Source organism: Vombatus ursinus, unplaced genomic scaffold, assembly GCF_900497805.2.
Source record: "Vombatus ursinus unplaced genomic scaffold, bare-nosed wombat genome assembly UNPS02014786.1, whole genome shotgun sequence".
Taxonomy (NCBI): domain Eukaryota; kingdom Metazoa; phylum Chordata; class Mammalia; order Diprotodontia; family Vombatidae; genus Vombatus; species Vombatus ursinus.
In genome coordinates, this window is record NW_020954564.1 from 44,458,592 (window position 1) to 44,519,413 (window position 60,822).

General features: G+C 39.3%; 3 protein-coding genes across 3 annotated transcripts; all 3 read left to right on the top strand.

Annotated features, from left to right (window-relative positions):
* The first annotated feature begins 9,012 nt into the window (after positions 1-9,012).
* LOC114047259 (olfactory receptor 1L4-like) lies at positions 9,013-9,924 on the top strand. The gene has a single exon (XM_027868041.1). It carries the CDS (start codon positions 9,091-9,093, stop codon positions 9,922-9,924), a length of 834 nt encoding a protein of 277 aa, XP_027723842.1. The 5' UTR covers positions 9,013-9,090.
* Positions 9,925-27,872: 17,948 nt separating this feature from the next.
* Positions 27,873-28,802, top strand: LOC114047361 (olfactory receptor 1L6-like). Its single transcript, XM_027868172.1, has one exon. It carries the CDS (start codon positions 27,873-27,875, stop codon positions 28,800-28,802), a length of 930 nt encoding a protein of 309 aa, XP_027723973.1.
* Positions 28,803-39,752: 10,950 nt separating this feature from the next.
* LOC114047261 (olfactory receptor 1G1-like) lies at positions 39,753-40,691 on the top strand. The gene has a single exon (XM_027868042.1). The coding sequence runs from the start codon at positions 39,753-39,755 to the stop codon at positions 40,689-40,691; it is 939 nt and encodes a 312-aa protein (XP_027723843.1).
* Positions 40,692-60,822: the final 20,131 nt, after the last annotated feature.

Here is a 60,822-nt window from a genome sequence, read left to right on the forward strand (position 1 = left end):
CTCTCTCTCTCTCTCTCTCTCTCTCTCTCTCTCTCTCTCTCTCTCTCCCCCAATCTCACCTATCCCTGTAGACAAGATGGGAAGATGTAGGGCAAGACAACAATATACTTACTTGGATTCAGAGTTGGTCAAATGCCAGACCCTAAGAACAGTCATTAATAACTCAGTCAACCAAGAATCATAAGATCCTGGATTTAAAGCTGGAAGGAACATTAAAAGTCATCTAATCCAATTGCCTTATTTTACAAGTAAAAAATTTGGTCAAGAGTGACTTGCCAGGAGTCACAGGTAAGCAGAAAAAAAGAGTCAGGACTTAAACTCAGGCTCTGTCTTGAATCCTGATTTAGAATCCAAATTCTTTCTATTATATCATGTTGCTTAGTACTTGTAGAGTACTCTACAGATATCTATCCTTGGTCATGTACTGGTTAATATTTTTACCAATGTCTTAGATCAAGGAATAAGTAATATTCTTATCAAATTTACAAATAACATGAAGCTGGGAGAGATAGTTAACATATTGAATGACAGAAGTGAGATCCAAAAAGATCCTGACAAGACTAAGCCAACATATGACATCTAAGATGATGCCTAGAGATAAATGTAAAGTCTTATACTTGTATTCAAAAACTCATCTTCATAAGTACAATATGGTGAAGGCAAAACCAGACAACTCATACTTTTTTTTAATGGGGCTCTAAGAGGACTGCAAGCTCAATATGAGCTAACATTTTAAAATGGAGGTAAATTGGTCCAACCTCTACTTCAATAGAATGAATTCCTCTACTCTATATCCAAGTGATCTTCTAGCCTTTACTTAATGCTTTCCAGTGACAGGTAGCTCACTGACCCTAAGGCTGCTGATTTCATTTTTAGATTGCTAGTAAGGAGGACTTACCTGCCTTTGATGAATTCAAGTCACCTGGCCAACTTAGTGTACTCAAAGACCTGGAAAAGCCTTAGTCAATGATCTTGGAAAGATAGTAGAGGAAAGGAGAAGTGCTGCAGAAAGGCAAATGCCCTGATTTTCAAAAAAAAGAAGATGACAATACAAAATGCAGGATAGTTAACTTTGATTTCTAACAAAATTCTAGATTATATTATTAGGCAGTTCTAGTATCTAGAAAAGGAAGTGATAATCACAAATAGACACCATGATTTCAATAAGAATAGATTATACTAGACTAACTTCATCTTATTTTGTAAGGGTATTAAGCTGGTTGATCAGGAGAATGCTGTGAACATAGTTTATCTGGGTCTTTAGCTTTTACAAAGTTTCTCCTACTACATTGTACCAAAAGTAATGGAAATGGAAAAAGAAATGATAGCTCAGGGTATGTATACAGCTAGATAAATGACACATTCAAAGAAAATAAGTAGAAATTTAAATGCTAAAAAAATTACAAGACCAATTAAAAGGAGAGGCTGAAAATGGTAGAAAATTAGGCATGGAAATAAAAAAACATGAAAAACTTTTGAAAGGAATTAATGAAGACATGGTCAACATGGAGAATACAATTTAAAAATTCAAAAATTCACAGAAGCAACAAACAACAGACTTACGGTGGAAAATGGAATTACATACAATAGATACCAGCTGGATATATAGATTGTTTTTTAAATCACTGAATTTTCCAATTTCATAAAAAAATTATATTAAACCACAGACTTAAATGAAAAACTATAAAGATTGTGACACTGTAACCAAAAACAATCTAGAAACTTAGAACACTGAAAGAATCTGAACTCATATTTCAGAAAATTAATTTTTTCTGAAATTTTCAAAATTTTCCTAAATTGGTAAAAAAAACAACCATCAAAATGAAAGTACTGATATTTAGTGTGCATAAACATAAGATAGTTAAATTCCTTCAGATACAAAGATAGGGACAAAATACTACTAGGTACGAGGAGGTCAATAAATAACTCATTTCCCAAGTAAATACAATTAAGATCAGAGTGTACTTTTTTAAGGAGGACAAGAGAAACTGGAAGCTAGAATACAACATTTATATATTAAGGAGCATGTCCCATCAACTCAGCATGGCTTATTAAGATAAAAAATGAGGATTTAGAAAGCAAACTGCAAGTATACAAGGAGCTACTCACTTCAAAGAAGCCTTTGAAAAATAAATAAGCCTTCCAACCAAAATAACAACAGTTTTTTACAAACAAGATAAAACAGTTAATGTCATAATGTGAGAACTCTCAGAGATTTGTACTGGCTAAATCTTTAATGCTTTCAGAAGGGCATTTCAGAGGAACAAAAGAGGGGGAGAAGAGGGATAAAAGAAAAGCACCAAGTAAAGCTCTTATCTTTGATAAAGGAAAACTCCAAGTTAAGATGTAGCACCCAGAGCTGAAGACAGTACTCCAGATGTGATCTGGCTATGGCAGAGTATTGTAAAAGGATCACCTTCCTAATCCTAGACAACACACCTCCCATAGTATACCATAAGTTCATATTAGCTTTTTTGGCTACCATATCACACCATTGACTTATTGAACTTGCAGTCCACCAAGATTCTGACTTCTTTTTGCACATTTGTCCCTATTGAATTTCATCTTATTAGTTTCAGACCAGTATTCTAGCTTATTGATTTTTAAAAATTTTTACTCTGTCATCCAGTATCTTAGCTATCTATCCCTCCTAGCTTTGTGCCAAAGCATATTTGATAAGCATATCATCTTCATCTTTTTCCAAGTCATTGATAAAAATGTGAAATGGCCCAGGGCCGATCAAAGATCCCTGGGGGAGAGACTCCAACAGAGAATATCTTTCAAGAGACATAAAACTGTTAATAACAGTTTTGGGTCCAGTCATTCTGTAAGTGCTAAATACAGCTTCCTGTATCAAGCCCAGAGAGGTCAAACTTGCTGCCAGCAGCAGCTGCCAAATCAGATTAAAATGTAATTGGGAAACAAGCATAACTAAGCCAATATGCAGCCCATAGGAATTGGTTTCTATTTGTTTGACATCACTGGTCTGACTTACCTACTTCCATCTTGTCTACAAGAAAAACATGAAAGATTGTGCCAAATGCTTGCAAAAATCTAGGTAGAAGACATCAAGATATCTAAAGCATTCTTCTAATCTAATAGTGGGGAAACTCTACCAAGAAAGGGAATTAAATTTGTCAGTCATAACTTTTTTGTCCTGCACGTAGAAAGTGCTAAATAAATATTTATTGAATTAAAATTGAATTCATTTGAAATCATTCCAGTTCTTTGTGATCATCATTTTCTCTTCTAGATGTTCACTAACTGTGTTGTTTATAGTATGTTCTAGTATGTTGCCAGTAGCCCATGTCCAGCTCACTAGCCCCAATTTACAGATAGTACTCTTTCATTATTTTTTGAAAATCAAAACATTTGACTCTCCAGTTTCGCAGCACCTCTCCCATCCTTCGGGTTGTTTACAAGATTACTGCAAGTGGTTCAATAACCACATCTGCTAGTTACTGTAGTAACCTGTAATGTAGCTCATTGGGCCTGGTGTTCTTGGAAGGATGAGTTGGAATCACTAACCTAGAGCTGGAAGGGATCTCAGGCCATCTAGTCCAAATCCCTTCATTTGTGAAGAAGGACATTGCAACCCAAAGAGGTCAAGTGACTTGCTGAAATTCAGAGGAGTGATAAGCATTAGAGGTAAGATTTGAATCCACTTCCTGTGACTCCAGAGTCAGTACTTTTCCTCTCGTACCATGATGCCTCTACTGTCCTCTAATTCTCTTTGACAAACAACACAGAGCCCAAGTGATTGTTCAGTGTCTTTGCCTTCTCTTTGACTTCTACAATTGTTCCATTCACCTCAAGATACTATCCTGGTCTTTTGTGATGTTCCTCCCTTCCCGCAAAGCTTTTAACAACGTGTTTTTATTGTCTTTAGATTTCCACACCAGTCTCATTTCATGCTAGGCTTCAATGATTCTGAAAATATTCTCATGACCACACCACTCATTTGCATTCACTCCCCACACTTGTCCTTGTTTTCCACCTTCCATTTTTTATCTAATTTTATTTATAAGCTTCATATTAGTCTCGTTAAGCAAATTCCCATTTCTCTCACATTGGAATTGGGGTTTTTTTGTGTCTTCTGGAAGCACTCCAGCCTATTTATGTTCTTGAAGTAGCTAGAGCACTGGAACTAAAGTTTGGAAGACCTGAGTTCAAATCTGACCTTAGATACTTACTAGATATGTAACCCTGGGAAAGTCACTTAACCTCTGTCTGACCCAATTTCCTCATCTATAAAATTGGAATAATAATAGTACATACTTCCAGGATTGTCGTGAGGATAAAATGATATATTTTTAAATTGCTTTGCAAACCTTAAAGAGCTATATAAATGTTAACTATTATTATTTCAAAAATATAGTGTCCAGAACTACACAGAGTAGTCCAGATAAAGTTTGACCAGGGCAGAGAACAGCCAGATTTATGCCCACACACACACACACACACACACACACACACACACACACACACGTACCCTTTCACTCTGCACACCTTATAAATGTAGCTTTGGATAACAGCATTTTTGACTGTCATCTCATTCCATTGACTGATATTGGGCTTTCAGTCCTCCAAAAATCCCAGATCCTTTTCACAAGAACTAATGACTAGTGACACTTCCCCGACCTGATGTTTGTTGTTGTTCAGTCCTTTCAATTGTGTCCAATTTTTCATGATTCCATTTGGGGTTTTCTTGGCAAAAATACTAGAGTAGTTTACCATTTCCTTCTCCTGATCATTTTACAGATAAGGAACTGAAGTGAACAGAGTTAAGTGACTTGCCCAGGGTCACACAGCTAATAAGTAAGTATCTGAGGCCAGATTTGAACTCAGGAAAATGAGACTTCCTGATTTCAGGCCTAGGTACTCCATCCACTGTGCAACCTAGCTGCCCCCAATCCAATATTTTGTAGTCATTTTTAACCCAATAACAGAACTTTAAATTGTCCCTATTTATTTAATCTCATTTGATTCTTCCTTCTCAAAAAAATGAGGAAGGAAGTGGGGATTTTATGTTAGCTTTTTCAGATTTATGTTATTTGAGAACTTGACAAGTTTGCCTTCTATGGCTTCATTGATAAAAATGGTGATGAGTACCTTTAATGACCAGTATTTGAGTGCATTCAACCAGTTTCAAATCAACCTAATTGCTCCATCATGGAGACTCCATTCCCCTAATTTGTTTATAAAAAGAAGAGTGGGACCATTTGTCAAATGCTTTGCTAAATCTAAGCATACTGCATCTGCAATATTCTCCGATCTAGTTAGTCTATCAAAAAAGGAACGAAGATTAGTCTGCCATAAACTAGTTTTGATGAAGCTGTGCTGCCTCTGAGTGATCAGAGCTTTTCCTACCTAAATTCTCACAGACTTTGTCTTTAATATGCTCTATAATTTTTCCAAGGATACAAGTAAATTCTATTTACCAATGAAACCCTTGGCTCTTTGTTGAGAATTGATATTATGTGCCAGTCCTGTAACACCCCTCCTTTGTGATTTTTAAAAAATTATTGACAGTGACTCATCAATCACGCTCACATGTTCTTCCTAGACCCTAGTATGTAAGTGATACACGATTGAAGAGACTTAAACTCATAGAAGGCAGCTAAGTGCCCTTTTGCCCTAACCTTATTCATTTTTGTTTTCCACTCCCTACTAATCATTCCTTTTGTGCTTATAAATCCACAGATTCTCTTCTTGTAGGAGAAAATTGAAACAAAATGAGAGCTGATGTCGTTCAACCTTTTAATCATCATCCATTGTCATCATCCCATCCATCTCAGAGAACAGTCCTATTCCTTCTTTGGTACTCCTCTTATTCCCAAAACGGCTTCTAAAAATCCTTTTTGGTTGTACTTAGCGTTCATCATCTACCTCAGTCTAGTCTGGGCTTTAGCACACCTGGAATTATTCTAGGACTATATTTTTGTAATCATCCTCAGTCTTTACCTGTTTCTGTCTTTTATAAATAGGGATACAGATAGGGACTAGGTTTATTGTTTCATTGGTATAAGGAACTCCCAGTGAGAAAATTCCCTCTATTAATTTAGGTCTGCAACTTAGAGTCTTAGGAAATTGTCTAGAGCAGAGGTATGAAACAGGCAGCCCCTGGCCTGCATTACTGCCTCAACTCTACAAAGTACAGGCTGAATCAAAGCAAAATGGAATTGGAAAGTATTTAGCAAAATAAGTAAAAATGCAATAGAACATAGATAATGTTGATAGATGATTTTCTAAGTCATATGTAGCTCCAGGGGATCCTCGTGTGTAGTTTACTGGCCCCTGTCTTTATTTGAGCATGGCACTGCTGGACTAGAGCATTGAGAGGTAAGTGACCCACTCAAGGTCATATAGCCAGTAAGTGTCAAAGGTGGGACTTAAATCCAGGTCTTCCTAATTCTAAGGCTAGTTATTTCCTGTACAAGCACATTGCTCCCTTGACCAATATTCTCTTCATCAGAATCACTTTATGATTTTGGAATTTCATTCTCAAGAGTTTTCATTCCCTCTTGGGCCAAATTTCCCTTCAAAAATATTAGACAATTGGATCCTATCTATCTATCCTTTCCTGGAATTTTTGAACTCGATGAACCCTCTCCCAAAATCTAGAATGTGCAAGAGACCTCCTTCCTTCTGGATTAATATAATTCCTATTACAAACCTATTTAGTCACACATATGGACCAAAATTTCAAAAATTACATTAATTTTGGGACTGTCACATCATACAATGTTGACTCAGGTTGACCTTAATCAAAAGACCCAAGTGTTTTTTCACAAAGATAGTTACCCAACCACAATGCCTCTAACCCACAGGTGTGGAGTTGATTTTTGAATCTAGTGAAGGAATTATGTGCCTACGACATTTTATCATATTAGATTTGGGCCTATTTTTTCCTGACTCTCAAGCTCTTTGGGGATTCAGGTTCTTTTGTTTTCCAATGCATTGACTAACTTTCCAAACTTTGTGTTATTCACAACTTGATAAACAATCTGTCTCTTCATTAAAGTCACTGATAAAAATGTGGAACAGAACTTCATCAAGAAAATATCCCTGGAGTTGGTAAGACCCTCCGGGTTAAACTCGATCCTTTAATTGTCATCCTTGGGGTCTGATTATTTGACTGATTTTGAATGCTCCTACCATAGAGCCCAGATCTCTTTATCTTATCCACACAGATATTGTGAGAAGCATTGTCAAATGTTTTGCCAAAATCCAAGTATACCAGGTATAGAGGCCACAAGGGCTGTTGTGGATAAAATGCTTGAGTTGGAGTTAGGAAGACCTTAGTTCAAATCTTCCCTCAGACACTTCCTAGCTGGGCAACCTTGGGCAAGTCACTTAACCCCTTAGTCTTTGTTTACTTATCTGTAAAATGAGGGGAATAGATAGCACCTGCCTCACTGGGCTGTTGCAAAGATCAAAGGAGATAACATGTGTAAAGTACTTTGCAAAGCTTGAAGCATCATAAAAATGATACCTATTATTATTATTATTGTATCTGACAGAATTCTCTTCATCTATCACTTTAGTTACTCTGTCAAAAGAGGAGAATTAATCTAACCTGCCTGTTCTTAAAGAAATCTGCAGTGGTTCTTTTGAGTGATTACCTCCTCCCTTTCTAACTGCTCACAAACCAAGCTTTTAATAAGACATTTTGACAACTTTACCAGGAACCAAAGTCAAGAGAATTCTAACACCATATGTTATAAATAAGTTCTGATGTTCATCAAGCTCTGACATTCTATCTTTTGGCACTCTTATGTTCTGAGTTCCCTTCCAACTTTAACATTCTATTTTATATCTCTTCCAGCTCTAACCTTCTTTCTTCTAAGGTCTCTTCTGTCTCTGACATTCTATGTTTTAAAATTGTTTCAGGGTTAACATTCTATGAATCTTCTATTATAAGTTTTATACTTTTCTCTCTTCCTCAGGAGTTAGTGTTCCAGGAGCTGGACTGTAACATGAGTGAATGCCATTTGTCATTGGTTTATAAGGTTTCTATGTCACAGTATAGCTTTGTCCAACAGGTCTGAGATAACCAATTGCTTTTCAGATTTTTCAGAGATGGGCGTAATTTCAATAGATTCCCCCACAAATCAGAATGCTTCTGTGTCTGATTTCAATTGTTTGAAATTCTAACTTTATGACCGCATTCTTTTGGACTTTAAGACTTTGATATTCTGCATATTGTTTCTAATACTGGCCTTATTAACCACTAAGTAGCTGTGTAACATTGAGTGAGTCCCTTAACCCTGTGCCTTCCAGCTCTAATAATTTATCAATATTTAAAAGACTTTACTTACTTTATGCCATTTGATGCTAAAAACAACACCCTGAAATAGGAAGAACTATTATTTTGAGATCAGACATATCAAGTGACTTTCCCAATATCACACAGCTAAGTACATAACAAGAAACCTGAAGTACCAACTCTTAGGCCAGTGTTTTCTCCATTCTACCAGCTGACTTGTTAAAATGTTCTAAAGATCCCTCTTGTTGTTGCCTCTGTTTATATGGAATGGGATGATAGAATTGTTTATTGACAAAGAACATGTCTTAGAATCAGAAGACCTGAGCTTGAGTTTTGGTCCCTGCCTTTACTAGCTGTATGACCTTAAACTAATCACTTCATCTATCTGATCTTCAATTTTCCAACATGTAAAATGGACAGAATTCTATTTGTGTTACCTGACTCGGAGTTGTTTTGAGAAAATTGCTGGGTAAACATAAAAATAGAGGGTACGCCAAGAGTCTTAGTGCAGTTTCAGTTCTAAGATTATTAAGTTTCATAAATTTAAATGCAGTCAAACTTATTAAAACTTAATCTGCACTAAAACTTTTGAGACACCTTGTGCTATAGAAATGGGAGCTACCCTTAGATTGCTCTTCTTATTTTTGAAATAATAAGCCAAGCTTTATTAATATATTAAACCTTCTCTGAAAATTCCAGATACCCTGGAGGAAAAGAATGACAATAGCAGCTGGGGCAGCAGTAGCACCTCTGGATTCATCCTCTTGGGACTATCCTCAAACCCTCAGTTACAGAAGCCACTCTTCACTATCTTCCTCTGCATGTACCTAGTCACCCTCCTTGGGAACTTACTAATCATTCTGGTCATCCACTCAGACTCAAGGTTTCACATCCCAATGTATTTCTTCCTGAGTATCTTGTCCTTCACTGACATCTGCTTTACCTCTGTCATTGTCCCAAAGATGCTGGTGAATTTCCTATCAGAGACAAAGACCATCTCCTACATAGGCTGTCTAGTGCAAATGTACTTCTTCATGGCCTTTGCAAACACAGATAGCTATCTTCTAGCCTCCATGGCTATTGACCGCTTGGTAGCCATCTGCAATCCCTTACACTATGCCATGGTCATGAGTCACGGACGTTGCATCATTTTGGCAGTAGCTTCCTGTGTGATCTCACACCTCCATGCTCTGCTACGTGTGCTGCTCATGTCCCGTCTGTCTTTCTGTGCCTCCCACATCATCAAACACTTCTTCTGTGACCCCCAGCCAGTGCTGAAGCTTTCTTGTTCTGACACCTCTTCTAGTCAGGTTGTGGTCATGACAGAGACACTGGCTGTTATTGCGACTCCCTTCTTATGCATAATCTTCTCCTACCTGCGGATCATTGCTGCCATCCTCAAAGTCCCCTCAGCAACAGGAAAATGGAAGACCTTTTCCACTTGTGGCTCCCACCTCACCATTGTGGTACTGTTTTATGGAAGTACTATCTATGTCTATTTCCGGCCCCTGTCCAGCTACTCTGCTGTCAAGGATCGAGTGGCCACAGTCATGTACACAGTGGTCACCCCCATGTTGAACCCCTTTATCTATAGCCTGAGGAACAAGGACATGAAACAGGGCCTGGGGAAGTTGAAGGATAGAATCAAATTCTAGAAATCATAGATTCATGGCACCAGAGACTCATAGAATGCTAAAAGTGGAGGGACCTTTAAAACATAAGAATGTTAGAGTGAGAAGGGAACTCAGAATAGAAAATATTATAACATGGAACACAGAGTGTGAAAACTGAAAGAGACCTCAGAGATCATCAATCTAAGGCCAATTGTCTCATTTTACAGATGAGGGAGTTGAAGCCCAGAGGGGGAAGGTGACTTTCCAGGGTCACCGAATTAGTTATTGTTTTATGGTGGAAAGAAAAGAAGTATACCAAGCAGGGTAAGAGTAACAAAGGGTTCTATGAATCTGGGGAAAGTGTGCATGATGTGTAGATGCCAAAGACAAACTCTGCCAAATTCACAAATGTGCCAAAGGTCAGCTCTAATTTCACCAATTTATTTATTCCACATACATTGAGTGGCACTTGGTTCTTGTAAGGCACTCAGCTAAGAAAGACTATACCATGGGGAGGATAACTGGGGCTGTGGCCCAGGGCACCAAAATTTACATAGTTTTAGTAGCATTAATCCTCCCTCACCTGGTTAGCAAGAATACTTAGCTAAAATAGGAAGCTGCAAAATGACACTCTTCTTCTCCAGCCCTGGTGAACTCTGACCTGGTCCCACCCTGATCCCTTCATTAATCCCCGTGGGCCCATGTCCCAGGTTCCTTCCACTGACAGAGACTTGAGTTCTAAGGCTTCTACTTAAGACCTTGTCTTTAAAAGCTGATTTGAGGGTATCCGTCATGCTGCTGGAGGCAGCATGACATAGTGAGTAGAGAGCTGTCCTCTAAGACAAGAAAACCTGTATCAAAGGCTGGCCTCTGACACATACTGGCTGTGTGAACCCTGGGCAGATCACTTAATCCCTCAGTGCTCTAAGCAATTCTTTGAGACTATAAACTGCAGAGAAAGAGTTGACCCACTTTGATAGAGGGAGTTTCCTCATCTGGGAGTTCCCTATACAAATGAGATCATAGGTCTAGTTCCTACCACTTTCCCATTACACTTTATTCTCTGGCTGCATCTTGTAATGCTCACCCTGGGCTTCAGAATTATTCCTTCCAGCTCTGGAGGTAAGTGCTCCCTGTCATGATCATGATCCTCTCTTCCCTTTAAGCTACTCTATAAGGAGAAGGTATAGACCATATAGGGTGTGTATGGTGACCTAGGGAAAATTCTCCATCTGCTACAAAGATGATTTTCTGACTCAAGAAATCAAAGCTGTCACCCTAGCAGAGCTCCAAACCTCTCAAGACACAGAGCCTCTTTTAGGACAGGGCAAACTACCCACAATGGAACAAGAGAGGTCCTTACAAAAGATGACAGAGTTTTCTCATTAAATACGTACTCTTCTTGGGAAACTTTGTTAGTACATCTTGCCCCTCCTCACAGAGCTTACACTTGTTGCTCTTGATCCCACTTGTGTTGCCACTCTGTGTATTTGAATGTGCCCCAGATGATCAGACTTTTTATGTGCTCCTCATGAACCACTTGTTTACTCATACATGAAGGAGGTCCATCTGTGGAAATGCACTGTTTATTTGGTAGCTCTCAAAATAAGCTACCATTGAGTCAACACAATGACCAACAAGATTCCAGAAGACTGATGATAAAGCATGCTATCTACCTTTTGACAAAGAGAAAATAGACTTAGGGTACAGAATAAGATATATTTATTTTTGGACATGGCCAACTTAGGAATTTGTTTTGCTTGATTATGCCTATTTGTTACCAGGATTTTGTCTTTTTTAATTAATGGGAACATGGGAGGGAAATAAATTTTTGCTACTGGAAGAGAAAAATTTAAGCTTACCATTTGGGGGGCATCTAAACTACAGAGTTTTGTTACCAGTTTCAGGGATGCCATATAGATATGAACATTTTTCAAAAGAAGAATTATAAATTATCAACAACATATGGAAAATCTCTTAATCACTAATGGGAAGTAAATACAAATGAAAACAGCTCTGGTTTCACTCACATATCCATTAAATAGGCAGAGATAATAAAATATGGAACTAGTCGATGTTGAAGAGCCTATAGAAAGATAGACCCACCAGTATCCTGCTAATACAGCTATGTATTTATTAAACCTTCCCAGAGAACAATTTGGAACTACGTGAGGAAGTAGCTAAAATGTTCCTATTCTTTAATGCAGCAATACTGCTACTAGTCCTATACCTCAAGGAGGTCAAAGGAAGATTGACGTTCAAATACCAAGCTATTTAAGCAACAATTTAAGGGTAACAAAAAAAAATGGAAAATCAAGTGGCTACCCATTGATGAATGGCTAAAAAAAACTGTGGAATATGGATAAATTAGAATATTGTTGTAATAAAAAACAATGAATATGAAAAATTAAAAGATCATAAATTTAGAACTAGATAGAACTTTGTGGGTTAACTAGTTCAAGCCCTTCATTTTACAGAGGAGGAAACTGAGGCCCAGAGAGGTGAGGCCGAGTCATCTTATATCTCACATTCCCTTCCATGAACTCTTCAATCTCGTGACAGTGGCCTCCTTGTTATTTCTCCAACAAAATAGTTCATCTCCTGACTCCAAGCATTTTCACAAACTATCCTCCATTTCTAGAATCATCTCCTTCTTGATCTTCACCTCCTGGCTTCCCTGGTTTCCTCCAAGTTGCAGTGAAAATCCAACATTCTGCCAGAAATCATTCTTAATCCCTTTTAATTCTAACACCTTTCTTCTGTTGATTATTTCTAATACATCCCGTATATAACCAATCTGTACAGAGTTGTTTATATGTTGTGTCCTCTTTGGCCCTCTTCTATGTTGTCTTCCTCCTCCTCTTGTCTCTCTTTGTATCTCCAGTGCTTAATACAGTACCTGCCACATATTAGGTACTTAATAAATTTGATTGACTAACTGATTAAATGACTTCACTAAGATGACTCAGATAGTAAGTAGCAGAACTGGGAATCAAACCCAGTTTCTTCTGCATCCACAGGTAGAGTTCTTACTTCTGTACCACCCAGAAGACTTGTATGAACTGATACATAATGGAGTAAACCACAGCCAGGTACAGAACAATATATCATGACTAATAAATGACAAGAATGCTGAAAGGAATCTGAGCTCAAGTAACTGTAATGACCAACATTGGTCCTAGGTTACAGATCATGAAACCTATCCCCTTTCTCTTAGTAGACAGGAGGATTGTGGGAAGATTAGAAGATTACAGTTGTGGAACATTGTGTATATTGTCAGATATAGTAACTATTCTGGTTGGCTTTACTGAAATGTGTTTCTGTGAGGAGAGAGGGGTCAATGGAAAGGCACATATCCATGAAAGAATATAAGGAAAAACCAACATGCATACACAAAACATTTTTGTAATGTATACATATATATGTGTGTATATGACATATATACCCACATATGATAAAAATTATGCAAATGTGCAAAGAACTCATCAGTTTCCTTTTTAATATGTGCAAAAGATGAAATCAAGAAATGGCTGTAAAGGGTAAATACAAAACTAATCCATGATCTTGGGAAAATAGTGTCAGGAGAACTAATGTTACTGGCAAGTAAAGTGAAAGACAGCAAAAAGGAGTTTTGAGTAATATTGGAGAGAAAGAGACCAAAATTTGGAACTCAAAATCTTGTGGAAGTAAATGTTGAAAACAAAAAATAAATAAATTTATTAATTTTAAAAAAAGAATTAATGGACAGGTGCTCTAGGTGAATGAAGTAATTATAATTGACAGAGAGAAGGCAAAACTGCTTAATTTTTATTTGACTTCTGTCTTCTCTACCACAGAAAATTATGTGTAGGCCAGAAACAAAAATGACTAAGAGAAAGTCAACACCTGAGACAAGTAAGTAGGAAAGTAGTAAGAGAATGACCTTGATGAGTTCATTTCATCAGGAACAAAGGAATTGCATTCCAGATTGTTGAAAGAATTGAAAGGTGTGGTTAGTGAGCCATAGCCAATGATCTTTACAAAATTATGAAGACTGGGAGGTAGGAACACAGAAAAGAAAAAAGGTAAATTCTTAATTTTCAAACAAGAGAAGAAAATGGAATCTACAAATTGTATATCATTGAAATTAACTTCAATTTCTGGCAAAATTCAAGAATGCATTATGAAAAGAATCATTAGTGGACAGGCACTAATCAAAGGAAGCAGTGATGACCAAGTGTCTTCAAGAGTTACATTGAACACATGACAGGCCACAGTAAAACCTGTTCCGCTTGAAATGTTGGCTCCTTATTCCCTTCTGCCCTAGCAACCTCTGAGTGCATAAATACATGTGTAGTCTGTGCTGATTGCCAGTGTTCCCCTAGTATTTTGAGGCCTGTAAACATTTCATCAATAAAGACATCTTTTTCCATTTCAAAAAAAAAGAGGGGCAACTAAATGGTGCAGTGGATAGAGCAACAGCCCTGGGTTCAGGAGGATCTGAGTTCAAGTCCTGTCTCAGACATAGAACACTTACTAACTGTGTGACCCTGGGCAAGTCACTTAACCCCATTGCCTAGCCCCCCACCCCCCAAAAGAAAAGAGTTACATTGAAAAAAGTTACTGGATTTGGAGTCTGAGGAAATTAACTCAATCCCAGTTTTGCTACTTGCTACCTATGTGACCCAGGGCAAGTCACTCAATATGCCTTAGTCACCTATTTCATCTATAAAATAGTTAGAAGAGGTCAGAAAGGGTTAGAGTAGATGAGATCCAAGGTCCTTTCCAACTCAACATCTATGATCCATTGATCAAGGGAAGAGCAAGATAGAATAATCTCATTTCCTTTCTTGACATGGTTATTGATATCAGAGGAATGTTAGATAAAGTTCACCTGGATTTCAGCAAAACATGTGATAAAGTCTCTTGTGCTGAAAAGTCATGGGCTATACATTACAATGGTTAGGTGAACTCCAGGTAGCTGAGTTGTCAGGCACAAACAGTAGTCAATAATGTTTTTATGTCAATGAGGAAGGAGGTATCTGCCTCACAGATCTCTGCTTGGCCTTCATCTACTTAACATTTTTATGAAAGACATAGATAACAAGTTAATTTCACTTTAGGTTGCATTAAGAGAGGTGTATGTCCAAGAAAAAAGAGAAAGTACTTCTGTACTTTCCCAATGTCAGACTACATGAAACAAAATCTGTTCAGTCCTTGATGCCATCTTAGCAATGAAATTGATAAACTGAAGAGCATTCAACAAGAGGTCAACCTGAATAGCGGGGCCTGAAGATCATATCATGTAAGGATCAGTTGAAAGAACTGATGAAAGAAGACATATGAAAGGCATAGTGGTTGTTGCCAAGTATCTAATGAGTTGTCATGTGAAAAAGAGATTGGACTTGTTTTGCTTCTCCCCAGTAGAGAGCTCTAAGAATAATCAGTAGAAGTTTGAAAGAAGAAAATTTAGGTTTGATATGAGGAAAAGTTTCCTAATAATTATTCCTAATAATCAAAAAAAGTACAATGCGCTGTCTCTAGAGGTAATAGGTTCCCCTTTTAGATAGGTCTTCAAGTAAAGGTTGAATGATCACTTGTTGAGGATATTGTAATAATAATAATAGCTAGTATTTAGGGAGTGCTTTTAGGATTTATAAGATGCTTTATAAATATTATCTCATTTCACCTTCATAGCAGCCCTGTAAAGTAGGGGCTATTATTACCCCCATTTTATATATAGAGAAACTAAGGTTTAAAGTGTAAATGGTTTGCCTAGGGTAACAGTAAACATCAGGTGCATAATTTGTGTTTTGGTTTTTTGTGGTAATTTTTATTTATTTTTTTGTTTTCAACATTTACTTCCACAAGATTTTGAGTTCCAAATTTTCACCCCTTCTCACCCCTCCCCCCACCCCGAGATGGTATGCATTCTGAACACCCCTTCCCCTAGTCTGCCTTCCCTTCTATCTCTTCCCCCCTTCTCTTATCCCCTTCTCCTTCAATTTTCCTGTAGGGCAGGATGGATTTCTGTAACCCATTTCCTGTATTTCTTATTTTCCAGTTGCATGCGAAAACATTTTTTTTAAACATGTGTTTTTAAAACTTTGGGTTCCAAATTTTCTCCCTTCCTCCCTCCCCATCCACCCTCATTGAAAAGGCAAGCAACTAAATATAGGTTATATATGTGCAGTTATGCAAAACACTTCCATAGTAGACATGTTGTGGGGAAAAACTAACTCTATTTCCCTTAATCCTATCCCGCTCCTCCCCATTTATTCTATTCTTTCTTTTGACCCTGTCCCTTCTCAGAAATATTTGCTTCTGATTACCCCCTTTCCCAATCTGCCCTCCTCTCTATCATCCCCCTACTCTTTTGTCCCCTCCCCCCCATTTTCCTATAGGGTAAGACATTTCCATACCCAACTGAGTGTGTATGTTATTCCCTCCTTAAGTCAAATCCTATGATAATAAGATTCACTCATTCCCTCTCACCTTCTCCCATTTCCCCTCCACTGTAAGAGCCTTTTCTTTCCTGTTTTTTTTTGTGAGATAATTCACCCTGTTCTACCTCTCCCTTTCTCCTTCTCCTAGTATAATTCTCTCTCACTCCTTAATTTTATTCTCTGGATGTGACCCCTTCGTTTTCAACTCGCCCTATGCCCTCTATCTATTTATCTATATCTATGTATACGTACATATAATTTTTTCCCCTCCAACTACCCCAAGACTGACAAAGGTCTCATGAGTTACAAATATCATCTTTCCATGCAGGAATGTAAACAGTTCAATCTTAATAAGTCTCTTATGATTTTCTCTTTCCTGTTTACCTCTTCATGTTCCACTTGAGTCTTCTATTGGAAAGTCAAATTTTCTATTCAGCTCTGGTCTTTTCATCAAGAATGCTTGAAAGTCCTCTATTTCACTGAATGACCATTTTTCCCCTGAAGGATTATACTCAGTTTTGCAGGGTAGGTGATTCTTGGTTGTAATTCTATCTCCTTTGCCCTCCGGAATATTATATTCCATGCCCTGCGGTCCCTTAATGTAGAAGCTGCTAAATCTTGTGTTATCCTGATTGTGTTTCCACAATACTTGAATTTTTTCTTTCTGGCTGCTTGTAATATTTTCTCCTTGATCTGGGAACTCTGGAATTTGGCTACAATATTCCTAGGAGTTTTCCTTTGGGGATCTCTTTCAGGAAGTGACCAGTGGATTCTTTCAATTTCTATTTTGCCCTCTGGGTCTAAAATATCAGTACAGTTTTCCTGGATAATTTCTTGAAAGATGATGTCTAGGCTCTTTTTTTGATCATGGCTTTCAGATAGTCCAACAATTTTTAAATTCTCTCTCCTGGATCTATTTTCCAGGTCAGTTGTTTTTCCAATGAGATATTTCACATTGTTTTCTAATTTTTCATTCTTTTGGGTTCAGATGCATAATTTGAACTCAGGTCTTCCTGACTCCAGGCTCTACCCACTATCTGTTCAGCTGTTGAAATTTGGGTTGGATTAGATGGCCTCTGAAGTCTCTTCCAACTCTGACATTCCATGAGTCTCTGTAACTCGTCACTTCACATGTTTTCTCATATATAAAAGGAGGGTATTGGGCTAGATGATACCTGCCTGCTCTAGAACCAGTGAACCCATCCTATGCACCATCACTGTAACCATAGCTAATGATCAGCCATCATTCCCATTCAAGAGAAGCATTAGATTTTGTTAGGGGAAGAGGGGGGGAGTATATTACATTATTGATTCACATTGAGCTTGCAGTTAATTAACATATACCCCCTTTCAGATGAATTATGTTGCCATACCTACACCCAACCATATACTTAGACACAGTTTAACATATCACATCACACTCCATGCTAGTGATTCTGGTTGTCCCTTTATTAACTTTTACCAGAGAGTTTTTGTAGAGTCAGCAAACTGAAGGATTTACCAAGACTTGGCTGGTAAAGGAACTTCACCCTGAGGGGTCTAGAGATCAGCCCACTTTTGCCCATGTGTTTGTGCTGATCCAGGGAAAATATGTCACTTCTGTATCCTTGGGAGAACATGGATCTTTGATGGGATTATGAAACTCTGGGGACAATAAGGGAGGGAATGGAGAGAGGCAAAAAAAGGAGTAAGTGATTGGTACAGATTGACGCAGTTACTAAGGATAGTGAGCAATGATAAAAGTTAGCGTTAGACAAATCTCACTGGAACTATTTCTGAGAATGTGGCTGAGGCCCTGCTTAACTAACCTTGAGGTCAAACTGCTGTAGAAGATACATTGGCCTCACACATGGCAAACCAACTAGCCCTCCACTCAAGCAGCCAACCACCACCAAACCTCTACCTGGGCCCACAGCGCTGGCTTCACTACTCAAGGGCAATTTCCCACATCTGCCAGCTGACCCCAGCTGATGAAGATCAGTCGGTACTCAATGCAGCAGAAGAGAAGCAAGAAGCCAGGGGAAAAAAAAAATTTACAGGAAGTGTCTCTGATAAAGGCCTCATTTCTCAAATATATAGAGAACTGAGTCAAATTTAAAAGAATGTGTTATTTCCCAGATGATAAGTGGTCAAAGGTATGAACAGGCAGTTTTCAAAAGAAGAAACCAAAGCTATCTATGGTCATGTAAAATAATATCTGAATCACAATTGATTAGAGAAATGCAAATTAAAACAACTCTGAGGTATCACCTTATACCTATGAGATTGGCTAATATAACAGAAAAGAAAAATGACAAATATTGGAGGGGATATGGAAAAATTGCAACACTAATGCACTGTTGGTAGAGTTGTGAACTGACCCAACCATTCTGAAGAATAATTTAGAACTGTGTCCGTAGGGCTATAAACTGAGCTTACCCTTTGACCCAACAATACCACCACTAGGTCTGTATCCCAAAGAGATTTTTTAAAAAGGAAAATGATGTACATGTACAAAAATATTTATAGCAGCTCTTTTGTGGTGACAGAGAATTGGAAACTGAAGGAATACCTATCATTTGGGGAATGGTTGAACAAGTTGTGGCATATGATCATGATGTAATACTATTGTGCTATAAAAATGATGAGCAGGATGATTTCAGAAAAATCTGGAAAGACTTACATGAAATGATGAAAAGTGAAATAAGCAGAATCAGGAGAAGACTGTATACAATAACAGCAATATTATCCAATGATCTAATGTAAATGACTTAGCTATTCTCAGCAATACAATATTCCAAGACAACTTTGAAGGACTTATGATGAAAAATGCTGTCCACCTCCAGAGAAAGAACTGATGGAATCTGAATGCAGATTGAAGCTTACTTTTTTTTACTTTCAATATTTATTATTTTGGGGTTTTTTTTGGTCTACATTTTCTTTTGCAACATGGTTAATATGGAAATGCTTTGCATGACTGCACATTTATAATCTATATCAAATTGCTTGCTTCCTCTAGAAGAGGGAGAGGAGAGAGGGAGATAATTTGCAACTCAAAATTTTATTTTAAATGTTAACATTTTTTCTTTACATCTGATTGAGAAAAATAAAATAAAAATTAAATGTAAAAAAAAAGCTCAGTAGGTCAACAAGGGAATACAACCAACCAAACTTAATCAACTCTGATTATTCCAAGAACTATCAATGTGAAAGCATAAAGCAATTTCCCATTCTATGTATCAGGGACTATATGCCCATTTCAAAGTCCTCCTTTCACATGTACTCTAACAAAAGAGTAGGGAGGAGGCACAGAAAAGTTTGTCATAAGAAAAAAAAAGGCAGCTTAAAGTAAAGGTCATGGGGTAGCAGAACATTCTTACCTAATTATAATATATTGATCAAATTTTACCATTCTGAGGATTTTCCTTTTTCTTATCTCATGTGATCCCATCCAACAATGCTGAAGGTAGTCAAGAAAGGTTTTACACTCATTTTACATGTAGAAACTGAGAACAGAGATGGGAAGTGACTTGTATGAAGTTATACAGCCACTTACTTCCAGAGCTAGGACTATAACCTAGGTCTCCCAGTTGCTATCACCCTTACCCCTCTTTTCCTTTCTCCTCTCAGGAGTATCTTTCATTTGCTCTGTATATAGGCTGTATGTAAATAGTTGTTTACATGCTGTCTCCCCCATTAGAACGTAAACTCCTTGAGGACAGAGACCTATTTTTTTGCCTTTGTATCCCCAGTGCTTAGCACAGATCTGAGCACATAGTAAGTACTTGATAAATGCTTGTTGACTTGACAACTTGTTTCTATTTCCCTACATACCAAGGGAGTATGCCTAGGTCCCTGCATCCTTCCTTATCACGCTACAAGTAAAAATGGAAACAGAATAACAAGAGAATGATTACGAGGCCCCAAGAGGTACTTTCACTTTAGGTTCCCAAATACAGATTTTGTGGGGTTCGTTGGGGAAGACTCATGCTTTCCTCCCAAGCTAAACCTTTTAATGAGGCCCCAGGGAAAGGAGAGATGGGTGTGAGGGATGGGACTGTTTGCCTCTTCAGGCAAGGTCATCAATAGCATGATGATCCACCCACTCCCTGTACCACTTCCCCTCGAATTATAGGATCCTTCAGGGTCTTGACTCTGCTGGAGGAACTGGAGTATTTCCCTGAGAACCAGATACAATCTTCCCTCTTACCTGACTAGGGATTTTCTGGGATAACCTCTTCTTGAGGGGAAGAAATCATTTGCTCTTCTCACCAGGTTAGGCTAACAACCTATGTCAGGTCAATCCTGAGGGAACGTTACTTACCCAACTACCGCGCCCCCCCCCACCCTGCACTTGGGGCTTCTTACCATCCTGAGAGAATGGGGCTAAAAAAGCCAAGAGAAGAAATAATGTAGTATAATGAGAAGAGTGATTCAGTGGGAGTAGAGACTTGTTCTCTAGTCTTGGCTCTGCCAATGAACTTGCTATGTGACTTTAGGCAACCCACTTCTTCTGAGCTCTTGTCCCTTGTTCCTTGTGGAACAAGAGATAGGTGACATAGTGGATAAAGCACTGGGCTTGGGGTCAGGAAGATCTCAGTTCAAATCCTGCCTCAGGCACTTCTGAGCTGGGTGGCCCTGGGTAAGTTCTTTAACTTCTTTCAGCATCCATTAACCCATCCATAGGAAGAAGTTGGACTTGATAATCTCTAAGGCACCTTCAAGCTTTAATTATAAGATTCTATGATCTCTCTACTCATTTTTCTTGTCTGTAAAATGGTGAAAAGGGTAGACTAGATGATTTTTAAAGTCCTTTAAGCTTTAAAATTCTATTTTCTATATTCTAACATTCTATGTTCTGTGGTCCCTTCCAGCTCTAAAATTCTGTCTTCTCAGAGCCTTCCAGCTTTTACAGTCTATATTTCTCAGTTTCCTTATACACGACACTCCATCTCCTGACTCTGGGCATTTTCACTCAATATCTACCATGTCTGGTACTCTTTCTCACTCTTTCTCTGCCTCCTGGCTTCCTCCAAATCTCAGTTAAAGTCTCATCTTCATAAGAAGCCTTTCTCGGTTCCCCTTGATTGCTGGTGTCTTCTCTCTATTATAATCTCCAGTTTAACCCATCTATTGCTTTCGGGTACATAGTTGTTTGTATTTGTCTCTTCTGTTGGAATGTGAGTTCCTTAAGAGCAGGAACTGGTTTGTTTTGTTTTGTTTTGTTTTGTTTTGCCTTTCTTTGTATCCCCAATAATTAGCATAGTGCCTGGCACTTCATAGGAATTTAATAAATGCTTACTGACTTGACTTGACTTAGACTCCCAGAAAAGAACCTATGTCACCAACCAGTAGCCCAGTAAGTAATGAATCCTGCCTTTGCCTTCTTATATCCCCTCACTCACCTTCTTACCCTTCCTTTCTATATACTTCACCATACCCCGTTCTCTTTTCCCTTCCTCCTTCCTCCATCTCTAGACATAGGATTGGTAGTCAGTGAGACCACTGAAATTCTAGAGTTTCATCCCAGCATGTACAGAGGCTAGCTGTTTAGAGGTTAATGCTCTTTTGGCAATGGCCCTGACCCTGGACATTCCCTCTTCACCTCATACTTAGGGGAAAGATAGTATAATGAGAAGAATCCAGAGCCCTGAACTGGGAATCGTGAGATCCATATTTGTGTGGCAACTCTGTTTCTAAACCCACTTGGTGACAATGAGCAAGTAGATTCCCTTTTCTGGGTTTCAATTTTCTTCTCTATAAAACAGAGACGTGAATTGGGTCATCTTAAAAGTCCTTTCCAACTCTGTAATTCCAGGATTCCATTGTTCTAGGTCTTCTAACAACAATTCCCATTCCTAGTCAGCCTTAATCCTTTACCCTTGGCACCCTCCTAATGAATACCAGTAATAACAACAGGGAGAGATGAGAAAGTTCTTTCTTTATCCTGGCTGCTGAGAAGACCCAATTCAATCTCTTTCCACTTTTGAGTTTATGTTCTTCTCTTTCTCACATTATAAAACTTCCCAGGATGCCTTCCCCAAAACAGAGGCAGCTAGGTGACACAATGGAGAGAGTGCTAGGCTTAACAATGGAGAGAGTGCTAGGCCTAAAGTCAAGAGGACCTTAGCTCAAATCCAGCCTTAGTGACCTTGGGCAATTCACTTAACCTGTGTTTGTCTCAATTTTCCCAACTGTAAATGGAAGAATGATAGCACCCAAGGTTTTGTGAGGCTCAAATGAGATAATATTTGTAAACTGCTTAATGCAATGCCCAACACATGGTAGGTGATATATAAGTGCTAGCTATTATTAGAGAATTATAATTTCTCACTACCTGTCTCATTTCCTGATGTTGTGTAAAGGTTTTCTTTCTTCCTATTAGACTGTGACCTTGGAGGGGGGGAGCCCTTTCATTGTATCCTGTCTTTCCTCTGAATTGTATCATTCAATGATACCTTCAGTTCACCATCCATCAGCAAAAATCCATTTTACTACAATGGAAACAACCTCAGATAAAAACATACTTCTTAAATACATCTAAAACTCATAGCCAAGGGCTTCTACCACCAGTGCCACCACCATACCCCAGATTTATGACTCATTCAGATCAGATCTGATCCTGGGAGGCTACCCAGAAGATCACTTATTCTTGTTTCATGATGCTCCCTCCCAGAGTGTTCTTTAGTAAGCCTTTTAATATGGTTTGTATTTAGCTTATGCCATTACTTTAAGAGATCCCAGATTTCATCATTGTGGACACTCCCTCCATTGACACAGATCACCACACCTCCCTACCTCCCCACTCCCCCTTTCCCCCCAAACACACACTTTAGTAGATAGTCTATATGACTTGCTTTGGGCATGCTCACACAAATCAACTAGTCAGCAATCTCTTGACCCTTATTATTAGCTAGATCAGTCCTTGAATGACTAATATGTAGTCTTTTACTGAGCTTATACCAGAATCCTTTACAATTTGGTAGGACCTGCTACTTCATTGGCATAGTCTTCAAGAACTCAAGGTCATCTCCCTACTCCATGATGAGACACTAGCAGAAAACTTCAGTGGAAGACAAAATGACATACAGATCGACAAATTACAGGTACACAGCACAATCACAAGTCCTACTTTGCACAGACCAATTCGTCAGCAAGGTTTTATTTTCTGTTCCAGTTCTAGTATAGTTGTCCTGGAAGAGGAGATAAGCAATTCTTGTCCACAGTCTTTGGAAGCAATAGGATGTATCCACTGGACTTGAGGTGCAACCCCTGCCCCCAGTTCCTTGTTGAAAGTGCTCTTTCTGCAACTAAGATAGCTTCTCACCATTTTGGATTCTATCCAAGCAACTCAACTCTTCAAAATGTCCATTTCCCCAGGCTCTCCCTCTCTAGGTCAGTTTCCATGAGAGGTTTCTTCCTCATGCACTCACTTACAGTTGGAAAGGATCTCAAAGTTTGAGTATTTCAACCCCTACATGAAACAAGATTCCATTCTACAAGTAGTCACCCAACCTCTCATTGGAAATCATAAGTGACGGGGAACTTGTTGCTTTCTAAGGCAGCCCATTCCACTTTTGGTCAGTTGTGATTGTCTTTTTTCCATACATCAAGTCAAAATCTACTTCTTTATAATTTCCATCCATCACTTCTAATTCTTCCTATGGGGGGCAAAACAGAATCAGTCTAACCTTTCTTCCACGTGATAGCCTTTCAAATACCTTCCTTCTATCCTCCCTCTCTTCTTTTCTACAGACTAAATGAACATTTTCCAGTACCTTCAACTAATCCTCATATGGCATAAACCACAAGGCCTTTCACCATCTGGGTTGCCCTCCTCTATACACTCCCCAGTGTATCAATATTCTTTCTAAAGTAAAATGTTCCAAACTGAACACAGTATACCAGAGCAGTATACAGTAGGGCCATAATTGCCCGAGTCCTAGATAATATGCTCCTGAATACACCTCAAGAAAGATTAGCTTTCTTAACTACATTCTGGAGTTAAATTGAATTTAATGATAATGATAATAGCTAATATTATATGGTGTTCAAAACATGCCAGGCATACATAATACAATTATTATTTCATATGATCTTCATAACAACACTGGGAGGCAGGTACTATTATTATCACCATTTTGCAGATGAGAAAACTGAGGCAAAAAGTGGTCAAGTGACTTGCCCAGAGTCACACAACTAGTAAGTATCTAAGACCAGATTTGAACTCAGTTCTTCCTGACTCCAGAGCTCTATCCACTTTAGGACCTAGCTACTCCTATCTAGCCATATCTTTCTCATATTATATCTATGTAAGTAATTTTGAACTTTCTCTATGACCTTTATATTTATCCCCATTAAATTTCCTCTTTTTAGATTCAACCTAAATTTCTAACTTCATAAGAACTTTTTTGTCCCATGACTCTACCATCCAGGGTATTAAGTATCCTTCCTAGCCTTGTGTCATCTACACATTTAACAAGTCCATCATCTATGCCTTCATCCAAGTCACTTGTAAAAGCGCTAAATAGCACAGGCTCAAGCGCAGATCCCTGAGGCACTGCACTGGAGACCTTTCTAGCTGGCATTGAAACTTTAATGAAAACGTTGGGTCTGGCTATTCAACTAGTTTGGAATCCATATAATTGTACTAATGTCTAGGTCATATCTCTACCATTTTCACAAGAGTAGCATGCAAGATTTTATCTAAAACATTGCTAAAATCCAGTTAAAATATATCCCCTGATATTACCAGTTTGATAACCCTATTAAAAAACACTTTCCTCACAATAATCCCATGACATACCTAGTGCAAATATTATTGTTACCATTTAACAAATAAGGAAACAAAAGTGCAGAAAAGCTAAATTATTTTTAAATGTCAAACAATGATGCGCAAACCTAAGTGTTCAAACTCTAAGACCAGTGTTGCTACTGCCACACTCCCGGCTACCTCATCAGAAGAAACTGGGATTCCTATATTGTGTGACTGATTGGACTAGAATACCAAATGTTGTAGACTCATAAAATCTAGGACTATGAAGGGCCTTAGAGGTCATCTCTACCAGGCCCTTCAGGCATCTGAAGCTCAGAGAAATTAAGTGATTTGCCCAAGCATACACAAACCATCCATAATAAAATTGGGATTCCAGTTTAGGTCCTCTAACTCCAAATTCAGTGCTCTCATCTCACCTAAATCTGAAATTCTCTGACTCTATACACATACACCCCATATCGACTGCGCTTAATTTAGTGAGTTGTTATATAGAAGAAGGTTTAGGTTTATTGCGCTTGGCCTCAGAGGGAAAAAAAGGACCAGTTGGGTAGAGATAGAGTTTTGTCTCATAAGGAGGAACAATTATAGCTATTCACTAATGGAAGGGGCTGCCTCAGAGGGTGCTGAATTCCTCAATGCTATAAGTCTTCAAGTAGAGACTAGACTACCACTTATTAGGTATATTTTAAGGGCAATTCATATTTCAGTAGAGGCTTAACAAGATTACATTTTTGGTTCCTTGAAATGCATATTCTATATGCTGGGGTCCTTTCCAGCTCTGTTAACATTCTATGATTCTATGAAATGTTGGAAGATGGACTTTTCCTCTGCCTGGCGGGACACCAGACAAGACCTCATGGTTATGCCATGTGAGCTTGCCAAAAATAGGCCGGGCCCATTCTCAAAAAATTTCGGTCCATAGAGTTGTGTCCAGCAGCTCAGGTCCCTACAAATCCCATCCCTCCACAATTTCCCCTTAGTTTCCTTCCCATCTTCTCTAGTTTAACTTCTTCCCTCCAGTGATATACTCTCTTCTCCCTGTTTTATTCCTTGATTTCAGCTTATCTCATTTGCAATCATTTAAGTTCCAGGAAGCCAAGGAGTATGACTTAGCTAAATGTATCTCCTCAAACACAGCAAGCACAGCATTTGGTCAAAGTAATTATAATAGCTGACTTTATGTTGTGTTTTATAGTTTACAAAGCAATAACATAAGCTACCTTATTTGACCCTCACAACAACCCTGTGAGGCAGCCAGGACAGAAAGAGTCTTGGCCCAGATGATGCAAATGGTAAGAGGCATGACATGAGTATAGACCTATTCTTGTGACTACAAATCCAGGGTTCTTCCCACCACATAAGAGTAGCCTAATAGTAGGTGCAAAATAAGTATTTGGTGACTTGACTTAACTTGGATGGATGGATGGATGAAAAACCATTTATTAAGCATTTATTATGTGCCAAGCATTATGCTAAGTACTAAATGTACAAAAAGAAAAGCAAATATACTTTGTGCCTTCAGGGAGCTTATGTTCTACTGAAAAGCCAATACACAAAGGAGAGAGAGTGGTGGCCAGGGAGGAGTCGTTTGCTCCAGAAAGTTCTAGTGATGGTGGGTGAGGGAGCATAAGCAAGTAAACAGACCCACACCATCCAGAAACAATTGCAGAATTGGGAGAAAGGGTGAAATGAAGCATATACACTGGTAAGACAGTTGGCAAGGCAGATGGTTAGAATAGCTGTGAAATGAAGCATGGTAGTTAGAATGTTCCTGAAATAGTGGAACAGAAGAGGCAGTCACCAATCTGGAGAGTGGGTTCCCAAGGCAGATATTTCTCCAGGACAGCAAGACGTTTGGCAGATGGCAGCAGAGTAGGGAAAGAAGTGGAAATTTGAATTGAAGTGAATTGAATTTATGGAAGTTATAAAGAAGTACACTTTAATACATAGTAAGAAAAAATTCCTAACAATTAGAATTATCCCAGAGCAGAATAGACTGCTTTGGGAGGCAATGAATTCCTCATCAGTGAAAGAAGATCTTTAAGCAGAGTCAAATTAATCACTTTTCAAAGGTCTCATAGAGGGGTTAACATTGGGTGACATCTGAGTTCCCTTCAAACTGCAATTTTGTAAACTAAATTGAATTGAATTGGATTGAACTGAGTCAAAGTAACAGGAACTATCCCTTAACCCAGGAACTGAACCCATTGTCTAGCTTCCCAGTCACTCATGTAAAATTCCTGGAATTGGTATTAAAGTCTTTCATGGGCTATAACTTGAAAGTTCTGTGTGGACCCAAAGACCCACCATTAGTACCCAAGTGAATCTCTGCCTCCTCCTAACAAGCATACTACAGAAAGAAAAAAAAAGGTTTGGTTGGAAGATACTTAGAAAGGTCACTGACTTAGCAAAGGGAGGAAGAAGCTAGTATCATGTACAGGACACCAGATTTGGAATTAGAAGACCAAGTCCCTTCACTTCTCCAGGACTCAGTCCCCTCATCTATAAGATAAAGGGGTTGAATAATATGACCTTCAAAGTTCCTTACAGAGCTAAATCTCAGGGCTCCTATTACCCACTAATACCAGACCTAGTGATAAAAGAAGAAAGGACAAAGCAGTGCTTGAAATCCTCTCTTGGAATAAGAATGCAGAAGATGTAAGAACACAAAAGTGAATTTCAAAATGTCTTAATGCTTTCTCCAAGCTCAGAAACACCCAGAAAGGTCCCCAAGGGATTCCAAATTATGGGAAGTCACAGAAGCCAACACAGCTAATGGTCCCCAATTTTGCTTCCCCCACAGGGCTGCAATGGAGAAAGCAAACCAAACCCACGTGTCTGAATTCTTTCTCCTAGGGCTGACCACTGATCCCCAGCAGCAGGTGTGGCTCACTGTCCTCTTCCTGGCTATGTACCTCCTCAATGTGATAGGCAACACAGTCATCATTGTAGCTATCTTAGGTGACAGCCGCCTTCACAGCCCTATGTACTTCCTCCTTTCCAACCTATCCTTGGTTGACATCTGTTTCACCACTGTTATTGTGCCCCAGATGCTGGTGAGCATGCTGATGCAGAACAAGGCCATCTCTTTTGCCCAGTGCATTGCCCAAATGTACTTCTTTGTGGCATTTGGCATCACAGATAGTTTCCTCCTGTCTGTAATGGCTATTGACCGTTACATGGCCATCTGCAACCCATTACACTACACCACAGCCATGAGCCCCAGGCGTTGTGTCCTATTGGTGGCCATGTCATGGGTGGTATCCCACTGTCACTCACTGATGCACACACTCCTCATGGCCCACCTGTCCTTCTGTGGGCCTAACACTATACATCATTTCTTCTGTGATGTCCAGCCCCTGCTGACACTTTCCTGCTCTGACACCTCTATCAATGAGGTCTTGGCTTTCACTGAAGGTTCCTTGGTGATCATGAGCCCATTCTTATTCATAGTTATCTCCTATGTCTGGATCACACATGCTGTGCTGAGGGTTCCCTCAGGGAGAGGGAGGTATAAGGCTTTCTCCACCTGTAGCTCCCACATCACTGTCGTGGTACTGTTCTACGGAACCATCATTTCAGTATACATTCGCCCCTCATCTACCTACTCAGTCACCAAGGATCGAGTAGTAACAATCATCTATACTGTGATCACCCCCATGCTGAACCCTTTCATCTACAGCCTTAGGAATAAGGACATGAAGGGAGCCTTGAGGAAAGTGATAGGAAGAGCAGAATAGCCTGTGCCATCCTTCTCACCCAACAGAATGACCTCCTTGGAACAAGCTTGGGTAGAGTAGCTGCTATCACTATAAAAAATTTAATGCAGTAAAAAGGAAGCTAAATGACTTTGAAGATCTAGATTCTAGTCCTGGTTCTGCCATTCACTACCTGTATGACCCGAGAATTGTTTAACTTCTCTGGACTTCTGTTTCTCAACCTGTAAATTAAGATGGTCAAGCTAAATTGTCCCTAAGGATCTTTTTTGTGATTCAGTGGTCATCATCAACATTTACTGCATGCCTCCCTACCATGTATTTAATACTGGGGGTAGAAAGGAATGTGACATGGACCCTGATATCAAAGAGTCAGCTAGCCAATAAGCAAGTATATAAGCACTTACTACCTGCCAGGCATTCTGCTAAGCACTGAGAACACAAGTAACGACAAAAAACAATCCTTGCTCTTGAGGAGCTTATAGTCTAATGGAATGAGACATCATGCATACCAACAAAATACATACAAGATAAATTGGAGATAACCAACAAAGGGAAGGCACCAGCATTGAAGGGGATTAGGAAAGGCTTCGTGTAGATGATGGGTTTTTAGCAGGAACTTAAAGGAATTCAAAAAAGCAAAGAGGTAGAGATGAGGAGCGAGAAAATTCCAGGCATGGAGGACAGTCAGTGGAAATGCCCCATCAAGAGATGGGGCATCTTATAGAAATAACATCAAGGAGGCCCATATCACTAGATCACTTATATTCTAGTTGGAGAGAGAAAATGTACATATAAAAGATAACCAAGGATACTAGGCAGTTACAGTTGTGCCCAATGAGTCAGACAGCAGGATAGAATGGAAAAATCCCTAGCTCCAAAGTCAGAAGATCTGGGTTCAAATCCCAGATCTCCTGCTTACTACCTATGTTATCCCAAGCAAGTCATTTCATCTTTCTGAATCTCAGTTTCCTCATATGAAAAAAATGAAGGAGTTAAGTTAAATGGTCTCTTAAGGTCTTTGTTAAATCCTGTGAGTGTTCTGGATAGTGACAGCTAAAGGAAGCCAAAAAAAGGAAAAAAAGGTGGGGCAAACAGAAGCAAGAGTTGACTTGGACCTTTATGGACAGTAAGATAAGGAATGAAGAAGGCATTCTGGGATGAAGAAACAACTTGAGCAAAGGCAAGGAGGCAAGAAGAGCCTTGATGAAATTATGCAAATAGAACCCTAGAGATTCTTTCCTACTACATCTCAAGTCCAAAGCTGCCTTCATCCAGGACAGCCCTGGATCCTGATGCCTCACTTAGCATCGCCTCCCCTGCTCCTTTTCTTCTCCAAATCATCCCCTCTCCTCTCAGAGACTAATATTTTGTTCAACGCTACTTACTAAGTACACAATGTGCCAGTCATAGCGCTGGGCCCTGAAGACATGAAGAGAAAAATTAAACAAGGAGACATCATTGTATGGTGTAAAGAATACTAAGGAGACCAATGCTATTGTCCTTTCTCCATCACTAAACTCCTTGTATGATTTAGGGCAAGTCACTGGTCTTCTGTATGCACCAGTGTTCCTCATGTCTAAAATGATTTGATGAATAGAAAGTTGGTCTTGGAACCAGGAAGACCTGGGTTCAAGTCCCATCTCAGACATAGACTACTTGAGTGACCCTGGACACTCAAGCACTTCTCAGTGCTTGAGGTAACCCTCTAAACCTCAAGTTGCAGAGAAGGTGCCAACCTGCATTGGCAGAAGGAACCCCTTCACCTGAAAGTTCTTTAGACTAATGGAATCACAGGTTCAGTCCCTATCACTATGTTTCCATGACATGCCTCACTGGGTCACTATAAGCATCAAGGGAAATAGGTTTCAAGTAATTCAGAAACTCTTAAATGCGATATAAATGTCAGCAGCTAGAAGTGTCTGTAGCACCTTGAGGAAAGGTTCACTGATTGTGAGTGTACAATAAAAACATATAGGTTGGTTGACTGATTAATCTAGACATATTATCACCTTAGAATTTTACCCCCTGACTTTCATCCCACAGTAAATCCATTCAGGACTCTAATTAGAACAGTCTCATCTACCTGTCCTATGAAACTCAAGATTTCCTCCATCATAAGCTCAAAATTTCTATAGTATATTAATATTGAAGTCATTTCCTCAAATATCACCAATAAAGTATATATATTAAGTATGACTATCCCAAATTTATAGATGAGGAAATTAAGATGCAAAGAAGTTGTGACTTGTTCAAGGTCACACAGCTAGAAAACATGGAAGTCTAAATTTGAACCTAGGACTCCAGAATACAAGTGCTGTTTCTATCATTTCACTTAGTAAATGCTTGTTGATTAATTGATTCAGCAAGTCATCTCCCACCCCATCCAATGAACCCTAACATCTATAAAATGAGGATATTATTATTTGCATCTATCTCCCACCCTGGGATATTGTTGGGAAATACTTTGTCAACTGTTAACTGCTATAGAAATGAGAACCGTCATTATTTAATTATTATTACTATCACCTCTACTCACACGGGAGAATCACAGAATTGTCAAATTGGAAGTAACTTCTGAGGCCACTCAGCTCATACCCCAAAAGAACCCCAACTATCACATAACTGATAAGTGATCTTATAGCCTGTATTGGAAAACCTCCAAGGAAGAGGAACCAATAATATCCCAAGTAAGCCAATTCCACTTTTGTTTTTAGCTTCAGTTGCAGGACATTTCTTTTCAATAACCCCAGATTTTCAAATTGCTTTAAGTGTTACAAGAATGAAAAATCAGAACTGATGCTCAGCTGGCTCATTCATCTCTTAGCAACCACCTGTATTATGAAATTTTTCTAGCTAGAAAGACCTAAGATTTAGGATATTGCTTCCTGAAGTTTACAAAAAATGTTTTTTATTAAGAAGAAATTAGTCTGAGTGAGTTAGTAGTATCTCTCAGCTTGCCTATATTCTCTTTTTTTATTTTTAAAATAAATTTTATTAATTTATTTTGTTTTTACAACACCTGCATTTCCTCAAATTCTACTTTTGCCAGCTCTAATTATTCAGAAGTTTTTCTCTACATCAAACCTAAATTGCCCTTTTTTCAAATTAAAAAGAACAAATAAATCCCTCCTCTACATGACAGTTGTTAAAATATTTGAGCACAGCTCAAATGCCCCACCTCCTCAAATCTTAAACATCCCTGCTTCCTTAAACTGATACTCATATGACATGGTGTCAAGACTCATCACCATTCTAGGTGCCCTCCTTGGATGCCCTCCAGGTTATCAATGTACTTCCCAAAATATGGTGGCAGAGCTGAACACATCATTCCAGTTGTGCTCTGACCAGAGTAGAATATGAAGGGACTGTCTCTAAGAGTTCATTCCTGGGAGTTTTTCTCTAATGCCTCATAGTGGTGACACACACTTATGAAGGCAATGACAGAGGAGCATGAGCTCTAGCAGGTCCTACCAAATTGGAAAGCCATTGAACATGGGCCTAGTGGTGTCCATCATATAAGAACTTTGCTAAGTATAATGAGGCTCTTTTTCAATATAACTGATAGTATAGTGAAAGATTATTGAACTTAGAGACAGGAGAAATGACTTCAAATCCCCCCCCCCCGATGTTTACTAGCTGTATGAATATAGGCAAATCACTTCTCTCTGAGCCTTGATCTCTTCATCTATAAAACCTGTACAAACTACCATATGGAGTTGCTATGAGGGAAGTTCTTTGTAAAACTTAATGGCTCTCACAAATCAGGGCAGAGACAGCCCCTGAAGGCCCTTCCAACCCTAGATCTATACTATGATTTTGGAGGAGTTATGGGATTATCAGGCACACTAATACTTTATTGGTGGTATAATGACTCAGTCTAGGAATTCTGAAAGATAATTTGAAATTATTTAAGAAAAGTAAGTTACACATATCCTCTCTTACACAGTGACCCTAGGGCAACAAAAATGCAAAGGCCAGTGATAGAAAGTCTTATACACATCAATTTATTCCTAGTGGCACTCTTTTTGTAATAAAATCTAGAAATAATATAGACACATAAATTAAGAATAAATACATTCCTGTAAGTGAATGTAATGGAGTATTATTGTAACATAAGGGATGACTAAAGTGAGAAATTCAGAGAAACCTAAAAAGACACATAGAAATTGATATGGAATGAAGAAAGCAAAATTAGGAAAACAATATATACAATAACAATGAATACAATAGTATAAATGAAGATAATACTAAATAACAAAAGAACTCAGATCAAATTCAAGGATTAATATTATTTACATTTTTTTACATGTTTTACATTATTTTACATTATTTACATTTACAAATGACTGATGTTGGAATTCACTACCTTCTTCTCAGCAGACAGGTGGTAAACAGCATGTTTAGAGTGTTATATATTTTGCCAGTTGAAATTTCTGTATTAGGCAGTTTTGCTTAACTGTTGTTTTCTATTATAAGGGAGAGTAATATCAGGAGATTATTGTTTTTGGATAGTTTTCAGTCATTTTCAGTTCTATTCTTCATGATCCCATCTGGGGTTTTCTTGGCAAAGATACAAGAATGATTTGACATCTCCTTCTCCAGCTCATTTTACAGATGAGGAAACTGAAGCAAATAGGGTAAAGTGACTTGCCCAGGGTCACACAGCTAGTAAGTGTCTGAAGCCAGATTTGAACTCAGGAAGATGGGTCTTCCTGACTTCAGGCCCAGCACTCTCTCTATTATGCCACCTAGCTGGGAAGTAAATGCAGGATAAAATCAAAAAGCACAAATGAAACATTAACAACGATAAAGTCACAGCTCTTTAGATTTATTAAAATGGAATGAAATGAAAAAAGCCCTGGACTTAGAATCAGAAAGACCTGCCTTTGAGTTCTAGCTCTCCATTTGAACCTAGGGAAGTTGACTCCACTATTTGAGAGTCAGTTTCCTTACCTAAATAATGATGAGATTGGATCAGTTGATACCTAAGGTGCTTCTCATTTCTAATATTCTGTGAATCTGATTCTGTGTAGTATTCCTATCTTATTACCATACTGGGTCAGTCCATTATTCCAACTCCTTCCATTAAATTAAAAAGCATTTAAGTACCTATCGCATGCAAGGCACTACAGATAGAAAGGCAAAATAAAAAGTCCCTGCCCTCATAGAATTTGCATCCTATTGGAGGGATACAAGAAGTAAATATATAAATATATACTTGATTATTTTAAGAGGAAGAAAGCATTAACAACTTCTCATAGGAAATGATGTCTGAGTCTCAAGACATGAAGGAAGCTAATGATTCTAAATGGTAGAGGTGAGGAAGAAGTATATTCTAGGAATTGGGATGTGCAAAGGCATACAGGCAGGAGATGGGCTGTTGGGTTCTAGAAACAAAAAGTAGGCCAGTTTGGGTAAAACACAAAGCATAGAAAGGTGAGTAATATGAAATTAGTCTGGAAAGATAAGATGGAGCCAAATTATGGAGGTCTCAAAATGTCAAACTGAGGAATTTGTATTTTCTCCCCGAGGCATTAAGAAGCCACTGAAGATTCTTGTGTAATGGTCTGACATGGTCAGATTTGTGCTTTTGAAAGACTATTTTGATGGTTCTGATGTGATTTGGGGGGTTCAGGGACTCTCCCCCCCACCTGCCAAAGACCAAAGTACAAGACAGGGTCATTTGGAAAGAATTCATGGACTCAAGTAATCTTTAAGTCAAGTTGGCAAAGGTTTATTGTTATGCTAATCAGCGGGCAAAAGCTCTTAAGAAACCTGCGACCTTAGAGGGGTTCAGTTAAAGTTTACACAGGAAAAACTATAGTAAAACATGTGCTAAGTATGCTGACTAGGTGACTCAGGGCAGGATTAGGGGGTGGTTAAGCAGTGGTCAGTTCTTAAAGATACTTTTTGTATCTACTGCGCAGGTATTTTACCCAGAGTTCACCAGGAAAAGCCCAAGGCAGAGCCACAGGGAGGTGTGGTTTTTAGGTCTGCTTTGTCACTAAGTTAACTAGGGGTTAAGGCCAATTGAGGATCCTCCAGTTTCCCACTAATCAATGTCTTGTTTGACAAGATAGATGTAGGGAGTGTACACATGTCTTGAATCTAGGATACATATAATGAGGAGCCCAGGATGCTTATAATGAAGTAGGGAGTTGGTATAGATAGTCCAGTGGGTACTGAATATCTTTATGAGCCAGTACAAAGTCAGTTCAAACTAATAATTCCTACAGGTATGGGTTGTTACTGTACCAGGTAGAGAAATAAGTGTTTTGCTGGGGCCCAGTCATGAGTAATTGCTAAGCATAGTGTCTTTGAGCTGGGAGAAACTGCCAGAGATAGTGTTTTTGAGGCTAAAGGGAATTATGGTCTTGAAATTAGGGTCTGAGCAGAGGCACCCAAGTACTCCATCAGTTCCATGGGGGTTAGGTTGGAAAGAGGACAGACTGGAAGCAGGAGTTCCTATAAGGAAGCTAAGTGAGGGATAATAAACACTTGAACTAGAGTGATGGCTACATGAACATAGAAAAGAAGATAGATCTGGGAGTTATTTTGGATGTACAACCTAAAAGATTTGGCAATGGACTGGATATGGAGGTTGAAAAAGAGGGGGAAGATGCAGAAATAGGGAAGTTAGGAAGAACAGATTTAGTGGGGAAAATAATGAGTTTGGGATGGTTATAGGATGCCTAGGTAGACATGCTGAGAAGGCAGCCAGTGGTGCAAGGCTGGAGACCAGGATGGAAATAAGGGTTGAATATATAGATTTAGGAGTATTTTGCAGAAAAGTGGTCATTAAAATAATAGGAATTTTTAAAAGTACAGGAACTGGGAGAGAGAAAAATATAGACAAAGAGACATAAATAGAAACATGGAGATATATATATAATCTCCATAATATCCGTATAAATATAAATATATACATATATGTTTCTATGTCTATTTTCTGTTATATATGTATATATGTGTGTATACACACATACACACACACATACATACGTACATACATACATATATTCTTAGCACCTAGAACAATGCACCTAATAAATGAGTGTTGATTGATTGGTTAAGTAGGCAGTACAAGCATAATTTCCCTATTTGATAAATAAGGAAATAACTTCTAAGAAGTTGTTATTTGCTCAAGTTTACACAGATGGAGCCAAGATTTGAACTCAGGTTTTCTGATGCCACATTCAGAGGTCTTTCCACTAAATCACAGTTGATTCAGTGACATCCCAATCAGTGTAATCATTCAGCCTCTGCTTAAATACTTATATTGTCAGGGGGTTCATTACCACACAAGGCAGATGATGCTATCTTTCAGACAATTCTAATTGTTTTAGAGATATTCCTTATTTTTTTTGCCAAAATCTGAACCCCTGTAACTTTATAATACCTCTTATGTCTGAAAATACTTCAGATATTTGATGGCAGACACAATTTCTAAATCTTCTTTTTCTCTTACTACGGTAGGTTAACTTTTTAACTGCTTGATGGACTTTGGAGGTAAAGATGTTGGAATACATATATTGTTATAGAATTCTTGAGTTGGAAGAGACCCCAGAACATCCTCCATAGTGTTCCTGACAAGCAGTCATTCATTCTCTGTTTGAAGGCTCCCTAATCACAAAGAACTCACTAGTTCTTGAGGCAGAGTATTTCACTTTTAGATAACTAATTGTTAAGAAATTCTTTCTTAGATGGAACAAAAAATCTCTCTCTCTCTGAAAATTCCTTCCATTACTATGACTCTGATTTGTTTCTAGACAGGCTGGATCTCGGGACTAAAGAAGACAGGGACCAGCAAAGAGCCTGGCAGCAGCTCCTTTCCCTGCTCCCAGGGCTGGTCACTCTAAGGAGGAGGAATTCCACATGACTCAAGGACTCAGGAGGCCCCTGAACCTGGGAGGAATAGATAGGTCAGATAATTGCTTTTTTTAGTCTCTAATGAAGAATCTGGGGGATCTGTCTCTGTGGCCTTCGAGTCAACTGAATCAACAAAATATGAAAAGCCCAAAGTTGGATCCTGCTCCCCAGTTTCCGCAATCCTCCCTCTCTGTTTCATCTGCTATTTGGACTGGTTTCTAGTCTTCAATCAACTCCCTGCTATGAATTTCCCATTATCCATGAGAGAGGTGAAAGACAGTAGAGACAGTGCACTGAGTGATGGTGTCTTGCTAGGTAAGGAGTGATTGATGGGGATGGCTGAGATGCACTAAGCATTTATAGAGCCCCCTTTACTCCCTTCTCTCTCAAGGTCAATCCCATCTTGGCTGTTAAGATTATTGTTGAGAAGGCTCTTATTCTATAATCTACAAGTTCGCTCCAGGTCCAGTTAGTGTAGAAGGAAGGAAGAAAAGGAGCATTTACTAAAAACCTACTATGTGCCAAGCACTGTGCTAAGCACTTACAAACATTATCTTATTTGATCTTCACAACAACTCTTGAAGGTAGGTGCTATAATTATTCCTATTTTGCGGTTGAGGAAACAAGCACACAGAGGTTAGGTGACTCTTGCCCAGAGATACATGGCTACTAAGTGTCTGAGGTCACATTTGAACTCAGGTTTTCCTGTCTCCAGATCCAGTATGCTATACACAATAACTTTGATAGTTAAAGATCAAGATAGGTAATGTCCCAAATACAAACTTGCTCTGGAATAATAGCAGAAGAAGAAGGCCGAGGGTCATATTCACCAAAAAAAAAACAAAAACCCTTGTCTCACCTGCTCATCTCATCTCAGGCTTGCTCTTCACCAACATTTAATCAAGAAATAACTTCACCCTAATCACAGGTAGGGTTCCTGACTATAATGGGTCTTTTCCTCACCAATTCTGGTCTCTGGAGAGAGCTCTTGGAATCAGTGAATAAATAAATAGATGGATTAACTAAAAGGAATTACTAAATAACTACTCCAGACACACTTTCCTCAAAAGGCCTCATGCTACACTACTACAAAGGAAGTCAGACCTATTAGCAAAGGGCCTGAAACCCGTACAAACATTTTTTTAAAAAAATAAATTTAAATGTAAAAATTTTAGATTTCTAAAATGAGGGGGGAGAATTGATTTTGATTACTTTTCTGTGATAACCCACCTGCTAGTTTTCAGTAAGCTGGGGAACTTAAGTCTAACAGTTGTCCTGTGTTATGTTGATGTATAGATCTCTCTTCCTTCCATATACTGTTACTGTAGCTGCTGTATTTAGACTCCAACTCAGAACAAACATTCATACTGACAGGTAACCTTTCAGGTTCACAGTAGGGTCTCATTTTTCAGATATATATATTGGTGATAGATCAGTTCAGAAAGACTATAAACTGTAATAAATTCTGATTCTAAAAAAGGAAAAGATTAAAAAAACAAGAAAAAAGTACATTATGATGGCATGGTCAACCTCTCTAAAGTCCTACTCTTCCTCCAAAGCCTCATTGGTCAAAGAGGTGACCCTTGGTTCTAAATATCTATATCAAAATGGTGCAGGTTCTTACAAGCCAACCTGAAATGGACTTAAGTGTGGGCCTGGAGGAGGACATACTAAATGATTGCTCTCTAAGGGCCAGCCTAGTTAAAATCAGAGTGGGTGGCTCTGGGTGATGGAAAAATGGATATTTTCCCATCATAACAGCTCTGAAAAGCCATCTACTAAGTCATAGAAGTGTTACAAATAGCACAGAAGAAGGGACAACCCATGCCAACAAATTGCCAAGATCATTTCCTGAACTGAAATGAAGAACTTTCCCTTTACAAATTACATAGACTTGAAGTATGTCACAAGTAGGGTGGAGGAAACTGAGATTCAGAAAGGTAGTATGCAGAGGCCACATGGCAGTTCGAATGGAGGACAATCTTTGATGTCAGGAAAACCTGGGTTCAAGTATTGGCTCTGACATTGGCTGGCTAAGTGAATAAGACACTTAACCTCTCAGTGCTCCGGGCAATTCCCTGTGACCCTAAGTTGCAGAATAGCTTGTATTTATATAATATTTCAAGGCTTGCAAAGTATTTTATACATGTTATTTCATTTGATCCTCATAACAACTCTGAAAGGTAGGACGTATTATTATTCCCACTTTACATAATAGGAAACTAAGGCTGAGAGAGGTTAAATAACTTGCCCAGGGTCATACAGCTAGTAAGTATCTGAGGCAGGATTGGAATTCAGGACTTCCTAAAACCAAGTCCAGCACCCTGTCCATTTCTCCACCTAGCTTTCCAATAGAGGTCAACATGCATTAAGATAGGAAGTTTCTTTCTTAGGGAGTAACTAACACCTATGAAATTACAGGTCAGGATGAAAATAAAGGCAGTGGTGCACAATGGGAAAAAAAGAACTGTACTTAAAACAGTGGCCAGGGTCCAAGTTTTGGCTCAGACAGAAACTAGTTCTATGATGGGAGCATGACTTTTATTTTGAAGTCTCAGTTTCTTCATCTGTCAAAAGAGAAAGTTAATAATTGCATGTCAGTGCTATGAAGAAAGCACATTATAAATCATAAAGTATTATGGAAACTTTGGTCTAGACCTCTGAGACCATTGGTATAAGGAACCCCCAGTGAGGAAACCCCCACTGCTAATACAGAGCAGCAATTGTTCTGAAACTTATGGTTTGGAAGAGTTGCCCAGGAAATAGAGAGATTAAGTGACTTGACCAAGGTCACATTGTCAGTATCTATCAGAGGTATGATTTTAACCCAAGTCATCCTGACTCTGTGGCCAGCTTTCTATTCATGACAATACACTGCTTCTACATGGGAAAAATATAGACATTGTTATTATTAGAATTAACATTATCCTGAGAATTTTGCATTTGTTCGAAGATTAGATCTCACCAAGTCCACATAGTGATACAATCCTCCATTTCCACAGTGACCACTCCAGAGACCAGAATGGTAGATGGAAGTCCCGCCATCATCTGTTGGTTTATCTGTTTTAGCCAGACTCCTTGCCAATGAGTCTTTTTCAGGAAATGCAAAAGGGAAATACAAGTGACATCTCTGAATTCCTCCTCCTGGGACTCTCTGAGCAGCCAGATCATCAGCTCATCCTCTTTGGGCTATTCCTGACCTTGTACCTAGTCACCATGCTGGGGAACCTGCTCATCATTCTGGCCATTGCCTCCACCTCCCACCTCCACTCTCCCATGCATTTCTTCCTGGTCAATCTTTCCTTCATTGATAGCTGTTTTACCTCCACCACAGTCCCCAAGATGCTCATGAACATCTGGGCCCAGCATCAGACCATCTCCTATGTTGGGTGCCTCACTCAGATGTATTTCTTCATGACCTTTGCTCTTCTGGATGACTTTCTCCTTGCTGCCATGGCTTATGACCGCTATGTGGCCATTTGCCTCCCTCTCCACTACACCACAGTCATGAGCCCTACACTCTGTGTTGTGCTGGTGACTATGTCCTGGCTCTGCTCCCACCTCATTGCCCTCTCCCTCACTCTCCTCATGGCTCAGTTCTCCTTTTGTGGATCCCATGTGATCCCCCACTTCTTTTGTGACCTCCTACCCCTTCTCAAGCTTTCCTGTTCAGACACTAGCATCTTTCAGGTGGTGATGTTCATTGATGCCAGCTTGGCTGGTTTCATCCCATTTGCTTGCATTTTGTTCTCCTATATCCACATTATCTTCACTATCTTCAGGGTCCCTTCTGCTGATGGAAAGCACAAAGTCTTCTCCACCTGTGGCTCCCATCTCTCAGTGGTCATTCTCTTCTATGGGACTCTCATTCTGGTGTATTTACAGCCTTCATCTTCCTACTCGGCAGACACAGGAATCATCGTATCAGTGATGTACACAGTGGTGACCCCCATGCTGAACCCTTTCATCTACAGCCTGAGGAATAAGGACATAAAGAGAGCCCTAAGGAAGCTGCTCAGCAAGGGAATGGTTCCCTCTTGATGAAATGCCATAGCCCTTAGCAGAAACCAAGGGGCTATTAGGAGAGCATTCACTCCCTGTACCTTCATTTCCTGATCATCCAGGATGATAAATGCATCTGTTGGTCTGACCCTCCTTTGGCCCATTCTTGTGAGATGTCTTTCAGATGCCCACTTCCCATACCTTTCCTGATGACCAAAGCATCAGATGACCCAATCACAAGACAACAACAACCAGAACCAAACCTCAGAGTGATGGCATTTCAGGAAAGACTCTTCTCTTCTCTAGAATGAATTACTTTCTTTCCCCTACCAATGATAGTCAAATCTGAGGGTAAGTGGGGATACCATGCATGCTGAAAGGACAAATTTTCTCCACATTTCTAGTACTGAGATGAAAGAGTGATTGACAATGAACTGAACCCTTAAGAGAGGTATGAGACCACACCAAAAGATAGAAAAGAGGTTTTCATTGATTCAGTACATAGCACAATGGTCTGTAAGAAGCAGGAATCCATTGAGAAGAGACAAACGAATATTGTAACACATAGATGATAAATAGCAGATAATGTACAAAGCCACCATGAATCAGGCTTAGGATAAAGAGTGTGATGTGACATCCTCAAAGTCTGTTCCTTTCCATAGAAAGGCTTCTCTCTCCTTATAAAAACTGCTTTGCTTCCATCGAGGACTGGGCATGCCCAAACTGAAGGTACTCTGAGTCTTAAGAACATGATCCCTGGCCTGAGTTCATGTATGTAGCTGGCCTAGTGAGAAGAAGGACTGCCTGTGTAGAACAGGGGGTATTAACCTCCTTTGTGTCACGTGTCTTTTTGGCAGTCTGCTGAAACTTATGGGCCCCTTCTTAGAGTAATGTCTTTAAACACACTAAAATTCAAAGGTTAAAGGAAATCAAGGAAATTCATTACAATTATCAAAGTGTTTCTTAATGAAAAACCAGTTCACAGAGCTCCTACGCAGATAAAACAGGCATGTGTTTAAAAGATGGACCTTCAAAGGAACAGAAGGCAGTTTAGTCTGGAGAAGAAAAATGACTCGTGGAATATATGATATCTATCTCCAAATACCTGAAGGACTGTCGCATGACAGTTGGACAGAACTAGGAGCAATGGGTGGGATTTTCAGAGAGGCGCAATTTAGCTCAATGTAAGGTAAAACTTGCTTCAGGAAAGAGCTGGACTAGATCACTTATCCACAGCAAATTTCCAATGATCTGTAAAACTTTGACTGACAAAGGATCTTGTTTCTTATGTTCTAAAAATTTGAAAGGTGGAATTCTCCTTCTCCTTCACTGTCAACAAGAAGCTCAATGGTATAGGAGAAAGAGATTTGGCTTTGGAGTCCTGGGTTTAAATCCCACCTCTAATTCTATGTATCTGTATGACCCTAAGAAAGGTTCAACATCCCTGTGCCTCAGTTTGCTCAGCTGAAAAATAAAAGGGTTGAACCAGACGGCCTCCAAAGGCCCCTTCCAGCTCCAGGTTTATGACTTTATGATTCTGCTCCTCTCATTCCCAGCTTCTTCCAGCTTCCTTGATCTTATTTCCCATGACCTAGGTCATAGAGAGCCAGCAAGAACCTGCACTGATGTGTAGCAGTCAATGAGTTCTGGTCAGACATGTTGTAAAAAGAATTAATGCTTCAAAGAGGGATTGGACAAGATACTCTAAAGTGCCTTCATCTCTAAGATTATAGCCTTATTGACCCTGGTTCATCATTCTGCTTTCGTCTAGTTACATTGAAAGGGTTTCGTGAATGGAGTCCATATTGACTGTGTTTTGATTACGGACAGAAATTAATTTAATTTGATTTCTAGGGTGGGCTTTTATAAGCCCTTGACTCCTTGTTTCTCAGTATGCTTCACTGGGGTTATAATTCAAGCTCCTTCCAGGCCAAGAGTCCCCCTCAGCCACTGCTAGGACATAATATAAGGAATCAGAGCCATGTCCTAAGTCTGTGCTTTGGGGAGGTTCCTTAAAATTAATACTTCCAGGCAGTAACTCAGAAAGGCAGCATGGAAGGAGGATGTTTGGGAGTGGAGAAACAGAGAAGATGTGGTTCTAGCAAGACAATCTATAAACTCTCAGCCATTACTAAGGCAAAGAGATGAACCTGAATAAATAACGTCAGCCTCCCAACTATAGCCCAGAACTGGCACCTCCCTCATGATAGCATCCAGAGGTGCCTTTGTACTGGAGGAACATTTTACTGGTGAGATCACAATTACCTCCAGTAAATATCAAATGCCTGCTATGTATTAAGGCTCTGTGCTCCATGCTAAAGATACCAAGATATTGGTGCAGTGAATAGAGCATTAGACCTGGAGTCAGGAAGAACTGAATTCAAATTCAGCCTCAGGCACTTAATAGCTGTGTGACCTGCAGCAAGTCATTTAACCACTGCCTGCCTCAGTTTCCTCACGTGCAAAATTAAGACAATAATAGCAACTCAGAGATGTTGTGAAAATAAAATGAGATGTTTGTAAAGCCCTTCATAAAACTTAAAGCACCATATAAATACTAGCTCTTACTGTTATTAAATATGAATGTCTTACATGTATAAAGCATTTCATAGTTTCAAAAACATTTCCTTTGCAGAAATACTTTGAGGAAAAATGGCAAGTTTCATTATTCCCATTTTAGAAAGGAGCAAATTGGTTAGTCAATAAGCATTTGTTTAGTGCTAACATGTAACAAATACTGTGAAAGTTGAGTTGTCTTACTCAGGGTCAAACATTTAGTGAGTGTTAGACTAAAATTCAGGTCCTCTGACTCTAAGAACAGTCCTCTTTCCAATATAACATGTGGCATTAAGATGCAGCCCCTGACCTCAGGGAGCTTATGGTCTACCAGGGTAAACATGTCTACAAATAGAAATAATATAAGACAGAATATAATCTGTGAAAAAGAAAGATTGAGATAAAAGCTATGAAAAATTTGAGTGAGATATTCTTTTTAACAGAAGGCAGGGAAAGGCAGGGATTGAGGCAGGTTTAATGGAAGGAGTGACCTTGAAGGAAGGGATGGATTTAAATGGGAAGCTGGAGGAAGCAGCACATGTTAGACAAATGAGCTGGCTCCCAGTTCTAAAATAATATGATCTTAAGACCCCAAATGAGCAAAAACATAGAGAAAGGAAAGGGCAGGACAAGAACAGCCCCATTTAATTCTAATGTGGAGCATATAAAGGGGAGCAGTGTGAGATAAGCTAATAACAATAGTTATCATTTATAAAATGCTTTAAGATTTGCTAAGCATTTTACATAATGGTATTTTATCTGATTCTCACAAAGACTGAGGTAGGTGCTACCATTATCCTCATTTTACAGAGGAGGAAACTGAGACTGAGTCTCTATGACTCTACCAAGGTCACACACAGCTGTTAACTGTCTGATGCAGAATCTGAATTCAGGTCTTCCTGATTCCAAATCTACTTACCAGGGGTGGGGAACTTTGAATGAGTCAAATCCTTTTATTAAGCGGATTTGTTCGGTGAAGTTAGGATTCAGTCAAAGAGCCATACTTGAGGATCTAAAAGCCCACGTGCGGGCCTCCAAGGCTGCAGGTTCCCCACCCCTGCGGGCCACTTAGTAAACAAAAAGGGTATGTCACCTCTTCCATTAAATCTGCCCCAATCACTGCCTTGTCCTGCTTCTGTTTAAAGGGATATCTCTCATTCAGATTTCTCATAGCTTCTATCTCAAGTTCAAGAAGACTTTAAATACCTAGACCAAAAGTATTTAAATTTTTCATTAGGCAACAGGGGAACAATAGAATGTATTTGAGTAGAAAAATAGCATGATTAGGACAGTATATTAAGAATATAATTTGGTCAACTGTGTGAAGAATAAACTAGAGGAAAAAAAGATGAGTCAGGAAGATAAGGCACAGAATCAATCCCTTCTGTCTACTTCTCAACAGTCATAAGAGACATGTTAAAGTGAAAACAAACTTTTTGGGAAAAAAAGGCAAAATTATACAAAACAAAGATGGTAAATATTTTAATTTAGGGCTGCAATATAATATTCTCATTTGGCCCCATTTCCTCCTGTCTATATCAAGCTTTTTATCTCTACACCAGATCCCAATTTTTTCCATATCTCCACATTTCTGACAGCCAATCAATCAATAAAAAAGCACTGGGGATACAAAAAGAAGCAAAAGATAGTCCCTACCCTCAAGGGGATTACAGTTTAATGGAGAAGACAACATGCAAACAAAATATATACAGTAAGCTATATACTGGATAAACAGGAAATACTTAAAAGAGGAAAGCACTGGAATTAAGACGGGTTGGGGAAGGCTTCCTGTAGAAAGTGGGATTTTAGTTGGGACTTAAAGGAAGGCAGGGAGGTCAGTCAGAGCAGAGGAGGGAGAAACTTCTAGGCATGGGAGACAGCCAGAGAAAATGCCCAGAGCCAGTTTATTCATGAAACATCCAGGAAGCCAGCGTCATTGGATCAAGGCGTACATGTTAGGGGAAAAGACTGGAAAGCTAGAAGGAGACTAGGTTATGAAGAGCTTTGAATGCCAAACAGAACATATTATATTTGCTTTTGGAGGCAGTAGGAAGCCACTGGGGTTTTTATTAAGAACGGAGGTGACATGATCAGACTTGCATTTTAAGAAAATCACTTCAGTGACTGAATGGAGAATGGACTGGAGTGGGGAGAGGCTAGAGGCAGGCAGACCCATCAATAGGTTATTGCAATAATCAAGGTGTGAGGTGATGAGGGCATGTACTAGACTGGTGGCAATATCACAGGAAAGAAGGGAGCATGTTGAGAGATGTTGCAAAGATGAAATTGACAGACCTTGGCAACAGCTGGGATGTAGGGGTGAGAGATAGTGAAGAATCCGGAATGATTCCTATGTTGTGAGCCTGAGGGACTGGGAGAATGATGTTGTCTTCTAAAGTAATAGAAACGATAGGAGTAGGGGAGCACGATTTAGGGAGAAAGATAATGAATTCTGTTTTGGACATATTCCTTTCCAACACTCACATAAGGCTAGAGGATAGGAACTTGATGAATTACCATTGCAATATGGCATTCCCAGATGAAGAAATTCCCTCTACCAGTGCTAGTCAGCACCTTCTCCACAATGTATAGCCTTGGAGAGCTATGTAGTGTTATGAGGGCTTCAGTTAACTTGCTCAGGGTCATACAACCAGTATTTGTCAGAGGTGGGATTTGTACCCAGGTCTTCCTATCTCTGGGTACAGTCCTCCATCCACTACACGACACTGTTATGATGCCCACATAATAGTAAAAGTAGTTGTAGTAGTAGTAGTAGAAGAAGGAGAAGAAGAAGAAGAAGAGGAAGAAGAAGAAGGAGAGGAAGAAGAAGTAGTGAGGAGGAAGAGAAAGAAGAAGAATAAACCTAATTGAGTTATGCAGATATATTCATAGAAACAGAGGTCTATGAGAACAATTCAGGATCAAGTCATGAGCACCAGAAATTTCAGATAAGCTATCCTTAAGGAGCCCAGATGTGTTGATAAATGTGGACTGAGTATGGAAATGGTAGAAACTGTGCAACATGATACTATAAGCTAAAAAAAATTTAACATTCACTGAAACCCTAGCTTGTTAGCTAAAATTATACATCAGTGTATTCATAAACTGTGTTCAGAAACTAACAGATGACAAATGTCTATACTACAAATACACACCTCAAAGTCGTGGAGAACTCCACAAATAAATTGTATTGGAACTGGTCTATCTTTCAGACACAATATTGGTACATAAAAATTAAGAAAGCTTTTAGTAAATTTTATCATACCAAATACTCATAATCTGCAAATTAAATTGAACAAAAAGTGTTCAAAATGGACCAACAGAAGAAATCAAAATCACATGGAAACAGGACGAGGTACACATCATCCGTGTCATCTTGTCTGCTAATGGAGTTGTCCCAAGGATACATTCAGTGAGCCCACAAAAGGTAAGCTTACACCACAATACACATACAATGTACAAATTTTTGACAAAAATTTGGAACTCAAAATTTTGTATGAAATTGAATGTTAGAAAATAAAATAAACTCTAAAAAATTAAATTGTATATATCTATAAGCAAGATACATAGTTAGGAAATATTAGAAGATTGAACTCAAGCCAAGTTCATTAAGGCAGTGGTGTCAAACTCACAACAGTGGTCATTAAACCAGACAAAAAGAAAACCACATATTAACATTATCTATCTTCTACTGTATTTTTATTTATTTTGTCAAATATTTCCCATTTACATTTTACTCTGGTTCAGACCACTCTCAGGAGTGTTGCTAGAACCTATTTGACACCTCTGCATTAAGAGAACATAGTGTAGCTACTTAATTAGAAAACTATAGTTTGGGGAATATCTTTTCCTCAAAGACTACTCTTTCCTCTCCCTCACACTCTCCCTTCACACTGACCTTAGCTGACTTCCTCCATCTTCTAAAACTGGACTGGACTCCATTGTAATCTAATCCCATCTGGATAAGTACTCTGGCATAGTAGTGAAGGGAGGAAGTAATAACGATAAACAATAAGAACAATGCTTTGTGGTCTTCCTACATCTATTCTCTTCCTTCTCCAATCCTTCCTACATCTAGTCTCTTCCTTCTCCAATCCATCCTACACAGAGCTGCCAAACTGATATTTACAAAGCAATGTCTTGACTACAGCATTTCCTGATCAAGAATCTTCAGTGGCTCCCTACTGCAGCTACAAACTCTTTGGCTCAGCATTTTTAAGCCTTTCACAATCTGTCTCCAGTGTATCCTTCCAGAATGATTATACATTCCTCCACCTCTAACTATTCCATGTGCCAGTCAAATTGACCTCCATGATGTTTCTTATACACAACATTCCATCTCCCATCTGCATGCCTTTGAACATGTTAACCTCCACGATTGTACTGTTATACTTCCTTTGGGAATCTAGCTTCCCCTTCAAAGTTTAGCCCAAGTGCTGTTTCTTTCAAGAAGTTTTTTTCTTCCAATTCTTCCACTTGTTAATTTATTTTATTTTATTAATTTAATTTATTTTGTATATATTCTATATCTATTTATCCATCAACATGGTGTATCCCCCTACCTCATAGGATATTCATTCTTTGAGGACAGAGACTGCCTCACTTTTGTATTTATATCCCCAGTGACCAGTACAGCGCCTGGTACTTAATAGGTGCTTAATAAAAAACTTGCTGATTGGTGCCTCAGTTGACTGATTTATGTGGGAGCTCAACCCAACTTCAACAAACTTTTAAGAAGATGCTCCTACATATAGAATGCAGTGTGAGGCGCTGTTTGAGATAGGTTAGATGAGAAATAGTCACTACTGTTTACATGGGGAACTAGAAAGCACACTGGTCATAGAATCAGAAAACCTGGACTTGTGGCTAAGCTCCAACATTTAGGACCTATGTGCTCATGAGCAACTCACCTATCCCCTCTGAGTCTCACTTTCTCATCAGTAAAATGGGTAAAACAATCTCTATTCTACATGATTTACAGAGTTGTGAGGAAAATCTTTTGAAAACTCTGAAGTGCAATATAAATGTGAGTTGTTATTATTGACACAGCTCAATCTTCTCAGAGAAGGAGGGGCTGAGTCACTTGCTGTTAGTAGGGTGGCATAGGGTGGGAATGCAGTGGGGGGTTAGAGGAGAAAGAAAAAGATTTGCAGCAGTCACTGCGAATCATGAGGTAAAGCATCAATAAGAGTAGAATAGAGTTAGCAATAAGGAACCAAACTAAGGTGGAAAAGATGAAAAATTCTAGAGCAATTGCCATGGAAAATAATGTAGAAAAATGGGAGGATAGATAGACCAACAGACTAGATAGATAGATAGATAGATAGATAGATAGATACAGATGGGATAGATGGATGGATGGATGGATGAAAAGAGACAGTGCCAAAGAGAAAGAGAGACAATGAGATAGAGACAGAGACAAACAAGAAACACAATCCTTGCCCTCAAGAAGCTTACCTTCTAATTGAGAAACAACCTATGGCATGGATTTGCAAAGTGGGGGCAGATAATGAACAAAGGAACTCAACCGCATTGGGCTCATAAGCGGAGACCGTGGAGGCAGCCGAGGCCGCAGCCGCCCCTTTCCCCTCCCGCTCTAATGAGGCACAAGATCCAGACGCCCAGGCCACGGGCGAGGCAGGGAAGTGGGGAGGCCCGAGGCCCCAAGGCCTTGAAGCAGGTCTGGACAGTACTGAGATCCCTTGGACTTGTGCAGAAGCCTCAGCTCCACAAGCGGCGGAGGCTGCTTCAGGGGAGCGGATGGCCGCGGCAGCAACCCTCTGATCTGCACGACTCTGGCACCCCAGAGATTAAACAAGAGGTTTGGACGCCAGAATAATTACAGAATAACGATTGAGAATTCATCCAAGGCGGGGGCATTTCCTTCGATCCCCGGGCGGATCCCACTTTACAGAAACCCCGCAGCTCTTGAGGAGAGCGACAAGGGAGACGACCCACAAGGCAGGTCCAGAAGGAACCACAGCGGCCCAAGAGCCTGGGCAGCCCCGACGCCGGGACCAGGGGGCCGAGGAAGCCGGGAGGCCTGCGGAGGCCCCCGGCCCTTCTGTCGTGGGTGTGACATCGGCCGGCAGAGCAGTCAAGCGGAAGCGGCAAAGGGAGACTGAAGCGACCCCACGCAAAGTCCCCACGGCTGCGGCGACATGGCCAAGCAAGAGCAGAGTTTCTGGCAGTACCAAGTCCGAGTCTGTTGTCAATCCGCAATCGGGCCAAAATAAGCGATTCAAAAGAACTGATGGGGAGACTTCTAAGATAAATGGAACTCACCTAAGACTGAGAAATTTGAGCCCAAAGGAAATCTCCCTGAGATACAATTTCAGGCTATTGCCAGACTAAAATTACACGCAGCGTGAGATTCTCTGGCCTGAAGATCATCAAACGGAATTTCACAATTACAAAACCTGGCAACAGAACCTCCACGCTGCCTTAACTGTCATAACTATTTGAAGTTATGACAAGACAGTCAGTAGTTGTTTGATGCATTTTTTGCCAAAGATAGTAATTTTTCTTCAAATAGTTTGCTAATATAGTTTCCACTTCACAAAAAAATTCTTATGCTACAGCCTTAGTAATGTATTACAGTCATGTGTATACATATACTCAAAGAGGGGAGGGAATCCTGGGGGGTTCTGTATTCCTGTTCCTTTGCTAGAAAAGTTGTCAGGTGAGATAGGAGATAGGAGGGGCAGCTAGGTGGTGCAGTGGATAGAGAACCGACCCTGAAGTCAGGAGGACCTGAGTTCAAATCCTACCTCAGACCAAACATTTCACACTTACTAGCTGTGTGACCCTGGGCATGTCACTTAACCCCGATTGCCTAAAAATTTAAAAAAAAGAGAGATAGGAGATAGGAATAAAACATCTGGATGGTTTCTAACAGTAGCACAATTGTTAGTTCATCCTTGTATGCCTTGTACCAGTGGGGAATTGGTTCACTCTGAGTTCACTTGTTCATTAAAACTGAGCAATCTATTTCAGATTAGAATAAACTAGTTCACAAAGACTGCTCTGATAATAGCCTTGTGAGAGCAGTCACTCAGTCTGGCTGAACTTGACAATTCCAATGAGACATCTGGGAGAGACATTTGGCATTTCCTTTGATATTAAGTGGCATTGTAACATGGCTTTGTAGAGATTTAGAGATAGTTGCATTCTAAGATGGAGCACTGTCTGCTATGTGTACAGAAACTAAATAGACTTTGGAAACAAAAAAGGAAGGAAGGAAAAAAGGAGAAAAGGGAAGAAGGGAAGAAGGGAAGATAGACATGGCATATAACCAGACTAGAATGAAACCCTGGGCACCAGCATGATAAGGCAAAACCTCACCTATCAGGACCAAGGTACCCAAAACATCTTGGCTTTTCCCATACCAGTGGAAGGTTTGAATTGAGACTGAAGATGGGCCTTCCCTATCAGGTATGATGTTGGCACTCATCGTTCCTTATCTCCTCCTCTCAAAATGTCTTGGAAGTATCATCAACTCTTTCCCCATAGACCATGAACCTAGATCTAAAGCAGGAAGTCACCACAGATGTCATCTGTGCCATCTCACTTTAGAGGTAAGAAAATGGAGGCCCAGGGAGATAAAGTGACTTGCCCAAGGTCACACTAGTAGTTTAAAGGTCAGAAGTGGGGTGTAAAGCCAGCTTCTAGGAAGCCAGAACTAGCTGTTTTTCCATTGTACCATGTTTCCTCTTTCTTTTTTTATCTCAGGGGGAGAATTACCCTTCTTCCTTGCTAAGGATAATTCAGTGGACCAAAGACCTTGTTCCAGAATTATCTTCCACCACTACCCCCTGCATGATCCACTATATTGGACCTACTCATCATCCTCTGTTACATGATCCAAGCTCTTTAACGTCTGTGTCTTTGCTCACTCTGTGTCGTAGGTCTTCAATGCTCACCCCAAGTTGTTGAATTTTGCCAATCCTTTACAGGTCAGATTAACTATTATCTCCACCAGGAGTTCTCGCCTAAAGACTGACCTACTGTATCTTTCTTCTTGTTGAGAAGGGCAGCCCCAGGACCTGCTGGATCCTCTTCAGATGACTTTGGGGGGAGTGCAAAGATGACTGACCTAAAGGGAAAAGCAAGTCATCACACAGCCACACCCTGGGCTCCCTTCCTCAATGGGTGCTTAATGTCTGATTTCAGGGAGATAGTGTTCAGATTCTCCATCTTTCTTTTCTGTTTGTAACCTTCACTGGGGCCAGGACCACAGGACCCACAAAAAGGATATGACCCTTGACCATTAATCACAAATGTGAGAAGTTTGTCTCCCTCTCTCCTTTGGCTGCTTTTGCAGCACAGACTCCATAGCGCCAGGGCTTGAGAAACATTTTTGGAGACTGATGCTGACTTTCTGGGCTCTAAGGATGAAGATATCCTAGCCCTCTGAGGGGAAAGAGGCTGGAAACAAAGGGAGAGACAGAAAGAGATCTCTGTGTCCATCCCTCCCAAAACCTGTTTCCACCTGTTTGGGGAGGCTGCTACCCAGACGCACAACTAGGACTTTCAGATAGTTCCCTTTGGACTTAGGATAGGTCAGGGCAGGTGGACTCCATTAGAACAGGCAGAGAAATCTATCTTCTTGATAGCCTACAATCTGTACAGTCTGTGATACACATAGACACACACACACACAAACACACACACATACACACACACACACACACCCCATCATGATGCCTGAGGCTGATGTGGGAAATGGGATGCTTGTGGAAATGTGTTCCACTGGAATCCATATGAGAAATGGTATGAAAATGAAGCAAGCAAATAAAGCATTTCTCTATTTTAAAAAAGCACAATGTCACTATATCAATTTCTTAAATAGAGTATTATATAATTCATATATATATCAGCACTGATTTGTAGAAAGTGATTGTTTGCTAAGGTATTAAAAAACCCAAGGGAAATCAAAAAGGAAGAAATATTCAACACATCCTTTGTAGATCAAAATACAATAAAAATAGTTATCAATAAAGGATGACTTTTAAAACATCCTAAATAATGATGGATCAAAGAAAAATCACAGAAAAAAACAAAAAATAATGAGCAAACATTCCAAAAATTCATGCCTAATTTTGTGCTAAGTGCCTTAAAAATATCATTTCATATTATTCTCACAATAATTCTGTGAGGTAGGTATTGTTATTATCCCCATTTTACAGTAGAAGAAACTCAGGCAAACTCGTGTTAAGTGTCTTAGGGTCATATGGCTAGCAAATGTCTGAGGCCAAATTTGAACTCAGGTGTTCTAGACTCCAGGCCCAGCACTCTACTGTGCCGCCTCGTTGCGACAAGGCGGCACAGTAGAGTGCTGGGCCTGTGGCATGAAGTATGATAATAATAAGGATACATTGATAATAATAAGGATAAGTTGAACCTTATTTTCTGGGGGATATCCAAGCCCAGTGGCATGAAGTATGATAATAATAAGGATACATTGATAATAATAAGGATGAATTGAACCTTATTTTCTGGGGGATATCCAAACTGGTCATGCACAACAGTCTTGTCATATCTTAAGGGCTCCAGAGACTGGTTAATGACCACTAGTGTGCCTTGCCCTTAACAGGTACAAAAGTGAATCTCCTCACCGGGAGAGGAATCATTCTTTGTGCAAGGTTGTTGTTTGTTGTTTATTGTTTGTTTGTGACCACTGATAACTTGTTGCTTTATATATCTTTTTTCTCTGTCACTGTAAACACCACCCTTATGGCAACTGCAAAGTTCAAAGCTGATTCTTTATTGGCAAAGGTGGAGAGGAAATGGCCTTTTCTCCCTGGCAATCCAAGCCCTTTGCCCCACTGCAGGTATACAGCACAGTGATATTGATGGGGACCATGGAATGCCTTCCAAAACAGCTCAGGAAGCCTAGGAAATGTGCCACAGACTCACATCTAGCTTGCTAGTCTGTGTCACCTTCAAAAGCATCACCAGTCTGTCCAGAGATGGAATGTACTAGGGCTTCACTATTACAGACCTTATAGGTCTAGGTCTATTCATACAATGTAAGAGACTGCTGCCATTTTGAGACTTCTGAATCATTGGGTACACTCACCTTGCAACTCCCATACCTTTCATAGTCTAGGTATAATCATATTTGACACCTCTGCTGAGATTGATTAAGCTATGATGTTTCCCTAGAGCAGGCCTGCACAACCTACAGCCAGATTCCGGGTGGCCAGTGAAAAATGTAAATCTCTACATTTTTCATGGGCATCCTGAAATCCTTTGGCACGCCACAAGCAGCTCGTGGGCCGCAGGTTGTGCAGGCCTGCCCTAGAGTGTCATGTTCAGTTTCTTTTGGCTTGTACCCTAAGGTTGTGATCAATTCAATCAATTAACAAGCATTTATTAAGCACTTATGTACTAGGTGCTATGTTAAATACTGGGGTTAAAAAGAAAACAATGAAATAGAACCTACTCTCAGGGAGCTTAAATTTTATCAAGGAAGACAACATGTAAACATATAAATATACACAAAGTTAAAACAAGGTAATTTTTCAAGTAGACATCAGAAGCTAAGGATATTAGGGAAGGCCTTATGATGATTATTGCATTGAAGGCACAAAAACAGCAATTACTTTCTGTGTGGTTCTAGCCTAGAGCCATGGGACCTGAGAGACATATAGGCATTTCTTGGCTAGTGTAAATTCTGGTAGAATTTCTGCCAATACATATCCTATATTTCAAGAGTGACAAGATCTGAGTGGGATCAGAGAGTTGGAAAAAAGGTGTGTTATTCTTATAAATACCTTTAGTTCAATAAAATAGCCGATTGAAACTAATAGTAAGTCAGTACACCCTGTAGGCACCTATTTGGCTAAACCTAGAACCTGAGAGAGCACACTAAAAAGCATAGAAATGGAAGGTTTTTCCTTAACACAATAAAAAAAGCATTTATTTGAATTCAATACCCAGCATTATGTGCAATGGAGATACCTTAAACTTTCCCACTAAAAAGTCTACCCACGCTCTCCATTATTATTTAGCATAGTTCCAGAAATGTTACCTATAGCAATAATATAAGAAAAATGAATTGAAGTAATAAACAAATATTACAATAACAAATAAATAAGAAGTTAAAATGGTTCTATTTTCAAGTAATAAGGTAGTTTTTTTTTTTAATTCCAAGAGAATCAATGAAAAACTAATTGACACAATAAATAACTACATTAACATATGTTTGCAATCCTTGGACACACTCCAAATTTGGGAAATGAGACTTGAGATCAAAGTAGAACATGGAAAATGAACCAAGTAGCAAACTTACACCAATGAATAATAGAAAATACTCTCATTTTTCATTAGCCTCTTGATAAAGAGTTAAGCCCTTCCTGCTATAAAAGGAGGAATGCTGGTCCAGAGAGGTGAGGTAGATTACTATACCACACTCATGGCTCTTTATTCCACCATACCACAGCAGCTGGTATGGTTCACTCAGCCTCTGCAGCCCCTTCCTCTGATTTATTGATTTCTTCCTAGAACTTCTATTTTAAGGACAATATCCAAGCCAGGCATATCTCCAATTCTTTCCAATCTCCAGTATCTGACACTGCTTCTCTGATGAATTTGAGTCCTTTCTGGGTGCATAGGATACAAGACAGTCTGAAGGCTTGACTGATCAGCTACACTCAGAGGACCACATATCATGAGAATCTATGATTTGTGGGTGAATTATGGGTTAGACCTGGAAAATACCTTAGAGATCACCTAGTCCAATGACTTCATTCCACATAGAGGAGAAGAGACATGCTCAAGGTTACAAAGATAATAGGACACAGATGAGTACTTAAACCCAGGTCTTCTAATACTATTGTCTAGCATTCTTTCAACAATATCATACTTCTTCTTAGAGAGTCATCAAAACACAGATTCTCTGCCTTAGAAGATATCTCAGAGGTTATCTCATCAAATCCATATATGAGGCACAAATCCACTCTCCAATCTCTCTACTAAGTAGATACTCTAGCTAGTAATGACCTTTCTAAGGATAAGGAAATTGACAAGTGTTCATACAGCCTCTGAAATCCTGTATTTTGGGGCAACTCATTTTTTAATTTATTATTAATAACATTCCTTTCTTTTAAAATTTTTAGTTTCAAATTCTCTCCCTCCCACCCCTCCCACACCAACTGAGAAAGCACACAATATGATACTAATTATACATGTGAAACTATGCAAAACATATTTCCTTATTAGCCATATTTCAAAAAAAAGCAAAAATAGAGAAAATTGTACTTTAATTCTCTCTCTCTGTCTCTCTCTCTCTCTCTCTGTCTCTCTGTCTCTCTCTCTCTCTCTCTCAGTAGATGACATTCTTTCATCATGAGTCCTTTGAAATTGTCTTGGATCATTGTATTAATTGAAGTAGTCAAGTCTTTCACAGTTGATCATCGTTACAATATTGGTGTTACTGGAAATAATGATCTCCTATTCTCACTTCCTTTTATACCAGTTCATATGGTTCTTGTCATTTTTTTTTCCTGAAACCACCCCTCTCATTATTTCTCATAGCAAAATAGTATTCCATCACAGTCATATGACACAACTTGTTCAGCCATTCCCTAATTGATGAGCATCCCCTCAATTTCCAAATATTTGCTACCACAAAAAAGTTCCTATAAATGTTTTTGTACATATAGGTCCTTTTCCTTTTTCTTTAATCTATTTGGAATATAGACCTAGTAGTGGTATTACTGGGACAAAGGATATGTACAGTTTTATAGCTCTTTGGGTATAGTTCCAAATTGTTCTCCACAGTGGTTGGACCAGTTCATCACTCTACCTTAGTTCATTAGTGTATCTATTTTCCCCTCATCTCCTCTAGCATTTGTCATTTCTGATATGTGTGAGGTGGTACCTCAGAGTTGTTTTAATTTGCATTTCTCTAATCAATAGTGATTTAGAGCATTTTTTCATATGACTATAGATGGCTTTGATTTCTTCTAAAAACTGCCTGTTTATATCCTTTGACCATTTGTCATTTAGGGGATGGCTCTTATTTTTATAAATTTGACTCAGTTCTATATTCAGTATATATTTAGGAAATGAGGACTTTATCAGAGAAACTTGCTATAAAATTTTTTTAATTACTTCGTTGTCGATGGTTGCTGTGTAGTTGTGTATGACACTTCATGACCCCATTTGGGATTTTCTTGGCAAAAATACTGGTTTGCCCATTTCCTTCTCCAGCTCATTTTACAGATGAGGAAACTGAGGCACCAAGGTAAAATGACTTGTCCAGGGTCACAAAGCTAGTAAGTATCTGAGGCCAGATTTGAACTCAGGTCTTCCTGACTCCAGGACCAGCACTCTGTCCACTGTGTCATCTAACGGACCATTGTCTATAATACCTTTTAGCACAATATAGCTTCCCTGATTATTTCTTTTAATTAGGTCTGTTTTTTCTTTTGCTTTTGCTTTTGCTTTGTCTGAGGTCATGACTGCTGCCCCTAACTTTTTTACTTCAGCTGAAACATATTAAATTCTACTCTAGCCCTTTATTTTAACTGTGTGTAGCTTTCTGTTTCAGAACTCTGTTCTGGCTTTTTTTGATTCTTGTAAACAACATATTGTTGGATTCTGGTTTCTAATCTATTCTGCTATAAGCTTCTGTTTTATGTTCTGTTTTATGAGTTCAACCCATTCACATTCACATTCACAATTATGATTACTAACTGTGTATTTGCTTCCATCCCAGCTTCTTCTCTTTCTTCTCTCTCTTTTTATCCTGTTCCTCCTCAAAAGTCTATTTTATTTTTATCTGCTTATCCCTTAATCCTCCCTCCCTCTTATCATTTTCCCCTTTCTCTATCACCTACCCTTCCTATTTCCCTATTGGGTAAGTTACATCTCTATACACAACTGAGAGTGGTATACACATACACACACAAACATATATACATATTTATATATTTCTTCCTTTGGAATTCATCCAATTCTTATGAGAGTGAGGTTCAAGCATTGCCCACCACTCTCTCCATTTTCCCTTCTATTATAAAAGTTCCTCCTTGTGCATCTCTTTTATGTAAAAATATTTTCTCCATTCTACCTCTCCATTCCTCCTTCTCCCAATGTATCTCTCTTTCTCATCCCCTTATTTCTAGGTGGGGGGGGGAGAAGTTGGGGTTTAGAAAGCATCCTAACAGAATCAACTCATACCCACAACCTCTGTCTATATAAACTCCTTTGAACTGTCATAATAATGATAAAGTTCTTAGGAGTTACATGTATTATCTTCCCATAAAGGAATGTCTTTTCACATTTTTGTCTTCTTCTTAGTTTATGCCTTGGTCTTCCCTGTCACCATAGTAGCTTTTTATGGTCAGATTCTACTCTATTGTTTGCTCATCTTTCCAGTCTATTTCTTGACCTTGAACTTTACGTTAAAGTTGGGCTCTGTTTACCTGGGAGTAGGTAGGCACTGTCTCAAGCTTCAGGCTTTTTCATGCTGCTGTTTTCAGAGCTAGTTCTGGGAGTCTTCAAGTTTTTGGTGTTGCTAAGGTGGTGTGATTCTGGGAGAGGTATGATCACTGCTTTCCTGATCTGCACTCCGGTCTTTACCAAGGAAGGGCCCCTGGCCCCCTGCCATCACAAGTGTTAGCGCTCCTCTTTGCTTTGGAACTGTGACCAGGACCCCTGCTCCCTTGTGACTGACTACCAGAACTCCTCTGTGCCCTGGAACTATAACCCAGAATTGTGTATGGGCAAAAGAGTTGCCAATCAGTGCTAACTGTACCCAGTGCTAGTGAAAGGTCCCCTATACTCTCTTTCTGACCAGTTGTCTGACCCCTTTCCATCTCTGGGCTAAGAGAAGCTCCTGCTGCTGTGGGGAGCCACAGTCATGTGTGCGGGCTCTGGACAGGCCCCCTCCCAGGTTTCTCCAGTTGACTTGCTAAGCTTTCTTAGGCCAAAAACAAATTGTCTCACTCTGACCTTTTGTTGGCTCTGCCACTCCAAAATTTTATTTGAGGCATTTATTTATTTTTAAGTTATTTGGAGGGGAATTTTTTCCTTTGTTGCTGAAGGAAGCACTTTTATTTGCTATCATTATCCTGATCTTCCATTGAAGGAGGGCCTTGGTCTCTTTCCGCTAATAAAGGCCCCATGGCTGAACCACACACTAGTGAAGGGTGTGCCTGGGGGAAAGACTTCTCAGCACCCCTGACCAAAAGGAGAAGGGGACAGAGAGTTGCCAGGTCCTGGGAAAGAAAGGGCAGGCAGCTCCAAGCCTAGTAGCTGCACCAGCCTTACAGTTTCATGGACTTACCCCAAGCAGGCCTGTGTTCTCTTAGCTGACCAGTGGGTAGCTCTCCAGGATCTTTTCCAAATTGTGTAAAATCTTTCCAATCTTCACCTCATTTTGCTCTTCCAGGATATGGACCTCCTGCAAGCTGGTGCCAGTGTCCTCTATGGTGCGGAAAAACTGGCTGCAATTTTCGTACAGGGCTTCCAGGAAATAAATTTGAGGCATTTATTTATTTATTTTAAAATTCTATGGAAGAGAATGCTGGGAGAGTTTATCTGGGTGGCTGTTCCTAATCGGCCATCTTGTCTCCACCTTCGCAACTCACTCTTTCAAAGGAAGTCTATTCCAATTCCTGAGAAACCTAATATATAGCAAATTTTTCTTTATATCAAACCTGAATTACTTCTTTGCAACACCTATGTATAGTTCCTTCTCTGGGGTCACACAAAGAAAGCCTAACTTTCCACATGACCCATCCTTTCAAATAAATAAAGGTGGCTATCATGTCCTCTCCAAGTCTTCTCCACTCCAGGTAACATCCCCATATCCTTCCATTGATCCTCATGTGGCATGTTCTCCATGTACATCACAATCCTGACCATCTTCTTCTATATGTGCTCTGGTTGTCAATGGTCTTCCTTAAATGTGTTTTCTAAGACAGAACACAGTGTTCCAGTTGACCAGGGCAAAAGACAATTGAACTATCCCATTCTACACTCTAGACACTGGATATCTTTTAATGTGAGATAACATCATATCAGTATTTTAGCCTGCTATGTCACATTGCTGATTTATATTGAGTTTGTGGCCCCCTAAAGTTCCAAGTACTTTCTACATTCACTATTGTTTAACCATACCTTCCTTATTCTATACTTCTTCTATTGATTGTTTTGACTTAAATGCATACATTTATCCCTTTCAAAATTGATCTTAGTAGAGTTGACATATCATTTCATTTTATCAAGACCTACCAGCATCCTGATTCTGTTGTCCATTGTAGTACAAGTATACTTTTTCACATTGGAATTTCTTAGTAGGCTTGTGGGATTAATTAGGATTGAGTGCTATGGTATCTGGATCTGGGGACCACAGAATTTCTCTGAAATCCTTGTTACTAGGAACTGGACAGTTTCCGATGAAATTAACCATGATGGAGAAGGATCTGGAAACCACGTCACATAAGGAACTGAAGATATTTGTTCTGTTTCACCACAGAGGTACAAAATTAGAGAGAGACAAAATTTTGCTAAGTAGAAGGAAAAACTTTTTGATAACAAAAATTTTTCCACAACAGAACTAACTACTTCAGGAAGTAGTAGATTCTTGATTTTTGATAATGTTTAAGTAGATGGTATTTCTTTATCCTCCAAGGATGCTGAGAAGGAAATCCCTACCTTGGACAGAAAATTGGACTAAAAGGTCTACAAAATCCATTCTATCTGTTCATATGAGTCCATCTTCACCATAACAAAAGGAAAATGAGAATCTCAGCCATAACTACTTCCCAAATATCTACCAATATGCAATGCTGCATGTTTCATTGCTTAACTTTTAAGTTTTGAAGATCACAGATATGTCACTTGTGAGACTATTCCCTGGATTATTTCTCAGATTAACCATAGAAGAGATCAGTTCTTTGACCTAGTTTAAGTAGGCAAGGTGAAGGTTCAAAGTTCCTTGAACTTGGGACAATGAGTGCTGGAATAATATATTATATTTCTTTATATCAAAGGCACAGCACAGGGTCAGGTACATAGTATACGTTCAAAGGCTATTTCCTTCTCTGGTATTTTCAATTATATGATCTTTTCATTTTATTTTTTTTAATTTTTTTTCTTTTCATTTTATTGTTGGTCACTTTTCTCATGATACATTCTAATATGTCAATGCCCTTTAAAAATTGTGACCCAGAAATCAACATTATATTCTAATAGTTCTAAAGTCCAGTTTTGGAATCAGAAGTGCTGCCTTTGTGTTTTGGTTTTGACACTTGCTGGCTGTGTGGGCCTGAACAAGTCATTTAACCTCTCTGATCCTTGGTTTTCTCATCTACAAAATTGGGAGAATGATCCTTTTATGACTTATTCTTATGACTAGAGAAATACAAATCAGGGTCTGGGGGCAGGAACTGTGGTGAAACACATGTCCAAGGTGCACAGCTCAAATTGTTTGTCTGAAACTACAAACATTAACATTTAGCACAAGTATAGATTGGATAAAAAAAGATGATATTTAATGGTCACTATACTTCCCATTCAGTTAGGTCAGTTTCTGGTCAGGACTAGAGATTAATTATGACAAGAATTAGGTTCAGCCTAGCCTCATATCAGGATCACTTGT

Excerpts from the sequence above, each read along its gene's own strand:
- LOC114047259 (XM_027868041.1), top strand. The coding sequence starts at position 9,091 with ATGTACCTAGTCACCCTCCTTGGGAACTTACTAATCATTCTGGTCATC.
- LOC114047361 (XM_027868172.1), top strand. The coding sequence starts at position 27,873 with ATGGAGAAAGCAAACCAAACCCACGTGTCTGAATTCTTTCTCCTAGGG.
- LOC114047261 (XM_027868042.1), top strand. The coding sequence starts at position 39,753 with ATGCAAAAGGGAAATACAAGTGACATCTCTGAATTCCTCCTCCTGGGA.